Raw genomic sequence first — 72,089 nt, forward strand, 5'->3', positions numbered from 1 at the left:
TAAACAGTTTGTGTTCTGCTAGCAGCCCCTGGAGAGAAACCCCAAAACAAGTCTTTTCTAAAAACGTAACATTTGCACAACTGATTTCGGATCTTACAGGATACCAACCAAAACCAAAGTTTAGGATAAAAGTTCATCTAACCAATGCAACTTGATATGGACAGTGGAGCCATACATGGATAAGATGTTGAGCAAAATGTTTGGGGGACAAGAATTTTTGCACTTTGTCAGATATGAGGAATTCAGACTTGCTTCAGTGGACACATTTCTAAAGCAGCAGTGAGATGTCTTCACCCAGCAGCAATGGTACTTGTGAGAAACACTTCCAGCTCCCTAAATGTTTCTTATCATTTTCAGGAAGACATCACTTTTTGATCGAAGGGTCAAAACGTAAGTTTTTCAGTTTAAAACGATTTTTACGTTTTGTGTCGTAGGATAAAGAAGTGGTAACTGCAGGTTCTGTGTGAACCTGTGTTGCAGCCCTCCTCTCTCAGTGGGACCCCTCCACTCTTTCCTCAAACTAAGGGATTTCTCAAATAATCTGAAGTAGTGCTCTTCCCACTCGCCTTCACGCCGCTGCCGCTCTCTTGTCTGCAGTTCCAATCAATCCTGTTCAAAACTACACATTGTAGACTAATGCTTCTCCTGGAGATATTTTATGTGCACCCTGAATGACAGCTACACAGAACAGGCCAGAGGAGACTGACATGGCCGGTAAAAACATTATGGATTTTTTTCTTGACAGTCAATCTGCCCATCAAGATTTCTCTTGCTTTGCCTTTACGTCTATGGCTCAGGGGAAGAGGAGGGGTTGGACACACACTAAGATAATGTGATATAAAATAATATGCTACCCCTTAGTTGGTTGGGGTATGAACTGAACATATGGCTCCTTTAAGGTATTTAGAAATGCTTTGTTTCTATACATCAAGATGAATTGTTTAAAAGACTGGAAAATCGAATGTTAGAAGGTTGCTGCAGGGTGCGAGTACTCGACAAGGCAGACGGGGGAATTTATCTGATTTTCTACTGTGTTACTTTTAGAAATTTCTGCGAGAGAGAAACCTCATCTCACTCCTGCTTTGAAAAAATAATGAAATTGGATATTTTGCTGACACAAAAAAAAGTCCTGAGTTAACCCCTTAAAATCGGATAGAAATGAATTAATAACAAGCTCCACCTCAGAATAATACCGCGTTAGAATGAGCTCTACCTTTAGCGTGAACTGGCGACATGGTTTCAAGCTGTAATTCAGCTTCTATCGCCAAATAAACAAATACGCAGTAGAGAACATCCTGGTATTCCGGTTTTCATACCTAAGTAACTGAGGCATATATTTCTACTTTTCCTCCAAGTAGTGTACATACATGTGAAAATGAAAGCAACAGTTAGCATAGCAACCAAATGGATTTTGGGCTGAAAATGCACATATGGAAAGTATCTGATCGGTGGGAAGCAAAATGTTTGTCCAACTTCTGCCTGACGTGGCTCATGACATAGAAAAACTTTTTGACACAGACAGACGCAGCCATTAGAAAAACAAAAACAAGTTACCAGGCACTAGGCGGAATATTTTTCATTCATGTCTTTTTGGAAAAAGCATAGAAAAATATCTCTCTCTTTCTTCAGCTTCCTCCTTCTGGACTTTCATTTTCAATCAGCCTATTATTGTTTCCTTCAAAGGAGTCCCTTGGTGATTTTTTTTGTGTGTTTGTTATCTAGCAACTAAGGCAGCAAGGCTAGAGAAGTGTTTTTTTTTTACAAAAATAAACAAGATGGCCACCGTGTTGCTTCCTTTTAAAGGACAGGGGGGTGGGGGGTGGGGGGGTCATTTGACAACTCTCTTAATGACAAACGTAAACGATGAGAAATGCAAAGTTTGGTTTAGAGAGACTTGGCTGTGAAGAAGAGCAGGTAGATTTTAAAATGCATTTTAAAAGATGGATTTGAAGTGGGTGGGGGAGGGGTGCTTGAGTTGAGAGCAACATGTTCCATTTTACTTCACTGAATTATAATAAGACTTAACAATCCTGTGTTTTCTTTAGTATTGTTTCGGTCTAACGAGTAACAGTTCCCATTCCGAGTTAAGGCGACTTATTTTGCAGATTCAATAAGACGCTAACATGCTACATAGAGGTAAACTACCAAACTCCTCAGCAATATATCGGCTGAATTAAACACTGTAGACGAGAGGCTCTGTAGACTCAGCACAGAGCAAAGATTTATACACTTAACCCAAAGAATTGATCCTTTTGATAAAAGTTAGGGTTTTTCTCCCTAAGCTCCTAAGTCTCTCTATAAAACCATGAATCCTAACAACATGTAAAAGACATACAGAAAAATAAATGTTACATACTGAGACCATGTTGATCTGTTGGCACATAAAGAACATGATAAGAACATATATAAGAGAACATGCTAAAACCATTACACCATTCAACATGTAAAAAGGACGTGTCCCATGCTATGAAACAGGCGGGTTGGTGTGCAACACGTGTGACCCCTGAGGACTGAAAACAAAAAACCAAGCGCAAGCCTTCATTATGTTGAACATCACTGTTGGGGGACGGACACATCCTCTGATCCTCGCACACATAAACGACGCAATAACACAAATGCACACGGACACACAACCCCCTCGTTTTCTCTGTACCATTTCTGTTAGACGGCTGTAACAAGTCTCCTTAAGAACGACAAATAGCTCCAAAAACGAGAAAACAAAAGGAAATTGCAAATAAACTAATCCTTATAGTACCAATTCCTGCAAAAAAGCATTATTTTCCTTTACAAAATAACATATTATATAGGAAAGAGTAGCAAATTGCATGTTTTCAACTATAACATTATCATCATTATTATTATTACCTTTATTATTATTAATATAAATGTTAAGCAGGTTAATAGATGGTTGTTCTATTAGGCAGGCAGCCAGGCACGTAGCTAGTATCATGGCACGGAGGAAGGTAGAAAACATTGTCACTTGGTTCGATCCGAACGGATGAAGAGAACACTTCGGTCCGGCTTTGCACCGGTTCAACCAGTTCAAACTGGTTTTAAGTAAGCAGTTCAAAAAGTCATGGTCAAATCAAATCCAACCAGTCCGACATTTTTGCGCCACTTTGCAGCCGTGGTGAATTTGCATTGATCTGAGCGAACACTGTCAGTTTCAGCAAAGTGTGAAAGAACCCGACTGATCCTTTTTGCACCAATCCAACGGCCGCCCAGAACAAACTGGATTTGTTCTGAACTTCAAGTCTTTAAAATAAGTTTTGGTTTTGAGTTCATTTGCACAGCGGGGAAAAGAGTTAAAAACATGCTCCGGACGAAGTGACCAGATCAGATCTGGTTGTACCGGGATTTAACAGTCTGAGTGATGCATGGGAGCAGGCGTGGCCGGCTCGGGTTCAGTCTGGTGCATAGGAGATCAGCTCAGTTCAGCTCAGCTCAAGTGTTTTGCTTCTAGCATTATTTTTTTTGTATTTTTTGCTCTGCTGTGTGGTTGCTGTGCAGGTGCTGAGCTCCATGAACTCATCCTAAATGAGACCAGTCGAGCTTTCAGTCGAGCTTCCAATCCTCTTATTTGGAAAGCACACAAGTGGCTGTTAATTAATGGTGATTTCAGCTGCATGCCCGGACTCCGTTGTTGGGTAAGTTGCTACAGAGCCGTCGAGGGATCCTTTGCTCGACAGACCCTTCCTCCATATTGTCCCTGCAGCCGTGCGGCCGGATCCTACGATGATTTTTTTGACCATTTGACAGCCGAGTGCTTCCAGCATAAGGATGTGTTCCGTTTAGTGCCCGGGATAGGCCCGCCTTGACATGAGCTAGCCTCCAGGAACGTGATGGCATACAGCTTATTCATTTGATGAAACATGTTCGTAAAGGTTTGTGAGAGTAAGAGGTTTCAGGGCTAGTTACTCTCCACATTCTCCTCCTCGTCTTTAGACTCAGCGACAGTCGTGACCTCGATAGTTTTTGTGGCGTCGGCGCTGCCGTCCGACGCCGTTTCGCCTCCTAAATCCTGGTTCGTTTCGTCGTGGCTCTCTGCTCCTACCTCCATTTCAGCTTCCGTTTCATTATCATTGACATCACTGCCTTTAATTCCCTCTGCTCGATCATCAGGACCCTCTGCTGTGACATCATCACTTCCACACGTGACCTCATCTTGATCGCCTTCGTCCATCTTTTCCTCTGGAGTCACATCTCCCGTCTCCTGCTGGGACGTCTCCACGGTGATCGGAGTTTCGCCCTCCTGCGATTGGCCCTTCTGTCCCGGCGTCTTGTCCGTGTACCTGTGTAAGCCCCTCTGTATGTGAGTGGTGAAATCGTAGCGATCCGCACACGTGTAGAGGCAAAAGCTGCATTGGTACGGCCCCTGGTCGCCGTGGCAACTCATGTGCAGGGCATACATGACCTCATCTAAAAAGTAGATCCCACAGTGGATGCAGCGATTGGTCAGGTCATCCTGCGTGGCTACATCCACCATCGTGGGATTCGACGATACAACTTTTGTCAAACCATCCGGCTCTTCCTTTCCCGACTCCTCCTTCCTGTTCCCGCCTTCATCAGTACTCTCCTCCTCCTTTTTCTCTCCTTTCCAGTTCTCTCGCAACCTTTCGGGTCGTGGCGACTCCAGCTTTCTCCTCTCTGCCCCATTTGTTGACACGTGGGCGTTTGCAGCGGTCGTATCCCTTTGTCTTATTGCGAGATCCAACGGAGCGTCGTTTTCTAACGATGACGATGAGGAAGAGGACGAGGTTTGAGGGTGAAGAGGAGGAGGGGGATAGTGAGGGGGAGCTGGAGGGGGTGGAAGAGGAGAGTAGGGAGAGGCGCAGTAAGGCACCGTGTAGCTTTGCTGATGATGCTGTACAGGCGACACCATTGCACTAAGGTAATGGGCGTTATTGCCGAGGCTACCAGGGCTGCTTAGGTTACTGAGGCTACCGGGAACCCCAGAGGTGGCCGCCATCTTGTACTTGGTCCAGAATCTGAGCCAATCGGACTCAGGGGTGAGATCGGGTGAGAGGGTTAACGGGAGGGGTAGAGAGAAAAGGGGATACTGGTACTTTTCAATCGGTGACCCAGGAGGCGAATAGCTAGACGGTTTGGACGGACGCATGTATTTTTCAATGGGACTGCCTCGTTCGGACCCCCCTCCCCCTTTGACTCCCTCTAACTTTGATGATATTACACCCTCTGCCATGCCGCCATTGCCCTCGACTACCAGCGAGGAGGGGGGGTGCGAAGGGACGAGGAGGGGAGGCATGCGTCTGTGGATCTCCAGCGTTTGATTGGCTAAGAAGGCTTGAGTGGAACGGGGCGAGCGGGAGCGGGGGGAGGGCTGCTGGTTCTTCATCGACGTGCAGCTCCGGTCAGACTCCTCCCCGTTCATGCGCTCCTCGCTGGTGATTCGCTGCTGCTTGGGGGTGGGGTTTTCAGACGACAGCGAGTCGGGGTTGATGCGTTTGCGGGTTCGCCGTCGGATAATTTGTTCGCCGTTGTTCTGCTTGATTATGTTTAGAGGTCTGGGTGTCTGGAAGAAACATGAAAAAGAGAAAGGTTAGCAAACATTTGATTTTAAATGCGGTGATCATTCTCTATTTTTGAACCTCACACATAAAGTGACTCATACTTGTACCTCATTATTATGTGACGACACTGACATTGAAGTAAAAGCATTTCAAAAGTTATTATTTGTCATATCATCTTAAACTTGACACACAGTCAAAAGTCTAAAACTTTTAATTGTAGATCAAAGTGTGTGTGCAGCACTCTTTTCAACTGTGATTTTTGCCCAAACCACAAGGGGGAGCACTTACATCTGATGTCAATGGAGTTTGCCCTGAAGACTAAACTTTGACTTTATCAGAAGCTCATAAACACAAACGTATGTCTTCATTTCTGTCTCAGACATCCTCACATAATCTCTCTCACTCAGTAAGTACACGGAAACTTCCTGTTGTATATTTTCGTTAAGCGCAAACTCATAAAATCTATAAAAAAACCTGAAAAATAAACAGGTTTAAAGAGCCTAAGAAACAACTTTAAAAACTGCTCAGTAGCATCTGCTAAACTATTTCTGAAGCACTCCTCACGTAATCTATTTCCCACTGCAGGATTAATGAATTTCTTGTAAAGATTTGTGGACTGTTTCAACTGTTTTAAGTCAAATTAGAGACAGATTTTCCTTCCTGGAAGTCAAATAAACACAGCAGTTTAAAGTGTCTTTAAAGCGTACGTACGCTTCGACTCAAAAGTAATGACTTGCTATCCTTTTCATTATTTAAAAGTCCTCCCGTCTACATACACATTAGAAACAGTTACCTCCACGCAGCATTAATTGAAAACAAGGTCAAATTCAAGCGATATAAAGAGAACAGCTTTTCAAAAGCTTCAAAAAAACACTTTCAGCTTATTTAAATGTACACTGTCACGCAGGTATAAATTCTTAATGTATGTCTAGAAATGATCTGCTGCGCCTGTATGTGTGTGAGTGATGTAGATCCAAACCAATCACGAAAAGATAGATGGAGAGGGGTGAAGCAAGAGGAAATAGTGAAGGATCAACATGGAGGAATTGAAGTGGATGAAAAGCTAAAAGAAACATGGTGAAGAAAAATAAAGGAAAGGCAGTAAGCTGTCATATTTTTTTAAATATATGCTTTGACTGCGACTATGAACAGGAACGATTTATACGATTTTATACATTTATGCTTAAGTATGTACCTGTGTGGACAGGAATGTTTGTGACGGAGATATGTATCTGTTAAAGTATGAAAACATGCAAGTGCCTGTGGTTTTTCTGTCTTATTAGAGCAGCAGTTTCAGGAGAGAAGATCCCAGAAAAAATAACAGGGATGTTGTGCATAACATGTGAAACTGTGATCGCCACTTCAGAATCGACAACCATGACTCTGACATGTTCATGTGCCAACAAAAAATCTGTTTGGATGATATATGAATGCACATGTAGTCAGGACCAGCGGCTTCATGAAGCAGCTTGGATCGTTCACTGTAAACAAGTCAATCACTGAGACGACTCCGACAGGCAACATGAGAAAAAACACGTACGTCAGTCAAATCAGAGAAATGTGACTTGTCCTTTATGGGCCTTGTGTGTTAGTGTTTCTACCTATAGAGGAAGGATGAGAATAAAAATAAAACCAAAGAGAGTCAGAGGGAGAGAAGAGACAGATGAGATGTGAATGAGAGAAGAGGGAGAGTCATGTATGTTGAGAAGAGGAAGTGCAAAGAGGAGACATGAGATGCAGAGGAGGAGCGACAGGAAGGAGGGAACAACATTTCAGTCGAGGGAGAAAAGAAAAGCAGATGAGTCTGATTCCTTATGACAAATAGATTCTAAGGCAACATCCATACGGACAGGGTTCAAAACAGCGATTTAAAGCCAAAACAATCTCTGTACAGAATCTTAGGTCCACGTCCTAACTTCTCCGCTTCAGGCGCTTGAAAGTCATTTAACCCAGAAATAAGTCGATTGTATCCATCTTTATCCAAACGTTGTTTTTATTTTATTTAACTCTAAACATAAATAGGTTAAATTTATTTGTTCATTTAATTTACACATTATGTTTTGCAATGGAAGCAGTTGGATTTAGTAACTGTACATGTACAGACTGTAAATAGAAAGATGTGTGTGTGTGTGTGTGTGTGTGTGTGTGTGTGTGTGTGTGTGTGTGTGTGTGTGTGTGTGTGTGTGTGTGTGTGTGTGTGTGTGTGCAACCCTGTGGGACACACACACAGACTCACACACACATGGTAGCTGTAATGTCGTACATCTTTATGGTTGTAGGGTTTGATAAAATACCTGAGCTGCATTACTGGCGGTCACACAACTCTCTCTCCCTCTCTCCTTCTCTTCTTGGTTGACCCCTCTCATCATCTCCTAATATCTCAATCCATCTCTTACTCCTCACACACACCCTCCACCTTCATCATCTCTGTCCTCACCCTTTCCCTGAATTTTCTCCTCTCTTCTTTGTCCTCCTCCTCTTCCTCCCTCTCTATTTGCCTTTCTCCCCCCCCTCCCTTTTGGGTCCACCTTTTTCTCTCTCCTTATTCATAACTCTGCCTTCTCCCTCGCTCGCTCCCAAGTGTTTTACTAGCTGCTATCCTCTCTAATAATGTGTGTAGAGCATATAAAACTTTTATTATGGGATATAAAATATGGTTGTCGTGATGATTGCCAAGAGTGGAGGGAGCCGGGACGTGATTTGAGCAGCAGATGAGACGGACGGGTTGAACCGAGGACGTCTGCAGGGGCAGGAAGGAGTGAACTGCGATGGCTTGTCATCCTCTAAAAGGTCTTTAAAGCTCCATTCCATAATTGCGGTGCAGCGGCCGGGGCTGTGATACATTCTGCCAACTCCTGCACTTCTACATTTATTAACACTGATTTATTAGACGGAAAGATTTTTGTTCACTTAGAACTTTTACAAGCTGATCCTAAAAAGCCAATATATGAACATGAATCTATATATATATTTATATAATTATATACGTTGAGGCTCTGAAGGTTCCATTCACTCTTAACTTGAGTTAATAGGTACATTTGAAGTGTAAATTAGCTCAAACCCCTTAAAACCTATCCGAGGTAGGAAAGTTCAATATTCTGATGTAAACTGAATTCCTGGCTGACTCTTTATCTCATCTGTAATTCATGCAGTCTAATAAAATTTGGGATTTCCATAGACTTTCCCCAGGCTTAGATGGTAAAGTAGATTCATTCCATCATATTTCTCACTCTATGGAAATGCCTCACTGTGACTGCTGAAATGGACTGTAACTCCCCGGAACCCACCAGTCCATATATACACACACACACTCACATTTTCACAGAATATATTCATAAAATGTTTTAACTGCAATATGCGTCATATAATTTGCATCGTATGCTAATCAGCTAGACAGGAGGATTTATAATTAGTGGTCAAAACCCACCCTGCAGACCCAGCGCAGGGTCTATAAAATACTCTGAACCGCAATATTCCTGATCCAATAAACTTCATGAGAGGGTATTCTGTGTGTAGACTGAATTAACTCATACACAGACGAGGAAGCTTTACTTGTAGGTAACTGACAAGGTGAAATCAAACCTCATTCCTCTCATTTGTGTGATGGAAAACTGGAATAACAGGCGAGTTATTTATCCATTTGCCCCACAGGACTACAGTTTGTTTAGTGTGATCAGTGGTGTACCAGACAGCGGGTGCAGACACAGCAGCTGTTGACATGCCTGTTTGTGACTTACCGAATGCAGTTTTTGGTATAAACCACACGCGTTGCAGACGTAGCCTCCGTTAGCGTTCTTCCTCCACAACGATGTCTTGGTGGTCAGGCAGTTGGCACAGAAGACGCCGCTGCCTCTGCGTCGCTATGGACAAAGGAAAACACCGGCAGCGTTAGAGGGGGAAGGTCAAATATACAGTTGGATGGAGAAACTGAGGGTTAGAATGACAGCAGAGAAGAAAGGGAACAAAGAAAGAAAGAGACAGAGGAAACTGAGTGGCTCTTATTTATTATAGCAAATGGGGGGTATATTGGGGCTATTGATCTCCTGTGCTATGATTTTATAAGTGTAAAACAAGTTTGACAAAAAGACCAAAATGTCCGAGCAGACATTGGATGACAAAAAAAACAGACAAAATCAACAGGATAAGCAGGCATAGAAGGTCATTGACCTTTTCACCCTGCAACAATTCATTCATACATGTACATAGTCAGAGCATCCTGAGGTCCAGGGATCGACTCCTGTGTCAGAGGCCTGTCCATGCCTGGTTATAGCCTTCATTTTTTTTTAATTGCTGTATTTTTTTGTCCCTAGATGAGATGATTTTGTCCTTATTTTCTATAAAATTTTAAACTGTACTGCTATGAAAAGGATTTGAATAGCATTACAGTTTAAAAGGATTTTAAAACTGGAACGATGGAGACAGTAATGTTTGGCTAGGTTTAAAAAGAAAAAGCACCCAAAGGTTCTGCAGTTGCATCTGGGAACTTCAAAATGTACATTTGTTTTTTTTTCTTTAGGTTTATTTAAACTGTTTAAAACCCACCGAACATGGTGAGAACATGAACCTCCACACAGAGGCAACGGTACAAACCACTGCACCACCGCGCCACGTGAACAACCTGTGTGTCTTTAATTGTGCGAGTGCGTCAGAGAATTACTTCGGAGATAAATGCGAGCTGCTGCAGTAATTTAGTCAAGCACTACTCGACAGACGAGGAACGGGATGAGTTACTCTTTCACCTTGTGGCATGAAGTGCATTAGTGTTTGTCTGAACTGGAGCAGGTACTTTGCAGTCAATCCTTGACTTTTTAGACGCGCACACAAACAGACACACACACCTCTGCAGTTCACGGAGCAGCGGTGCATAGAAAAGTTGTGTGCGCAAGGAATTGCAGGGAGGTGAAAAGGCCAATTGTCGTGGCACCGCGCTCCATCACAGTAATGAGCCAATCACAACGTTTCTCCATCCCATTAAGTCTCTGGCCCCATTCAGCACCTTTATGACCCTGAAAGGACAGCACACCGCATCTTTCTCCTCCACGAGTCGGTCTCCTCTCTATCTGCCTGTCTATCCAAAAACTTCTGTTTCTCTCTCCGTCTCCGCTTCAGGTTTGTCGCTCTCCTGTCGTAATTTTCTCCTCCGCTCTCTGTCTTTCCACTCCTGTAGAATCCCCCTTTTGTTTTATTTTGTTTCATTGACTTTTACTGGTATAAATTCTGTATAAATATACCAGCATTGTCCAAATATACCAGAATTTATTTGTGTTGCCTACATTTTTGTCTTTTTATTTTTGGGGTTGTAGTCTACACACAAGCAGCAGCTGATGATCTGAAAATTGTAGGTGCCTTTGGGTTCGGCTTTAAAACCCACAACACACCTTCTGTGTCTGCCATCTTTACCTCTGTCATTTTCTGTCTGTCTCTTGTTATCACAATATGTTTCTCCCCTTCCCATCATGGACTTGTCCTCCGCTGGGACCTCCTCCTTTCAGCGCTGCCTTGTTGTTGTTTTACGCTCGTGACAGTGCCGAGAGTTTAGCATACTTCTGCGGGCTCAGAGAACACGGTTTTAACTTTTTCACAAAAGAGCTCCGCACTTCAGTCAAGCTTTTTTTTTTGTTGTTCTTCCTGTCGTCTCAGAGCTGCAGATGGAGCCACTGCCGGCACATCCACTCTCGGAGCATCTGTTCCGTGATGCCGGCTAAAAGCAGAGGAGCCCGGTGGGAGTGGCACTGTTCAGTTTGCTTTTGCAATCTAATGCACCGCGAGGATCACAGCGCAATTAACCACTTTACATTTCTGTGGGAGCGCACAGCACACACATGCATGCACACGTACAAGGGCAGGAATGCAGCACAGATGTATTTGAAGAACATTGTTGCTCAGAATGGTCGAGTACGATCAAGAAGGACTTTATGTGTACTGCTTGTTTTTAGTCATTTTATTATTTGCATGTGTAAATAAACCCCTCTGAGTTGGTGTTGGTTGTGAATGTGGAGAGATGGCTAATCAGCTAGTGTGTAATTGATGTGTGATAAACACGCTCACGGATTCACTGTACAATTGTTTGTGTGAACAGGTGGATGGCAAAACCTGTATCGTCATCAAGACTAAACAAGCTACTGGATATGAATGCAGGGCATGTACCATATTGTGATGGAAAAGATACTTTTCAAAAAGCTAAAAATCTTATATAGTAAATTACTGTGCACAAATAAGGCAATAATCCTGAATTAATTTGAGGCTGGGGCCTAAATAATCCATAGATCAGGAACTGATTGAATATCTATAACGTGGAGACAGATTAGATATGATGGACGACTAATCAGACACCGCATTCTGTTTCCAATGAAAAGTGGCGTAATTGCCTCTTTGTTCCCCCCCCCCGTTTGGCTCATAAACAGACACTTCGATGACATTCTTCATCGTGTCTGGATCAGGACGGAAAATCAAAGTTTGAGATAGATGCGCTTTTATGGAAAACAGCTTCTCTCTGTCTCAATTGATAAAACATCCTCCTCCTAAGAAGGTTTGATGCAATAAACACCTGAGCTAACATCAGAGTATTTATGGTACATGTGTTCTCGTCCATCTGACATCAGGCAGCAGAGCACTTGCACTCAGTGTGTGTGTGTGTGTGTGTGTGTGTGTGTGTGTGTGTGTGTGTGTGTGTGTGTGTGTGTGTGTGTGTGTGTGTGTGTGTGTGTGTGTGTGTGAGAAACACACCATACGGTCGCCACATGTAGAGCGACAGAGCCAGGTGATTGATTGATGTGTGCTTCCTGTGTCTATGTGCGTGTGAGTGTGTGTGCGCGCGTGTGTGTATATGAGTGTGTGTGTGTGTGTGTGTATCTAGAATTGCAAGCCAAACAGTGCGTCTGTCATCAGAATTCAGTTTCCCTCCGAGCACCCAAATCATTCACATATGGCCCCACAGCTGCCCCTCATCGCAACACACACACACAGACACACACACACAGACACACACACACCTGAAAAGATTTGCTTCCACTGGCTAATGAGAGCGAGCTACATTTGGATGAGAAGAGTGCGTGGGGGGTGTCTTGGCTACTCTAAAGCTACAAGGATTCCACAGTGTGTGTGTGTGTGTGTGTGTGTGTGTGTGTGAGAGAGAGCGAGAGAGGGGTTCAAGTGTCAATTACACAGGAAAGTACAGAAATAGCCCCCACCATCTTCCAAAACACACACATGCAGACACACAATTTGACTCATGATCTCAGACTTCCTTTTCAATCATCAGCTGCTTGGCTGCGCACACGCTTACACACATGCATGCACATGCACAGACACACAAACTTTATTGGTGGTTCTGCCTCTTGTGCATTTGAGCATCAGTGTGTATACGCAGAATGTGTGTGTATGTGTGTGTGTGTGTGTGCATGTTGTTTTCCTGATTGATTGCTGATACCTGGCCTCTCCCACTCACCTCAGCCTGCAGAGGAGGGCTGCTGGTAATTAGAGCTCGAGGCCCTAATGACATCTATTTATCTGCGGCCTGTGATACCGTTCAATTAGCACGGCCGACAACGCCCTCTGACACGCACACATGCAGCACGTACACACACACACAGATGCACACAAACGCTCATTACCCTGAGAATTAAACTCTTTATCAACTTCCTCCTAATCAAGGCAGATCCAAGCCAACAAATTTATAATAGAAAGTTGAGTTTTGGACACAAAGTTGAGTTTAACTTAAGGAAGAAGTAGATTCTCTGCCCAATAAAACACAGTCATGTGGAGTTCTCTCATTTTGAAGTGCTCAAATATGTAGATAAAAAGAAGATAATTTACTCGTCTGAGGAAAAGACGAAGAAGTGTATAAAAAACTTTGAATTATAACACTGATAAGTTAATATTATGAGTTTTTATCAGTCTCATAATGCCCATGAGAAGGCCAGCAGGAATTAAGAGTACATTCTTCTCAGTGGCAGTCTGCACATAAAATAACATTTACTGGTTTAATAACCTTCACAATCGGTTTCTCTGCTCTCATGCACAGCAGCTCTAGCAGACCTTCATACTCTCATGACAGTAAATTCAATACGTAACAGTTTGTTTGGGCAAAATATCTTTAAAAATAGACTCCGTATAATGTTTCATGGCTTGTTTGTGTTCAAGTCTAATTCCCCAATTTAACATTTTGTTTTCGCTCTTTATTGGGTTCATGCTGCCATGCCAGCTTCCCATTAAATGGGTTAAAATGATTGCCATCCTTTAAATTCAAACAGAAGTTATGGGCTGTTCTCTGGGACTTTTTTCGTGACTCGGCTCATAAAACCAACTAATAAATTATAGCTTCATCCATGAGAATCAGATTTTTATGCAAACATCAAAACATCTGTAGGAACCGCACAGTGGCCCGAGCCCTCAGCTGTGTCTTTGAGTCCGTTCCGACATTCTCTTGTAGCCATAAATTTACAGATGTTGTACAAACTGTTTACACTACACAGCCGTTTAGATCTTTATGGAAGAGCTGGCCCCAATAGATAAGTGTCCATTGATTTGATTCTGTTATACAGAGTCCCTCAAATTTACCTCCCCCCAGATCTTGCAGCTGCCATCTGCAACCAATGTGTGGTGGCATCTCTGAACTGCTGGTGGAGCTGGAGATCAAACGCACGAGCTGCCGGACGTCTAAATGCTCTGCTTCCATTATAAAAACTAAATTAAAGTTAATGCTCATCTCCCAGCTTATAAAAATATATAGTTGTCACTAACTGTCAGCTTTGAGTCTTGGGAGAAGATGGCAACTTTCTACGAGCAGGGTCAAATAAATAAAAATGTTAAGGTTCTGAAATCCTTGGATTTTTTTTTCATCAAATTAGATGAAGAGGGAAGTGCAGAAAGAAAGAGTGAGAAAAAGAAGAAAGAGAGACTGAGGCTCCCTGCGGTCTTAAATAAATTAAAAAAGAGGGCTCTCTAAACAAAGTCTTTCAAAATGAAATTACATTTAATTCACTTAAAGACTAAGTCAGCCTTGCTTTTAACACAAAGAAGCCGACGCACAAACACAGATGCATACACGCACAAACACACACACACACACACACTAATACATGCACTGACTTGCATTAAATCAGCGATTATTTAATCAAGCTAGAAGACTAGCTGGAGGAATTAACTAAATTCCATACTGCCAAGTCTAATATCCGATACACTGTATCAGTCTCTTGCTCTCTCCCTAACACACACACACACACCCACACAAACACACAAAAGAGTAGGAAATGGAAGTGTGCACAATGATAGCGGGGTCATTTCAGATAAAGATTCCCCAAATGCATCATTTCAACATGCACACACACACAAACACCAGCTTGTGCATACACACAGACACACACCCAGGGTTAGGGTTGGCATCTGGGACCAATCTAATAGAGTGGAGGTGCTACCAACCATCAACTGTTTCTGTGTGTGTTACGCACATGGCTCCATGTGTGTGGTTTCTCAGACTACTGTGTGCATTTAAATTGCGTCTCCTAATAGAATAATTGGGTTGGAGTTGAACGGATTTAAGGCGAACCGACTCTAAATTTATTCGGCAAGTTTATTCTTATTCAACAGGGAGAAACGAAAAACCAACAACAACACTGGCAACAAGTAAAAGCGAGGTACAGCACAGATGGCTCAGAGCCAGTTACATGCTGCCCTGCGTCTTATCACTCTGTTACGGGGGCAACCAAACACCTCCATTAAGCGATCAACAGATATTTGACAAACAAAAAGGATGGTAAAGTAAGCTGTGTCTCGATTCAAGGGCGGCCTTCTTCAGAAGCTGCATTTAAACACGAGCAGTTAATGCACACTTCTATTCCAAGAGCCAACAGGGGGAGATCGTACCAGTGCAAAGGTCAGAGGGAACCAGCTGGTGTGGTTTGTTGTATTCTGTGGAGTAGTTCTTGTCCCACATATGAACAAGATGCTGTGTTTCGGAGCATCAACAGAATCATCAATAATCACAGTGAATGTCATATCGACGCTTTATCAAATTGTCTTATGGATTTCTTTGGTGATAAAACTATGAAACTACATGGAAACATAATAATGGGCAGAATGAAACTGTTGCTCGACGGAAAACGTCCGGTGTGAGTCCTGACACGGTGCCCACTGCCCAGCCGGCCCGGGCGTGACCTTCAGCTCCACGTGAGGTCGCTCGGAGCTCCCCCCCTCCCTCCAGCCACGGCCTGCAGCCCTGCTCCAACAGGCTGCTCCGGCCGCCCTCACACTCCCCGCACAATACTATCAGTGCAGCACATTCAGCTGCGTCTACTCTCTACACAACCCGCAGAAAATCAAATTTCAGGACCCACAAACCTTGGTGATGACATGAGACTATTTAAAAACCAAGGCTGGAGGTGAGGAGGATTCGCAGAATAAAAATCCGTCCACAGACATTAGCTATGCAGTGAGCAGCAGAGGAGCTGGAAGGCTCCTGTGCTGCGGTAAGATGCTGGATTTTGTAGTCTTCCACTACAACAACACTCAAAAGAGCATCTTCTGCTCGTATAACACACTGTGTATACACACTATAATGATGTAAGAGGGTTTGAGGAAAAAGCCCAGAACTGTGCGTCTATCGTTACTGAAAAGTTTTCTTTAAAACAACTATAGCTCCCTGGATGTTATCCTGGAGGGGACAAACTTATTTAATATAGTAAAATGATTAATAAACTTTATACATATTGTACCTTTCTTAATGGCTATTTCAAACCATTTAACCGTCACTGCCCACTTACTTCAATGTGTTCTCTATGTTGGAATGTGATAGCTTGTCATCGATTGGTCCTAATGTCCAAGAGGACAGTGGTTATGGTGACGATGGTATTTGTCTTTCACCCGTTTTATGCAAATTACTTTCGCAAAACTCATTGTCTACTGGAATAAAATAAAGTTGAAACAGGAGCTGTAATGTGCAGGTGCATGATAACAGGAGGTGGAATGAGAATATTGTAAATAAACCAAAGCAACTGCTCCATAAATATACAACAAGACGATGATAGTCTCTGCACAGCGGAGGGGCTGGAGAAGGTAGCAGGAGACACAACAACCCAGTTCCTTTGTTAATAAGATACTACAACACACACGCACACACACTCACACCCACAGCCCTGTGGGAGAAGTGTCATCTTTCACAACAGGCCTGTCATTATGTGTGTGTGGCTATTCACATGTATGAGTGTGAGTGTTTGCATATTGGTTTACATGCGAGTGTCTTTGAGTGTGTGTTTGTGTGCGTGTGTGTGTGTGTGTGTGTGTGTGTGTGTGTGTGTGTGTGTGTGTGTGTGTGTGTGTGTGTGTGTGTGTGTGAAAACAGTGAATGAGGAGGGAGACTGAGAGTGACGGATGAGCGTCTGAAGAAAAGCAGCAGAAAACACCGGAACAAGATGACATCGTCATGATACACACACATTTCCACCTGACACAAAAGGGGTGAGGTCATAGTCTTTCTTTCCCACACACAGATGTGGGTCACACTGTGTGTGGCCCACTTCCCTCCATTCAACCTCCTTTCTTTCTTTCACCCTGTGCTATCACTCTTTTCCGGCCCTTTTTCCTCTCACTTCCGAGGCCCTTTCTTCCTCCTGGGGATCAGTTTGTACAGTAGCTGCTCCTCTTTCTGTTACGCAGCAGTGGGAGAGTGTCAGCTTACGAGGAGGAAGCGTGCATAACTTCGTACACAAACAAAAAGTCGGCCGCACTTAAGCAAAATCCTATTTTCATTGATCTCATTTTGATAAAGGATCGCGGTCGCATCGACTTCTCAGTTCTGTGTTCTGGGTAAAACGCTGATAACCAGTGAACTGTGGGGGAGAGAGGGAAAGAGAGAGAGGGGGGAGAGAGAGTGCAAGAGAAGCACATTAGCAAACGGAGAAAAAGAGGAAATCGTTCCACGTTGATCTAATTTTGATAAACAGCCTCAATGCTTGCAGACCTGGACACCACCGTTCACTGTGTGTGTGAGTGTGTGTTCTTCTGTGTGTGCTCATGTGTATTATATGTGCTTGTGTGTGTGTGTGTGTGTGTGTGTGTGTGTGTGTGTGTGTGTGTGTGTGTGTGTGTGTGTGTGTGTCTATGTCTGAACTACTGATATCCAGTTAGATGGGTTTGTGTTTATCAAGCAACTGATTCTAGGTAACTTATAATTTTGATAAGATACTGCAAGATATCTGTAATATAAATGATTCAGTGCTTCACAGCCTCTCAACCACTTTTTCTCAGGTTCATACAATTAACTTGAAACACAAACCAAATAGGTTTATTCTGTACAAAGACTTTTCATATTTACACCTTTTGTATCCCAATAGGTTGTAAAGCTCTTTGAACTGCAATTGATTTGTAGTTTCTTCTCATCATAAATTAAAATATATTCTACTCAAACTAATAATTTTTACTTGTATCAGGTTAAGTGTAAAACGTATTCGGAAACTTTAGAGCTTTAGAAGTTATACTCCTTATCTAAAATTATACTTTCTTCCTTATAAAACTTTTTCATATTTGTATCTGGGGAGCAGGGGCCCACTTCACACTGACCAGTAAAGTAGCATGTCTGTGTGTGCATGTCTGTGTGTGCATGTGTGTGTGTGTGCGTGTGTGTGTGTGTGTGTGTGTGTGTGTATATAGAGTGTCTTCATGGGAAGGCCCTGAAGGTTGACATTAACACACATTACTTCAACACACACACACTCTCCCACACACACACAGAGCTCATAATCGGGTGTGGAAACCAGGACACTGAAACCTTAACTCACCCCACTGCCCAGAGCAAAGAGAGAGAGTGATGGAGAGAGAGAGAGAGTTATTATAAAGTGCATCCTTTATACCTGCGCTCTTATCCATTGGTATTAACTGTCTTATTAACTGTCCTGGACTCCATTTTTCTTGTTTATCTGAGAATGGTCCAGTGGGGTGATTCCCACACAGCAAAGACCCTCATGACCATTTGAGGTTGGAGTTATTTGCTGGTTCTGCTAAACGGTTAAAACTGCCTGTTAAACAGGTTAGAAATCAACACTTTCGGTTGAACTGAAACCTAAAACACAAAAGTGTGTTGTCAAGTAAGATAACTAACCTGAGTTCATGAATGAAAGAGGTCTGCAGGTCATAATATAGCCTAAATCTTATGTTAGTCTTATCTACAACTTGAAGTAAAGCATTTTCACCTGACTGCTAAAGTATCCTGTCACAAATTTCATGAATGAATGATTACAATACCAAACTTTGTGTACAATATTGAAATGGTTGTGAAAGGGATTTCATTTTACGAATATCTTCTTAATAGTTTGGTGTTGGGAAAATATAAGTGGGAGGCTTAATATAGAACTTTATTATAACAGCTTTCAGTGTGTAAACGCTATCTTCATTCAACTTAACTCTCAGCACAGCTCGTTGGCTTTCATCAATTATCAGCACACTATAATGAGCAGGCTCAACTGAATGTTCAGCCGTGTTTCAGTTCAGTGAATAGAACTATGCAGTCAAAGCTCTGGTCAAACACTGAACCACTCAGTGAATAAATCTATTTGAATGGAATGATTTTAATAATTCAGAGGAGTGATAAGGACAATTTCACCACCACAGACACCACACAAACAAACTTATTTCTCCCATTTCACACCATTTCTTACATTTACATTTACGTCTGATGATTTGATATTGGTTTAAATTGAACAAGGTAAGGACGTGCACTTAAACACAAAATGGCCATACATCTTCACCAGACAACCTTGGAAAGTTAAGGTTTGCTTAATTGAGGTGAGAAACAGAAGAAGATAAGGAAAGAAAAGGAATGAGGAGGGAGAAAAGAAGATAAGAGAGAACTGAAAAGTAAAAAGAGGAAGAAGATGTAAAAATTATTGAGAGGGAAGAAGAGAGAGGAAGAGGAGTGAGGTCCCAACCAAACTGCATAATGGCTGGCACTTTAGAATATTACACCTCTAAACGACCTCACATTCACACACACACACACACATATATCTCAAGCTTTGCCAAATGACTATATCTCCCCAATTAGCACTAGTGATGAAGACTATGGAAGGGAGAAGAGGAGGAGGAGAAAATGTGTGAAGAGGAGAGAAGAGGGTAAGATTACAATGAATCGACAAGAACAGAGGGAACTTTTATCGATATCACTGCCGTTTTTTAAGGCTTTAAATTCCACAGCAGTGCTGAAAGAAGCTCCTCTCGCCAGGTTCTTAAATTTATGTCCCGACGTGGCAGGATGAATTATTAGAATGAACTTTTACATTCATCACTCACTCAGCCTGTCGCCCAAATTTAGCTGTTTTCCCACCTTCTCGCCCACCTGGTGACCCGCCTGTCTGTTTCTCCGGCTGCTGTCAATACACGTATTGACAAGCACCGAACACCGAATTTATGGCCAGAGCAAAGAAAGAGAGAGAGAGAGACGGACGAGCTAGAGGAGGTTGGACGGTTTTCAGAGTCAATTTAAATCAATTCAATTGAATAAGCTTTATTGGCATGAATGTCAGGAGGACATATTGCCAAAGTGGCACGGATAACTCTGTTCAATAACGAGTTGAGAAACAGAACTATAAAATGAAATAGGCGGAAAAAAAACCTTGTCTCTCTCAGCCTGGGTTGGATGGCAAATTGTGTATGTGTGTGAGCGTGTGTATGTGTCGGAGGTCACAGTGGTGGGAAATGAGTAGATGCACAGGTCAAGGTGAACACGGAGTACAGGAAGACAATGGGAAAAGCGTAACACACACACACACACGCACTGAAATATGAGGTAAGCAATACAGTTTAAATTCCCTGTTTACTATTATTCAGCTGCCTTAAATACAATTAAATCTGGAATATCAATATTTATCCCCATAAAACCTCCAGTTTTCAACCATCGACGGAAAACAAAAATCAACAAACTACAAAAATAACCCAAAAATAAAAAGATACCAACCCTATATTCTCTAAAGCCAAATGAGCAGCTCGGCAACCTCAAAGTGCTTCATCAAATTGAAGCCAAATGGACAAATGATAAGGCTCGGCAGCTCATTAAGGGCCACTCATCAAAATGCATGGGACATATTGGACTCCTAGCAAAACAAATGAATACTCCCACAGCATTAATGAGAGCAGATGCAAGCTTTTACTCCGACAGCAGTGTGTAAAAACCAGCTCAGCCACAAAAGGAGAGTATGAATTCAAATTTCCACCGAGGGGGTCATACCAGGGTATTGAATTTAAATCGGACAGAATAACAGTTTTTCAACCTCTTCACTCCGTCAATCCAAATCTCTGTCTTGTGACGGCTCAATCTAACCAGTCGAGTTTCCCCTGGTATTCACTCGGGCAGCGGAGGCAATTCACACCCAAGAGCACTACTGCCAGGGATAAAGAGGACCTGAAATTAATGAAATACTGTGACCTTTAACCATCATTACTGTGGAAGTGACAGTGCTGTAGCGTTTCGTTATGCAGGCCTCAGTGTGACCGCACGGAACCGCCGGCGACCCTTCAGAATATTGCCGAGCGCTGTTGACTGTATGCTGAGCAGTGTCAACGATGGGGGGGGGGCACTTTGTCGAGTAGGTGCTGCTTTGCATGATTCGCCAGGTTTAAAAATGTGTGTGAGTAAGGGATGTATTATTATTATTCACAGGGAGGGAGTTCAAGTTAGAAAACACTACTGGAGAAAGAGAGAAAGAGAGAGACAGAGAGAGAGAGGGACGGCTGTGGACATGCTGCTCACTATACACAGACACACAGTGAAAAGCATAAAGCATGACTAAGTAGTTTACAATGCTCCCACATAAAAAGCCGGTCATTTAAATGTGGCTTGAAATAAAAGTTGGCCCCGGGCTTGTTGCTGTGGATTCCTATAGAGCACGGGGAAAGCCAGTGTGCTCAATAAGGTTTAAGGATTTAAAAAAGACAAAGACAGTATGGAGTCATATTCTGGGAAAAATAAATAACATTGTGAGTATAGAGCCGTATTTGTTATCGATGCATCTGTTGGGTATTTTCTTGAATAAAAAAGGGGAGGTGACTCAACAGAGCACATCCAGCTGTACCACGGAGGGTGAGAAGCAAAGCTTAGTCAAGTTGACTAGTAAATATTTACCTTCGCAAAGGAGTTAATGTTTTCGTTGCCACTCAGTGCCAGCAGGATTATTTAAAAAATACAGAGACAATCTACTGTAAATTCCTACGGAGAGATGGAGCATGACCTTAAGAAGAACCTGTTCAATTTTGGAGCAGGTTGATAAATGCGCAGATTCAGGATTTTTCTTTAACGCTGTGAAATGAGACGTTAGCTTTGGCTAAGATAAGGGATCGAGTCGACAGGTCTGGTAGCGACTCTGTGAAGCTCAGACACAGCAGTGCTTTGAGCCACACACATAGTACACAGCATCATCATGGCACAGTGACATTGCAGATTTTAGCTCATGTTCAACATCTAGGTTACATTTTTTTAACATTTGCTGCAGTAATTGATGTTTGAGCAAAGTAGAGTTGAGTCAGACGAGTTTTTAAGGGGACCTTGTAGTAAACCTATTCCAATTTGACCCCCATGATAATGCTTACAAGTACAGAGGTGCTCACAATTCTTCCTGAAGGCAAAATGAACATCTGTATGAATAGGTAAATTCATTGTAGTTGATATTCATACATTCATTCATTATTTTCCAGGACCATAAATAATGTCTTTAGTTCAAAACCGATGTAAAATGAATGAAAATGTATCTGTAAAATGTGAAAAGTGGCAAGTGTCGCATTTTAGAAGCTGATAATTGATAATGTTTGGACTTGTTGACAACAAATTTCTGAATTAATTTTTTCTAGTAAATGTTAAAGTGCTAGTCAATAAACTAGTGTGTCATGTATGTATTCTGTAATTTTTTGCTACTGCATAAGGCATTAGCCTTCTACTGCACATAGTTTTTTGGTGCCAGTCTTCCTCATCCATATCATAAGTTCAAGCATCTGGAGCCCTTTAACGAGAACGTAAGATCCTGGGCTGTGCAGATATAAATGATTTAAGTATGCAAATTGTGTGGGGGTGAAATATTAGAAAATGTGAGCTGTAGTAGATCTGTGTGTATTTTAATAATGTCCCTGCTCCACTAAATATCTATATAGTTTAATTCTCAACCTCATTTTGAATTCAGTTTGTATTTTTTTCTGAGCCACCACTGAGGCTCCAGTGATGTTTGGCAGTGCGACCACATCAATATCGGAATTACTCTAACCCCCCCCTTCATCCCTTTATCCCCCTCTCTTTCTAAAAGTCCTCTCGCTGCACTGAGGCCACACACAAAAACACACACACACTCTTAAAAAAAAAAAAAAAAGATGGACACACACTCAGGGTGTTGATGGCCATGCTCTTGATGGCAAGAGAAACCAAACGGATCAGCTATTCTCCAAGGAGGGAGGGAGTGTGAGTGTGAGTGTGAGTGTGAGTGTGAGTGTGAGTGTGAGTGTGAGTGTGAGTGTGAGTGTGAGTGTGAGTGTGAGTGTGTGTGTGTGTGTGTGTGTGTGTGTGTGTGTGTGTGTGTGTGTGTGTGTATGTACATGGGCGCGCATGTAATCGATGTCCCATCTCTGTTCCATTTGCTCCAGGTAGCACCATGTATGATAACCTCTCGTTATCAGAGACGCAGGGAGAGATATGGCTGCTCTGGGAGTATCACCTGACATCCTGTTTGTGGAGAGATTTTCATATTGTGCCTCACACAGCTCTCGACCCACTGAGGAGGAGAGAGAAAAAAAAGAAAAGGTGTGTCCTATCAGGCTTCAAAAAAACGAGCTGTCACTTTATCTGAGGCCTTAATTAGACTCGCACGTGGCACACAGCCAAACACTCAGATCCATCAACAGGTTGGAAACCTGGCGGAGAGACAAACTGTGCCCCGACACCTCCACAGGCAGCTAATGCAAAAAGCGACAGTAAAAGCCACATCCTCAGATGGAAAGTAAATTAAGGCTTAGTGTTCTATTTATACTTATTGTGTTTCTGCAATATGCAGCTTTTAGGGATGATATAGTTCTCAATAAAAGCCAGAGCTGCAGCCACTGTGCACTTCTTAATCTCAGTTATACATGAAAATAAATAGGTTGCCAGGTTCCATTAGGTCACTTTCATGGACCTAACTTTCATCCGACCATAAGAGCTGGTCTTGAAAACACTTTTTTGGGGATGGTTCAGTCTTCTGGACCAATTGCAGGAAGTTAAGACAGCATTAAACAGTTGAGGAAGACAAGGAAACGAAAGCTGCTCGCGGGAATGCTGGTAGTCTTCATTTGGCTGGTTGTAATAGCATCATGATACAGTGGTAACAACATTAACCCCATGAACAGGTTCTTTTGTTTTCTCCATTCTCGGCTCTGCGGTAAATGGACGACTTCTCTTAGGTGTACGCCGCCTCTCACCCGAAGTCACCTGGAATGATTTGATCCTCCTTGCAACACTCACAGGATAAGCACTATAGCTACCTGATGGGTGGAGGAGTGTTTTAACTCAATTTCGATAATCCTAAAATGTCACAGTGCCTTAAACATTGATGTAAACTGATTGTAAATTGCAGTGTTTACTGGGTGTGGTAATGCACTGGTAAAATAGCTTCAGAAAGGACCTGTTGAGATTACTACAAAGGCTAAAACACCCATGTGACGCTTAATTCACATATTTAGAAAGAAAGCACGATGTTAAAGAGCATTCTTAGAGATAAACCATTTTAATGGTATATGATCCCTGCTTCCCTGTCAGTAATAACTCCAGTCTGCACTTCAATATCCTGGATCGGCTGTTTGGATCATTGAGGGGAGGTAAAAAGAAAAGAAAAAGGCACACTGAGCAAAATTTATTAAATTCGAAAAAACCAATAAGAAAAAAACCTTGTAATGTAGACAGTGGTTGAAGAAAACTACAAAGCAGACTCTTTTTAGTTTTCATTTTCAGCAAGAAATGGAACTGGGTCACTCAAGGACAAGGAATCTCAATTTCTCTCTGTGTCTATCTGTTCTTCTTCTTCTCTACCACCCCTGCAGAAAGCAATCTGTTTGAAAAAGAAACAGAGAGAGGGAGCGGCAGGGACAGCTAGAGGAGGAGAGGAAGAACAAGAGGCAACTGAGGGAAAGAGAGTGAACAAATTACCACTGGTGAAAAAAGATTTTGTACGAACAGCTTGATATCCAGCATACCCACACAGACACATTCATCCAGATACAGCCTGAGGGATGACTTATTCCCCTCACACTGTTACACACACTTCTCATAATGAGACACACACACGCTCACTAAAGACACCTCCAGGTAGCAAATATCATGACCTTTAAAGTGATACTTAGCACGTAGTCATTACTGAGAAAGAGAAAGAGGAAGAAGGAACCGAAGGATGGGAGGAGACGAGGGGGGGATCGAGGCCGACAGGAGGGTGGAGAGCGGGAGAAAAACAGTCACATAAGAAGAAAACAATAAATCTACTCACAGCTCTGATTCTCTTTTTTTCCTTTTTTTACCAGTTTTCTTACATTATTTCATCTGCGGCTACAATTTTCTCTCGTCTCCTCACAGCGAGAAAACAAATAAAAACAATGGAGGGCGCTACGTGGACGTGGAGGAGTCGACAGAAGGGAGTGGAGGAGAAATACCGATCGTGTCCAACAGGAGCTGTTGGCACGGAGCTACAGGGGCAGACGGGCCGCCGCTGAAATCCAGAGCAGTTGGTCAAACTCTCTCCCGAGTAGATCATGCAGAGCAGAATGGAGGGATGGAAAAATAAAAGATACAAAGTCAAGTGTCTCACAAACCGATGACACCTCCAGCTCCTCTCTCTATTAAACACAGTCTGTATTATTTTGTAGGCATTTGGGACATGAGTTTTATATTTTTGTGCAGGAAGCCACAGCTCGATGCACCCTCTGGTGGCCCAGAGTTTCATTTAGTGACGTACAGGCCCCCCCCACCTCCCTCGAAGAGACTTTAGACAGAAGGCGACAGGTTGGATGAGACATCATCAAAGTGAAACATTCATTCTTTTTAACCGACAGCCTTCAAGGTGACAAATGTGCTTTTGTCAGCAATCACATAAGAGATAATTTCAATTCACTTGTATCTGTATAGCACCAAATATACATTATCCAAAGGCACTTTACAAAGAAGGTTGAGACTTAAAAATTATAAAGGATTTGGCGACTCCCTCATTAACCTGAATAAACCTCGAGCAGAACCAGACTCAACGTGGGCGACGACCCGCCTCGACCGGTCGGGGTGAGCAGAGACAAATGGGGGAGGAGAGGAGAGGTGGGTTGAGAAGAGGGGAGAGAAAAGAGAGAGATAGGGGGGAAGGAGAGCGAGACTGGCAAAGACTTATTTTTAGTTTTTTTTTACCACTGAATCATGTGATTGACAGTAATTGACTTAAGATGGTGTTGTGGGGAAAAGGAAAAACTAGGCAGAAACTGAAACTAAACCACATTAAGGCTCCATGTGACACATCATTAGTCATCTTAAACTGTTTTTCTCAGTGAGCATGAAGACATGACACAAAAGTCAGCTTTTAAAAGCAAGAATAATAGCCATCAAATCACAGCAGGTGTGAGGTAAAGAGGTTGTAGAAACAAAGATTTAGAAATAGTCATTGAAGTTACTTTGTGTTTAGCTTTTGTTGTGTTTAGACTTTTGTTTGCTGTCTTTTTTTTTTTTACATAGTGCTTTGTTCATTATATAGTGAGGCTGAATGATTTGAGAAATATATATTTCAATTATTATTAAGATATAATAAAGGGCTGGGCAAAGAAACAACATCATTAATTATTGCAATTCCATTTCAATAGAAACATAACAAAGGTTCAGTTATAAAGCATATGCAATGTAAACAGTGATAAATGATCTACATCAGATGTTTCAAATTTTGTTGCTGTTTGTCAAGTTTTTCTGCTTTTACAAAAAAGATAAAACAATGCAACATTTATTGTGATAAGTATTGATATAGACTGTTTTCAAAGTTTTTAATGCATGTTACTCCCAGGGTCAGTGGCAGAAAAGTCAGCTCCACACTGTTGGCTGGTTAACACTGGTATGTGTGTTAAGTTATAATAAAAAAATGTCACTCTTTAAAATTGCGATTTTGACAAAACCAATTAGTTTGACCCTATATATCATATAATGTACATCCACGCTCTGACTGGGCCTTGCTACAGCGATTGATTCCTAATCACTGCCAGTGATCCCAACTGGAACAACACAGATGAGCAAACAGAGCAGGAGCTCAACATCCTGGACACAGATGGAGTAAAGAGTGTGTAAATATAAATTGGAACCAATTACACTGCAGAAAACTGACTCTTGTGTTTGCTCATACAGTATGTGCATGTGTGTGTGTGTGTGTGTGTGAGAGAGAGACAGAGAGAGTGTCCGTGGGCTGGCTCTCCATCAGCTCTGTAATAAAGTGCTAGGACGACGACAGGAAGCAACACACATACGCGCACACACACGCACACAGTGAGCATCAATGTTATGACAATAACTCTGAGTTTTACAGCCCACCGTTGCTGCACATCTGGATAACATCAGGACACACAGATAAAGACTCACACACACACACACACACACACACACGTATGTACCAGATGCACACACATGAAAAGAGTAATCGAGAAGTATAGAGATGATGTCGAAGAAGAGCGATGACCACAAGAGCATGCACGCTACATACACACAAACACACACATGTTGCCAAGAATAAGGCAAAAACCTTGTTTTCCTCTATCTCTCCTTCTCTATCTGTTCTCCTCCCTCCATTATATCCCTCCCTCCATCTACTTCCTGGTCATTCTCCTTCTCCTCCTTCAGTTCGGTCTCTCTCTTCACTAATCTTATACGACAGAGAGATGGAACACAAATCTCTCTGTTGGCAGAGGAAGAACAGTGTGTTTCTACGGAGAGAGAGAGAGAGAAAGAGAGGGAGAGAAAGAGAGATTGACTGTTGAACACCAGTTGAAGTGATTTATGAGGTTGGAATCTGTGCTGGAACATATGTAGACACTCCTTGTCTTCCGTTGTTTTTTTTCCTTTCCAGAACACACACACACACACACGCACTCACTCACACAAGTGTGTCCAGCAGGCCGCAGGTTGTTAGTCGGTGTTCAGTACAGACACATACGTTGTGAAGTCACACACTACATTCTCTGTAAGTTTCAGCTATTACTCATGAACTGAGCTGTGCACGCACACACACACACACACACACAGTGTGTGCTGGCAGGCTCCGGCTGCTCAGCATCTCCAGGGAGCCACATTTCTAAATCATCTCAGCTATGATCCAACAAACTTTCCTAGAAAAGCTTCCAACCTACAATTATCTTAATGAGAAAAATCAAGCGAGACAAAAGAATACCACAAAAATCACACAGAACAATGTGACTGACCTCAAACTCTGGGGGGGTTTATTGTTTCTTAACTTTGATCTTCGTCATTGTGTTTTTGTCTGTACATTAAAAAAGGACCACACTGAGATGAGCCACAAAAGCACTGATGACAGTTTGTGAGATTATTTATGCGACAACTGTCATCTGTTAGATATGCACTGTGTGATGTCGCTTCTGCTGAATATTATAGATACAACAAATTATAGAACAGGGATATAATCTATCAACTGAAATAAGCCGTCATCTACCTTGAAACATGCACCCCAAAAAATGATATACTTTGTGTATATTAATAAAATGAATGACTTTATTACCAAATAAACGTGAATGCTTCAACACTTAATTAACCTAAGTGTGTTTTACTGCGAATGAATGTTGGCACTTGTTAAATAAACCCTCTGTTTATTGTGCTGCTCACAAAACATCAGTGTTGACTTTGGAATCTGCATAGATTTCTATACCAGCCACTTCAGCTGCAGCTGACTAATGAGGAAGGTGCATAAAAATCCTTCTCAGTTCCCAACCTGGAATTAATGTACACCAAATATTTATGAAGTGATGGGAGGGTGACCTTTGGACGCTGCACCGTTAACCACAAGAACGTCCCTGAATATTAAATCAGTTCGGCCGAACAAATGTCTTTCAGGCAGACTCATGCACTTGACACCGATTTTTAAATAAATCTGACCAAAGGTGAATCAGTCCTGCAGAAACTACTCACAGTACATTTATTATATTCACTCACAACAGCTAAAACAATTAGTGAATCAGTGGACAGCAGAAAATTAGCCTGTAGCAGTTTAGACTGAATATGAATTGCTAAATAATTGATATAAGTAAGTTATGAATCTAATATTCCAATAGTCTTTGGTTCCAACTTCTCAACAAATGTTTGTAAATTACTGAAAAAGGAATATGCTGCAATGATTAGTCTTTAACCAACTGTTGATCGGGGAAAAATTTATCTGTTAAATGCTTTTGATTAGTAAATTAAATGTTTACTTGACTTTCCAAGAAAAAATGAAAAATATTAGATGATTTCAGGTTCTCTTGCTTTTCTGTCTCACATTTAAGTAAATAACTGGATTGTTTTTGTTCACAAAACTACAAATCTGAAATAACACTTAGCTTTAGGGAATTGGGAAGGTCATTTTATACTATATTCTAAATTAAACTGTTCACTTTAAACTACTCAAAAAAATAATCAACATTTTAACCAATGATTAAAAGTAACTGCAACCTTAGTTGGCTGGTTAAACTGAGGGCGTCACCTGAGGCTGTGAGAAAATGTAATGGACAATGTTTTTTACAGACTAAATAGCTTGTTAGCTACAAGACTGATGTATTATTAGACTGTTATATCCAATAATGACATTTTCACGTATCCGATATCTTTAAAAATAAATAAGAGCTCATACACCATGAAGAGAAAAGTAAAAAAATGTATTATCTGAAGAGAGAGAGAGAGAGAGAGAGAGAGAGAGATATGAACCAATAGAAGCAATATTTTCAGTGTTGACGTGAAAGTATTTGTTGATTCTTTAATCTGACTTTGTCTCTTTTGCTCCCCTTTCTCTCCCCCTCTATCAGTTGTTCTCCCTCATTCCCATAGTAATCATTCAAACCTGATTGCTCTGATCCCTCTATTCTATTTGTCATTAAATACAAGACACACACACACATATATATACACACAAGCTACACACATGGACTCACATCCTCACCAAGAGACAGAAACAAATGCCATTTAATCAAATGGTATAAATAAATAAAAGGTTTTTATTTCCCATAAGTCCATCTGGTGGCCTGCTTTTCATCACACACACACACACACACACACACACACACACACACACACACACACACACACACACACACACACACACACACACACACACACACACACACACACACACACACACACACACACACACACACACACACACACACACACACACACACACACACACACACACACACACACACACAAAGCCTTCCTCTGCCGGTCAATAAAGCGCTCACACACACACACACTAAATCAAAAGGCACGGATGACCACACACATTGGCCGCTGAATTTAAATGTAGATGAGTTCCCTCTCCTAGAACGACTGGCGGCAAGAAGAAACCTTTATCAAGCAAATCTATTTGTTTTCTGCTATTTTGCTCACCGCGCTCGACCATCCCATCAATGGGTTCAACAAAATGTTATCGACATGTATGCTTTGTAGCTTTAATTTCACAGCACCCTGCGATTTAGTTAAAATGTGAACCGTTCTGATCCAGTGCTTCAGTAACACTCTATTGTCAAGCTGGGGGGGAACTAAACCGAGAGCGCCACGTAAACTCGGTAAAAGAAAAAATTCGTCTTTGATGGATTACACCTTTCAGACGACTAACTGTCCGTTATTTCTTTCTTTCTTCCTTTTTGTTGAAGCTGTTGGGCCCAGAAAAAAAGTCAAAAGCAGACATGACTTTACCGCTGGTTGTTTTCACATCAGCTCCACTGTTTTAATTTAGACGACATGACTCAACTCCCAGCACTTTCTGACTGAACAGTTCCAGGTATGAAGGCGCAGCAGGAGTACTTCTTTGCTTTTTCACTGCATCTAAAGTGCTGTGACAATCTGGTAAATTAGCCTGGTAATGGATTATCAAAGGTTTTCAGAGACGCTGTGTGTGGGAGAACACAAATGTCTGAATCACCGGTTGTGGGCATTTTACAGTACTGAAGTAGAGCGAGTGGAAAATGTCCGATGAACCCATGTAAGGACAGATTGACGACGGTTCTAACATGTGATTAATGCAAAACTGGAAAAACCCTCACAAAAAGAAATTAAATTAAAAAGAGGTGCCATACACGTAGAGGACGCCGTCGTAGATGTCAACATGGAAAGAGTTTTGGGTGATAAGGGCAACTTCCAGCCTGTTGCCTTAAATAGATAATAACACAATTTTATAAATTTGATTTAAGATTAATACATAGCAAATTATCAGAAATGTCCATCCTTCACCTCGATATTGATACTGGTTGTGCTTCCCTATTTTTGAATGAAGCTGCACTCAACATGTTGCTGTTTTCTACTTTCAGGCCTGAAAAATCCACCTAATTCCCTCGTGAACCACAGAAAAGTATCAGGAACTTTTTTGGCAACCTGAACCCTCACAAAGGAACGAAATGTAGACAGAAGTTCCTGAGTTGATAAACTGTTTATTGGTCTCCTATCAGTGCATATGGCAAAAACACCTCATTTTATCTGGTTTTAAGGGCAGATTTTGATTGACTCGATCAATGGAGAAAACAAACGGTACTTAGCGGTGATTTATTCTGCATCTGTGGAATCACTTTTGGCTCAAAAGTAATGGAACCACTGAGACATGTTCTCACAGTCTGTAACGCTGTCAAACATTTTACTGCACATAGGAGGCCGAAGTCATCCGTCTTTAAAGTGAAAACACAAAAAAGGTATCAGGCTTGTACAACACTGGATTTCTGGGATTAGCCGTAGTCTCAATAACAGCCGGCCGACTTTCCAGAGGTTTGATTAATACAGAAGGGAAAAAAACTGTCACTCACTGTCTCCCTAACACACATCTACACACGCAGAACAACTCACACACTCTTCTCCTCTACCCTCCACCCCTCCCTCCTTTCTTTCTCTCTCTCTCGCTCGCTGAATGAATCGTTCCTTGTCTCTGAACTGATGGAGCGATAAAGTTGGTTTAAACAGGCGTAGACACACCAGCACACACTGCTGAGGCAGGAACATGTGTTTTACATCAGGAGCTCCCAGCTATACAAGAGCTAATGTTACCGTCTATATGCATTTGTGTGTGTGTGTGTGTGTGTGTGTGTGTCAGAACAGGAGTGCAACATGTCTTTGCGATCTCCTATCAGCTTTTAATCTCCCATCAGTGGAGAAAGGGGTGGAGGGAGATAGAGAGAGAGAGAGGAGAGAGCAAGGTACACTCAGTGAAGAAAGTGATAACTGTTCAGTGAGGGAGACCGGCACAAAGTTATCCCCTATCTCTCCATCTTTCCGTTATTCACTTTGTTTTATATAGCTTCTTTGTTTTTTTTCCGGCCTCCAGGGGCAAAGGGAGCAAGAGAGCAGAGTTGTCTTGTTGTGTCTGTCTGTCTGTCTGTGTTTCTGTGTGTATGTGTGTCTGTGTGTGTGACATTTAATTTCCATTGTGCGCATACATGCAGGAGATGAAGATTTACATTGTGGCGTCTTAGGTTACTCCGGAGGGCTGAGTTGCAGGCAGCAATGTCAACTTTCATTCCTCACCTCACTGGCGAGGTACTCAACAGCTTTTATTTAGCATAGAACCGTCGACTTGCTAAGTTTGTTTAGACCTTTCACAGTAATGTTGCTTTACCGATACGCAAAGCTGCCTCTGCGGCGTTCATGTTTGTGTTATAGTTTACATGAGGAGTTGTCATTCACAGACACGTACGCTAGAAGCCCTGTGTTTACACACCTTGTGGCTCAAGGGTAGAAAACACACACACACAGTGATCTGCACTAAAAACGTTACCACTCCATCATTTGGCCAGTATCTGTATGTTTAACTGTTTCACCTTAAAAAAATGTGGTTACCCAACTAAAAAGACGTATAAACACAGACGAGATAAATCCTAAACTCTGCACGATACAACGTTAAAGTCTTTAAATCAGATTACGGTCAAATAACAGAGGAGTCGAAGAGTTTCTCTCCCAATTTCTCGCATTCGGCCTCAAAACTAGATCACCACTTATTGCTCAGACCAGATAACGTGATTTGTACCTGATGCAGTCCGCGATGGGTCTCGACTTTAACGTAACAGGTGTCAAGTGCTGCAGGGGCTTAATAATATTTAAATGGATTGTGAGCACTAATATAGAGGGTTTGGAGAGCTGAGGAGCAGAGAAGCACAATCTTCAATCCAGTTCTGGGGCTGTTTAGAAATAAATAAAGCGGACGCTCTAACTGTACGGGCTGCAGCTTCACATTACACTGAAAATGCTTTTAACAAAAGATGAGTTTAAATAGTTTAAACGCTATGGCAGCTTCATGGAAAGACATCTGGGAAAGGTTTACAGCGTAATAACAATTCATATGATGTCCAGTACGCTGATAAAACTGCATGACGCTGTCTGCTAAATACCTTTCTGTGATTCAGAGTAAACACACACGCTGAGCCAACGTGTCGCTATCAGCACAGGTGAAAACAGCCTTGAAGATATGATACCTGCTGTAGAGAAGGAAATACAAGGAATGGATTAAATGGAAATATTGCTGTCACAAGTGGAAGCATTTGGTGCTTTATTTACTTTGAACTCATCTACAATCACGTACATTCACATATATTGGCGGACAGGTAATCTTTTATTTTTTTTTGTTCTCTGCAGAAGGTAAGCCTTTTGTCACACCTCTATCAGGTTCCCAGTTTTAAAGAACAACCTAGATGGAAGACATGTAGACAGCAAACCATACATAGGGTGGCCACAGTTTCAGGTGGATACTAACTTGCGTTTAACAAGTATATTTTCCCTTTTTGGATGTAGTTAGGTCTTAAATCTAGTGTCAAGTGGTTTTAAAAAGTGTTAAACCTAACTGGCTTACAGCTGCAGACACCCTGATGCACACTGCAGGCGGAAGGGGTCAAATTGAAGCCGGCTGTGATAAACAGTTGATCGTCTCGCAGAGTAATTGTTTTGTTTTTCTGAACAACCACACACATTTAGCTCAAATCCAAAAAGGTATGTTAATGCTAATTGAATGTGATATTGTAGAACAGCAACATGAAGCTGAAGTAGCTGTCAGACCAACACAGGGAAATTCCTCAAACAAGACTTCAACATTATGCATCACAACAGTGTTCAGCTTTAGAGGCTCTGGGGCCAGATGTGAGTTACTGCTTACAGTTGCTTACTGCAGAAATACAGAGTCTGAACACCGGCCAAGTGTGTGTGTTTGTGTGTGTGTACTTTCAGACCTTATTAGGTTGTACTTGTGGTGATGCTTAACCCCACTCAGAGTTTGGCAGCTGCTACCATCTCTCTCTCTCTCTTTCTGTCTGCCATTATTTCTATCTACTCTGTCTCCCTCAGTCTTCTCTCTCATCTACCCGTCTTTGTCGTCCCTCCCTAACTCTTTCCGTCTCTCCGACTCTTTTTCTTGTCTCCTTTGGCACTCCCTTTTTCTCTCCCTCTCTTTCTCTATGTCTGCGGCTCACTCGCTCGGTGGTCTTGAGGTAATGCAACACTTGTTTCCTGGTTGATCTACAAATAAGGGGCTTTAGATAATGATGATCCTTCACATGTGTTTGCAAGGCCTGTACATGTTTGCTTGTTTGTTTGCATGTTTTATACATATTCACTTGTATGCATCTTTAGTGACTTCTATTTTGTATACAGCCATTTGTTAACAATTACACTGTTTTATAGCATTGGCATATTTGTGGTTAATTTGTGATTAAAGGTTCCCTGTGGAATTTTTGACCACTAGGAGCACTATTGAGCAGTGTTTTCCTGAGTAGTTCCCTGTTCTGTTTATGTTTGTCGTTGTGATTTCTACTCCACTGTTTTCTTTCCATTTCACTGACTGTCTGTTGGTTGTGGCATCATGCTTACAAACATAGTGAAGCACTAACAAGACTAGTGAAGAAGAAGAAGACAGCTAGTGAGAAAATATGGGTGTAAATAATGCATGGGTTTAAACATTTAAAAACATATTTTATTTTATGAATGAGAGCGTGTATCGGCGAAATGTCGCCACCATGGCTCCATCTTCTGATTTCTAGCTGGCAGACTTTAGAGGCGCGAAATTGGGGGCATTCTTACCCTAGATATTTTAGCTTCATTATTGAATAGTGGGAGGATGCAAGTAGCATCATCCATCATTATGTACATTCCATGTTTGAAGACAAATATCTTACTGTAAACTGTTTAGGATGATTCCAACAGACAGTTTGAGTCATAATTGTACCTTTAACTGTAATTATACCATCTCCAAACCTTTTCTCTCTAAAACATAACTTACCTGGGGCTTTCATTAGATTTTGCATGAACTTTTATCTGCTCATATTCCTTGACATCGCTGACTTATTGCCAGCAAAGATCTCAGTAATAGCCTTGGCGAGCGTCTCTACACTCATTATTGTTTAAAATATCAAAGTAAAATCAAAGTAGCAATACCCAAGAATTATTATTTCTTCAACAGCAAGTATTACATGAAATGAAAAACTAAATATTACTTTCCCACTAAAAAAACATTCCAGTCTTCTGTTTATTGTCAGGAGAGATTTTCAGTCTCTGATTACCAGCAAACATTTAATCTGCGCCTCTCAGGTCTGCGGCTTTGAGAGGGACAGTTGCTCTTAATTAGGAAACTGTGTTGTATCAAAAGAATAACATGGGTTCACTTTCGGAGGAATTTTTTCCCCTCTAAAATGTGTTTGGTTATCTTAGTGACCTGAGCTCCAAAAGAGAGGAGTTAATGTCGGACTGGATGCGGATGCTATCGGACTTGGCTTGAATTAAAAAAGATATATCTGGTTACAGTTAGAAAGATGGAGCAGGGTTCCGACATTTCAGCGAGGAGAGGAGATTACAGTGTTGTAATTGTGTGGATCTAGTGTGAATGGACATGAGGTCAGTTGCTATGTTTTGCTCTAATGGGAAACATAAACATAGACTAGAGATACAGCCAGACTCAATAAACACAGTGCGAGTAAACGTGTGTGCTCCGTGAGTCCCACTTTCATACGACTTTTTAGCTTTTAGACGTTCATGCTGCAAAATCCTAAGGACAACTTGGAAAACAAAAACAAATGCTCAAGGACGTGTGAGCAACACAGACACACACACACACATACACATGCACGCCCATTGTTTGGCTGCACCTGGTCTATTAAGAAACAGGATAGTTGGGACTAGGGGACATGAGTGTGTGAATGTTTGTGTCGGAGTGAGTGTGTGTGTTTCTGTGTGAGTCTGTACAACCTCAGAAGCCAAACACCTGCAGCAATGACGCATCTTCAAGTAACAGCTCTAGTTTATAGCACACACAAACACACACAAATTACACCATCATTACACCGATGTTTACAAACATATTTAGAGTAGCCTGTCACCTTCTTTCAATAAAAAACTCCCTTTTCCCTTCATTCTTGTTTAAATCTATCTGGTTTCTCCCTAAAAATAAAAAAATAACGCCCTTACTGAGGCACGTCACATCCAAGAAGAGATTTCCAACTAAAAGACTATTAACTACGAGTGTGAGCCCTAATAAAAACACAGGATTTAAACAAACTTGTTATAATAGTCTCCCTTAATGGAAAAGGAGGAACACTTGTGTCATTAATTACATGCTATAATTATTGGGGTATTTAAAATTCCTTTGCTTTGACTTTCAGCTCAAACTTCAGATGGAAAATGACCCTTTTAGAACGCTGCCAAACAACTAGCCTTGGCCAAGATAAATATTTTAATATACAGGTTTTTTAAAAGTGATTAACAAAAATGTTTGAAATGTCAATATGATGTCACATACAGTTAATATAGTGATTATCAATGATAAGTACTCGACAGGGGAAATCCCACTGGTTTGACAAGTAGATGTTGCTCTTTCTGCTTTGAGTAAAGAGTAGACTGATCTAATCTTTGAAATAGAGCAGACTTGAAGAGTGATGAGTCTTTTTAGTTTTTGTGGTTTGGTGGAAGATGCCTCTTCTTGCACCGCTCTATCACTGCTCCAAAATGAGACACTGGAAAAACTATTTGAGCCGCAAGAGAATGATGGCAAAGCGAGCTACAGGCTATATAAGCATCCTGTACCGACTCCAAGAGTCTGAGTATCTTATCTACGAAGACTTTTAACCTGTCAAACATCATCCCCTCCATCCAGATCAACAAGGAATCCTAATGATCTATTTCATGTCCCAACCTTCCACTAAGTTTCATGGAAATTTGTTAAATAGTTTTTGCGTAATCCTGCCAACAAACCAACCAACAAACCAACCAACCAACCAAGCAGAAAACCAACAAACAAATGGACAGGGGTAAAAACAACGCCTTCAAGATAATTACAAAAGTAAAATGGATTTTATGTGAACACTGTGTTGTCAATCTTTCAATCCTCCTTTTGTGCATGTTCAAAATCTACAAAAGAAGTCCCACATCTCTGCTGACAGACAGCCTCATTCGTTTCGTCTGTTGGACACATTCTTTGTTATGAGAACGTCGCCCATAGATGTACTGAAGTAGCAGTGGCACGGAGCCCAAAATGTAACTTGCGCAAAACGTCTCTTTATGGCGCCCATCAAAACTTCTGAGCTGTGAAGATGGAACAAAAAACAAGGCTCTCGCAGCACAACCAGCCAATAATATTGTCAGCACTGAGCTACACCGGACCACGGGGAACACAATACCAGTTGATACACTGTGGGAGCAAACAGGTCTTGAACACTTGAAGCTGTACCGAGTTGTGTCAGGTCCTGTTGTGTTGCACAGCACAGAAAGAGGGAGAGAGGGAGAGAGAGGGGGAGAGAGAGAGAGAGAGAGAGGGGGAGAGAGAGAGAGAGAGAGCGAGAGAGAGTGAGAGAACAGAAAATAAATGGTCTTAAGGGAAATCGAGTATACAAGATGCATCATGCCGGTAGAGCAGAATTCAAAAAACACACTCGCACAGAGACACACACACACACACACTAGTGGAGAATTCATAATGAGTGAACACCTCATTGGGGACACTCGGGAAAGACAGGCAGAGAGAGAGAGGAGGGAGTAAAGGGAGAGTCAGTGGGGGAGAGAGAGAGAGAGAAGGAGAGAAAACTGATGCACCCTTAGTCTAGCTTTACCCCCCTATCAAGTATGCATGGCACCGCGAGTGTGTGTGAGTGTAACAGCGGATGAGTGTTGAAGAAGGGTGAAAATCTCCACTCTACACTTTACATTCAACTCACATGTGCACAAACACACACACACACACACACACATACACTTGGATGGTGAAATCTGTTGCACACTCACGTGCCCAGGGCAAACTTGCTGCCTTGCCAAGAGGGCCTTGGATCGCCAAGGTTGCCATGGCATTGCTGACTCACAAACACACAGATATATACACACTTTCTCTCTCGCTCTGTCTCGCTCTCTTTGTCTCACACACACACACACACACACACACACACACACACAGACATACTGCACACACCAAAGCAGGGTGTGACTATGTCTCCTACAGTGGATTAAAGTGTCAAAATGACTGGTCAAGCCTGTATGTGTGCATGTCTGTATTGCATATCTTTAAGAGAGTAAGCTGTGAAGGGGGGGCAGACTGAGAGTGGGGGGGAAACATGCAGCACAGGGTTCATCAAAACAGAGGAGGGATGACTGGAAACTCACAGGGACGCAAATGTATGGGGAAATGTAGATTGTCCTTGAATGGAACTCAGGAGGGTGCATAGTTCCAACAACAGTCGACTTAAATTCCATTAAAATTGCACACACATATCAGTCCCCTGAATGTACCTGATTTTCCCATGGAAATTGGTAAAATAAAAAAAACAGAAAAATAATTATATGTAGAAAATGACCCATCTTGTAATTTAAAAAAAAAATCCTTTAACCACATTTTGTGGAAATCTGAAATGTGTTGCCGACAAACAAACTGACAAATCCCTGGCAGAGGTAATTAACTTGTCTTCATATTTGTTTTGCAGTTGTGAGTTGTCAGGGGATCTACACTGCACTTGAATACATGAGGCCGTAAAAGGTGTGTTGAGGCGTTTCTCCTAAAAACATAAAAGAGAGAAAGCTCATGAAAAAAATACAAACAAAAGAGAACAAAATAAAGGGTTAAAGACAAGAAAATCTTTCAGCTAACATTGTGTGTCAAACAGAGGCACATTGTTCTTCATTAAGTGTTCCTGCTAAGCACGGCACTTTTACAATACGTGGCCTTGGACACACTAATGGATAAACGGGGAAAAAGTCATTTGTACTCATTTTCTACTTTCAGTCATTTACTGGAAGCAGTTTTTACACATACTATTCACCATCATTTTCTCCAGCCCCATTTTCCCCTTGTTTGTCAAATTACATCAGTCACCATTAAAAAAAAAAGAGGCTAAAAGGCCTGATTGTGTGAGAGAACCTCCGTTAAAATAGGAGATGAGGAAAGGAGACACGAGCCAGGAGACTGAGGGAAGGAGGAGGCTGGCATGGTTTTCAAATTAACTATTGGTCAGGGGTCAGATGGAATTTTAATCTAACCAATCAGCTTCCTAATTACACAAATGCTGCCAGAATGGTGGACCCTATGCATTTCTGTGTGTGTGTGTGTGTGTGTGTGTGTGTGTAGCTGGCTAGCATTGCGTGTAGAGTTCTTGTTGTAGCAAAAGGAACATCTGGCCTCAATATTAGTTCCATGTGTGAACACACAGGCAAATGCACGTCTGCGTGTGCGTCCACATGCACATGCGCACACACACATAGAGTCTTTGGTGAGTGGCTCCCGCCTTACACAAAATGTAGAGAGAGGAGAGGGGGGGAGAGGGGGAGCGAGGGAGAGAAAGAGAGAAAGAGAGAAAGAGAGACATGGAATGACTGTAATGTGAAAGTCATGGCTGCTAAACAGCGAGAAATAGAAAAAGCACACGCATGTGCACACACACACGCACACTTCCAGTAGTGTGTGTGTGTGTGTAAGTTGATTGTAACAGTAATTGATGTAAACGTCTAAATTACAGCTAGGAGCTAAAATAACCACTGTGTTTTACCGTTGCCATGTCGACATGATGAAAAACACCTGGTTGGTTCGCTGGCGGGGAAGGTGGAACATCTGTGTCATGGGCGCCCCGGCGAACCAATGAAGAGGCCGTGTGTGTTAGCGACATGTGTCCTAACCAATGAAAGACTCAGTGGACTGAGAAGGGATCTGAAGAGACGGCATGTTAGGCTCCAGTCAAACTCATTATATCACATTACATGATATTATGAGATATAAACTACCGCATGTTGGTTGGCTCTGTTTGTTCTATAAAAGGCATTTAAGATCAGGATTCTTGTGTAATCATACTTAATGGAGAGGGCAGAGCAAAACCTATATGAATACTTTTAATGGTTTTTCCTCCTTTGGCGCCAGATTACTGCGGTTCGTCATAAATAGGACAGCTCTCCGAGCGCCAGCCAGCAAAGTTGAGATAATCACAGGAAAGTCTGTTTTATACTCCACTGATTCCAGAAGGAGTCACTCCTTATCTCGCTGACTCCTCTACACAGGAAGGTCCGGCTGCAGGGTCAACTGCCCAGCAGCAGCCCGGGAGGAAATAGGGATTCAATGTCTTGCTCAAGGACGCTTCAGCAGCAGGGACTCGTCAGGCACAAGGGGACTAACCTGTGTGTTTGTAAATGAGGAACATGTGAGTAATCACTATGCCACACTGCTGCCAGAAATTAACCCCCCCAAAAAAAGCCACTCTGCCAAATTCTGGGATTTTAAAGTCAATTTGTTGCACTTTCCTATGACTGATGATTGACTTTACACGTTAAGAAGTTGTCTGATGCAGAAGCAAATCATGTTTTCCAAGCAGGTTGAAAGGGAACATTACATTTTGTTTTTCTCTATTTATTTTTCAGACACGAGTCAGAATCAGTCAATCAGACCTTGAAAAGAGGATTAACATTCGAAACGTGAGCCAGAATGTAGTCAAACAAATAAGCGATTTTTTGTGGTGAGTGGCGCCAAAGATGCCAAGCTGTCACCTTTTTCCCGCTACACACGTTGTCAGCGGTAATATGTGTGCGAGCGAGGCATGTGTGCGAACGTGTGGAACAGCCAAAATAGGTTTAAATGTGGTTAAAATGGTGTAATTTGTTTTTCAAGCCAAATGTAATATTCCGAGCAGACAATATGACTGCTGTGGACTGTCACACAGCGTAAAGCCACACACGGGTTGTAACTCTGACACACACACACACACACACACACACAAACACACACACATAGAGACAGTCTTTCCACAGACAAACAGACGTACACTGGTCAAAATTACAGCAAACAGGTTGTCTGATTATGTTTCTGGTACACTAAACACAGCCTGGCTTTAACACACAAGACTTGGTACCACACAGACACACTACCACACACACTTTTTATTCCAGGATGACTGTGTTTATTTGAGTCTATGTCCTGATGGGAAATGTGACTGCTACACAAACAAACGGAACAGGCCAGAACAGACAACCGTGTATTTGTGTGTGTGTGTGTGTAAGAGAGAGAGAGAGTGAGGGAGGAGAGTTTGGCGAATATCAGCGTCTATCTTTTTTCCAGCGCACACACATACACCCACCCACACACACTCATAAACATATGCAAACAGAAAAACTGCACTTCAGTGACTAGAGAAAATAAAGCCAGGTCTTCTTCATCTTTTCCATAAGGGGCTGTGTGTAGTAAGCCAACCCTCCTTAGCAGAGCATCTTTGTATACGAGCTCTGGGCTCAGGCTGCTCTTAACTGTGCTAGAGTATTGATGTTTAATGGCTGTTGGAGCAGTTGGTCGTTCTGGTGGTGGGTGTTGAAGCCAATGCAGTATAATAACAGAGCAACGGCTCGGTGGGTTTTCACCTAGACTCAGTTCGTTCCAAAATATATCCATATAAACAAATAAAGGAATAAAGAAACAAAGGTGAAATTGACCTGACGAGACAGTGATCATTGTGCACTTCTGTCGGGGTTGTGCAAATGTCAGAGGAGGAACAAGGAACATCTAATTGTGAAATCAATATTCTATTGTTACGTGCTCTTATTATGAAGGAATGAACATTGAACACATAAATTGGCAGATATTTTTGATTTGGATCCTTTTTCCTTTGGTTATTATCTCTGCCAAGGAGGCTAGCGTTTCACACTGTGGTAATTTGTATGTTTTTTGTTGGTTGGTTGGATTTTCAATAGGATTGCGGAAAAAACTACTGAATGGATTTCCACAAAACATGGTGGAAGGATGGGTTATGGTCCAAGAAGGAACTCATTAGAAATTGGCATGGATGCAGATACAGGGGCAGCTCCAGAAATTCTTCATCACTTTCTTTAACATGACGAGATAAAACAAAACAAAAGTTCACATTGGCACTGGCTTGCATAGCAGGAGACACCTTTCTCCTGGATTGGTAAGTAATCAACCATTACTGCTAACATTAGCTATGCAGCCAAGGCAAAGGAAAGTTACATGCAGGCAATTTAAAAGAGCATTAACACACACGCACCATGTGACCAACACACAGGCTGAGTGGAGCATGAGATTCATTATTTCCTGTAGCGGATATAGAGTGGTTTTTAAATTATCTGCATGGTAAATAAGTTCAATTCATGGTTTAATTTCCTTACAAACCACATACACTCACTCAAACTCGGGTAGAATGCCAATACAGACTCATCACACATAATTAGGTACACGAGCAGCAGAAAGCACACACATACGGTCACACAGATGTACACTGACACACAATTAATGCGGAAGGAAGGAGGAAAATGAGACACAAAATAATAAGTAATACAGTGTGTGAGTGTGCGCCCGTGTGTGAGTGCATATGTGTGTCTTTTAAACATAATTAGCTTGGTCGGGCAGAAATGTAAACGAGAGAAACTTTAATGAAACTCCTCTCTGATCTGCTGAAAGCACACATCCCCGTTCATCACTCGCAGCTCGTCTCCTCTGCTCGCTCTGTCCGTCTCTCCACTCAAATGGAATTGAATGTCACGCATGGGACTTTTAAAACCCCGAAGGTTCACATTTCAGCAGTGCATTATGACCACATAAGATGAAGACAATTATATTCTGTTTGTAAGGTCAGATCCACTATTCCTTCCTCTCCCCGGCTTGCGTCCATTTATCTGCTCCTCTCCGCCGTCCTTGAGGTGGAGTTCCCTTTGAAAACAATCTGGGACGTATTAGATGAGCCAAATCTTGGGGGTTGATTCGCATGTTTGGGTACATTCACATATGTTTGGCTCAGAGGTGGACCCTTCTCAGCACCGCTTAACTCGGAAAACCACCATTACTCAAAGTCTGTCTCGTTCCATTTATAAACTAAAACGTCAACCGGGCTTTTACTTTAATTTCATCTCTAAACCTCATGTGCTTTCTGTCCCTGTCTCATGGAGTCAGTCAGACAGCCAGAAAATAATATTTCAGACTGAGAAAATGTCTTCATTGCAATAAATCACTATGAAAACAAAGCCTATAGGAGAGCAGTGTCTCAACAAGGCAGCACTGTGCAGCAATTATACGTAGATCAGGCCTTTCAAAAGAAAATATTCTCCCGTCAGTGCGCAGCAAGCAGCCTCCCACAGCAGAATACTAAGAACTCAGACTGTGTGTGTGTGTGTGTGTGTGTGTGTGTGAGTGTGTGTATCGATCCGTGTGTATCAGGTGAGTTGTCCTTTGTAGGAAAGAACGGAAATGAAAGAAAAAGAAAGAATGGAAAGGGGGAGAGACAGATCGATGCAGAGGAGAGAGGTGAGGATGAGGAAAATGCACAAGAAGCAGAACTGCATACACACACACACACACACACACACACACAAACACGCTGAAGGAAAAAAAACACTCACACACGTTAAGATGAAATATGACTCTGACCATTTGTTTCTACTTTTGTCACTTTTTAATCCGTGTCCTCCTTCCAAATGACCCACTCCCTGCACCTTCCATCATCCTCAATCCTCCCTCTATTACGTCCTGCAAGCTCCCCCACCCCCCCCCTCACTGCTTCTTTTTTGCCATTTACAAAGAGTCAATTTGTATTTTGGGCGGCTTCAACCTTTTATAATTCCGAATCTGCCCTGTTGCGTCAAAGGCCACATTTAAATTGGACTAAGCGCCTGCGTGCGTGTGTGTGTGTGTGTGTGTGTGTGTGCATGTGTGTACTTAGCTATTTCTGAGGATCCTTTGCATCAGTGCCCCTCCCTGACCCTGCCCAGTGATGAGTCAGTGATGAGTCAGTGATGTGTGTACGTGTGTGTCGTGTGCATGTGTGTTGGACCTGTAAGTGTATGCCATAGAAACTAAGGATAAATATTGTTCTGAGAGGAGGAAGAGAAAGACAGCAGCAGAGGCCGTATCTTATGAAACTATTAAAGTAATGAGACATGTTCCTCCTCGCTAATAAAGTGTTTAATTGTTCGCCTCTTCCCTCGCTCTCTTCCCTCACTCTCTCCCGCTTTCCTCGTCTCACCTTTACACCCTCTCACTTACTGAGCAGTTAAACACCTCAAGGCCCTGAAGGACCCCAAAAATGGAAAAATTGACACAGGCAACAGATGTGGTTTTACTGGGACATCATTTTCACGACACGAGGTGTCTACATGTGCAGACGTCTTTGAATGTACAAGCCTGCACCGACCCTCGTGGACATTTAAAGTAAAAGCTGAGCTTCAACTCTTACCGACCCACCATATTATTTTTTCAATGACGGAAACTCATTTTTTAATATGTCCATTTAATGGAATGACTTAGTTATCAAAATCAGCCTTATACTTGAGAGTAAACACTGTTTAACAACAATACTGAGCTGGAGAAAACTGTGTGAATGAAGGACATAGTAATATACATACGTTTATATACATAGAAGCTATTTCACGGCAAAACAGAGGAATGATGGTCCCTCAACTTTACTGCTTAAAAGGAATAATTGAACATTTTGGGAAATATGCTTTGTGTGGGTTAAGAGAGAAGTCAGAACATACTTAGACTAGCTTAGCATAAAGACTTGAAGCAGGGGGGGTAAAAAGCCTGTTGGGGAATCCGATGTACGGTGCCTCGAGTCCCCTGCAGCGGCCACAGGTTCAGTTCCAACCCGGGTCTCTTCCCCTGCTATCTGCTCCTTGCACATCAAAATTCTGTCCTACCAATAAAGGCCATGGTGTCCAAAAATATCTTTGAAAATGTGAAAATATGCCAACAAACGTGTCTTAATCTCACTAAACAACACAATGTAAGTGAGTTGTATTATTGGTTAACAAATAGAAATGACAATCTTCTTCAGCCAGGACTTTTTTTGCTTTCAACTTTTATCTCTTTGGACTCTCCCTGTCGTCCTTTCTTCTTCTCAGTTTCTCCCTCCTTCTCTCTCACGCATGAAGTCTCTCTGTCTGTCTCACTCTCTCTCAGACACAAACTGCCCCACCCACGATAATGAGTAAAACTCTTGCTGCCCCACCCTGCCCAGTCTGCCAAGATCCTGCCAACACCTCACACACTCACACACACGCACGCACAGACACACACATGCAACGGGCCAACCCACGGCTTGTTCAAAGAAGCCACACACTCAACTTACACGCTGACATTTGCATGCACACACACCAAGAACACAACTCTCTCACACTTAATACTGCCACTTACGCAGACCCATGTCAGTGCCCTGACACACACACACACACACACACACACACACACACAAATGCACACACACACACACAGTCCAGTCTATTCTGATCTAATGTGATCATAGCCAATAAGCTCTGTGGCGCTGGCGAACCACAGTCTGTTCCCTGCCAGTCCATGAGATCACTGTGAAGTGAAAAGCATTGTGGGCCACAAAGTAGGGTTCGGGAACTGACTGACAGTGGGTAACCATGGGAACTGTCCGTTTGCCTCTCTGTCCCCAAAGCAACGGGCGAGTTTCTTAGTGTTGTGAGTGGGAAAGAAAAATATATGAATGCAACTTATGGGAAAGAAAAATACGTAATGGAATCATGCACATGGACAAAGTTGATACTTTCAATATGAAGGAAGGAAATATAGATTTCATTGTAGCTGCTCACTGCATGTGGTCTAATCATCGTGGGTCGTTTAAAGGAATCGAAAATGAAGGAGAATGAAAACTGTAATCAGGGAGTTAATGAGCCAGAGAAGGAAGAATCAGCTGAATGGGAGATTGAAGTGAAAGTGGAACTGAGGGAGGTTGGAGGTTGTGCATGTGTCCACCTTACCCGTAGCAGGGACTGGGACTCCTCTTTTGCAGCTCCTCCTTTGCCCTCCTGTCCTCCTCCTCCTGTATACTGCTGAGAGGGCATCGGGCTCTGCTTCTCCCCTCCACCTGCGGCGCCACCTCCTCCTCCTTGCCGTCCCCCTCCGTACAGCTTGGCGTCTCCCAAAAACGACTTGGTATCTCCCAAAAATGACTTTGTGTCTCCCAGGTAAACCATGCTCGGCGAAGCCACGCCCCGTTTATGCTGCGAGGCCTCGTGATTGGCTGAAACATAAGACAATGGGAGGGGGGAGGGGAAAAAAGAGGGGCTCCCGCCTCCTGTTCCTCTTTCTACTCCTCTGTCGGGTCCCATTCGCTCCTTGGGCACCCACAGCAAACCATGGGCCTGCTCACCTCCTCTTTCACCTATTCCTCTCGTCTCCCCAAGGACCCAGCCTTTCTCCCGCTCTCTTTCTTTCTCCTCCCCTCCCTCGCTTTTCACCACCCCTCCTCCCTCCTCTCTGCCACCTTCTGCCAGGCGACCCTCGGGTGGCGCGAGGGAATAGAGGAGGCGAAGATCCCCTTTGCTCTCTTCTTTAATGGCTAAAGTGGAGGGAGCTGAGCAGCCATTGGCAGAGAGTGTTAATGAAGGCGTCAGCGATGTGGGTAAGGAGGTCGTAACAAATGAGCTTAATGAGGGAGAGGAGTCGTGACAGTGGACAGAGTTAAAATGCTCGAGGAGGGCTGATGAATCTGGAGCCGTAAAGTCGCAGCGTCGGCAACGGCAACACGAATGGACACGCCTGCGGAGAGAGAAAAAACGTAGAATGAATTATCTACATTAATGATGAATGAATGACTGACGTCAGAATAGTGACAAAAAATGGAGCTAAACATAGGAATAAAGATTCATGTGACAGGTTTTGTTTCCTTTCGAGGCTCGAGAGCCAATTCATCAGTTTCAAATGTAAAAAGCCTTCATTCCTAATGGCTTTTAATGGGCGGTGTGTTACATGTATTTTTTTTTTCAAGTTATTTTTATTGATCACATTATGAAGAAAACTCACTCCCTGAATTGACAAAATTTAAAGTGCATTAGTCGCGGCCCACTCGCTTTCTTCCAACCACTCCGGGGCTATTTCACCGAGCCAGTGGCCAAAAAGTGACTCAGTGTTCCACTGAATCACAATGAATTTAAGAGAAAACCATGAGGAACGTAAATGAATCTGAATGAAAAGAAATTAATCAAGCATCAACAAACCACCTTCATTTCCTGTTGGCGAGGACCTGAATGAGCAGCAATGCACACAATGTAAACAGACCACAGCACCGGGGTATTTCCAGGCTGAGGAAACAGGATCGGTGCCTCTTGTGTAGGTTAACGAGCAAAATCAATTAGAAATCAATACCAAGAACGTGGACCCTTGTTAACTATTGAAAGCAATTTCGCTCAGTTTTCTGTTCTCATATCTCTCATGGGATTCTGCTTTGAAGCCTGACGCATCAAATTTCAATGCCGAAAAAAACTAGATTAGGTAAAAGCCTGGGACAAAATTATTCATGACTGCATTGCACCATATTTTAGCATTTCTGCAGGTTTCAAAAAGTTAAATTTCATACTTTGTAAAAACTTGAATGCGTTTATCATAGACATGAAAGAATATTAGAATTCCAGAACTACTACTACTTTCCAATGATTCTAACAAAAGGGAAGTCGCCTACTGGAGAAAAACCCTCCAAACACTGCTTGTCACTCATACTACAGACAGACGGTAGGTATACATACTTTACATACATACTTTGATGTCTGATCAATTGATTCACACACAGCTCCTCTGGATAACATTTAGAAAAGTTCCAGGGTGCAGTGCATGTGCGAACGCAGCTTTAGCCTGTGCACAGTCTCTGTCTGCTTCTCTGGCACTCAATGAACCGGACAGATGTGGGTGTGCTAGGAAAGGTGTGTCGAGAAATTGTCTTGATCTGTCACTGTGCCATTACTTGTCACCAAAAAGGTTTGATGCCGCCTTTCATTAAGAAAGAGCAAAGGCCAATGAGGAAAGTCCCAAAACTCACAAAAATGAAAGGAATATACTTTGCATTTTAGTTTTAATTAGTCCGTAGGAGTCAAAACAAAATATATAAAACACATAATCAGTGCAGATTTGTGTGTCTTCTTTGTCTGCTTGACATGTGTCTGTTATTGTTGGCCTCCTCCCTCCTCTCCCTGCTCCTATACCCTTTAGAAATTGCTGAGGAAAATATGTGTCCTGGGCAATAACAGATTCAGGCCGAGGCTCTGAACATCGTCTCCGGCAGATAAAAAAAAAAGGTCTGTTTGTAGAAATTAGTGATAATGTCCGTGTGCAAAAGTAAACCTCGTACCTCGTGAACTTAAACGTCTACAGATGCTGCACAAAGACACATCAGGCCCTTCTACACACACCGTACATGTACACACACATGGACACACACATGGACCTCTTCAATTTTATATCATTCACTCTGCACATGTGCACCATCTACCTACATAACTATATTTTTTACAATTGTAAATAAGATAAAGAGCATTGCATTTAGTGTTAAAACATTGAAATTGATTTATTCCTAGTATTAATATATTTAATAATTTATTTGCACACACCCACACAAATCGACACCTATTTCTAAACCTAGAATTAACACTAAGAGCTTCAAATACTGGTGTAATGCACAACAATGCCATGTGGTAGTAACTTCTCGTTGGTGTTTTGTGTGTTTCTTTGTCTAACGGGAAGTGTGAAAGAAAACTGTGAAACTGATTAGTTTGTTTCTGGTATTTTTGTCCTCTTTGTTCTGTGCTTCATATAATTGCTGATTCTGTTTTCTAAAACTTGGCCGTGGAATCATTAAAGGTTTGGAAAACTACACAGGTGGTTTGAAACTTTTTGGCTTTATTCCATTTAACTTTTATTTCAGTTCCAAGATTCAAAGTTTGGATTCTATTAATGATGTTTATGGATTGTTGTATCCCTTCTACTCGTTCTACCTCAATCACCTTGTCGCCTTCTCTGCAATTTCTCTCTTTTTCCTCTGCTTTTCTTCTTTGATCTACTTCCCTATCCATTACATTTTTCTTTATTTTCTTTTCGTCAATGCCTCCTTCACTTTTCACCCTTGAATTAATCGCATTTTTAAATCTTGATTTGCAGCATAAATCTTGCTAAGGTGGCTCCGTCAGACTGAGGTCGTCTTATGGGTGTGGGACAGGAGAAAGAGCCAGTTGTGTTGTTAGCACATATCAATATCTGTGAAGATTCTCTTCATCCAGGTCATGGGATCTTCAGGACTTGTACATATGTGCAAAAGCAACTCCAACGCAAGTCGGTCCAGATGTAAAACTCATGAAGATAAAGATCTACAGTTCTCTGAATCTCTGTCTCCTTCAAATCAAACTTTCCCACAGCACCACTCTCACTCTTCCCACCCCAACTCTAACTCACTCTAGGTCTCTATCATTTGCTGGCTCTGTCACTGAAACCCCAGTGAGCGTGAATGTGTGTGTGTGTGTGTGTGTGTGTGTGTGTGTGTGTGCGTGCATGTGAGTGGGTGTATGTGCGTGAGTGTTGCTATGTCTCTCTGTGTGGGCAACAAACCTGCTGTGGAGTCTGTTCTGACCTTTCCAGGCTTTTAGATCTGTAGAGCTGTGCTCATGACTTATTCAAGATGCAATCATGCATATGCTGTCACACACTGAAACAAAATTAAACCTTTGTGAAGAAAATCTCTGCATACTGTAAATTGTGGTTGTATATTTACAGGCTGGTTAGCCTTTTTTAAGACAAAGAATCAGAATGAAATACTAGAAGTCGTTATAATTATTCCACCAAAGTCTGTTACCAGGTTTCGGGAATACTTCTACATATCTGACCAAACGCTTGTATAAGAGGGAGCTGTGCAATAATCAAACTGCATCAGTAGAGACTGAAATCAAAAAATAAATCTGTGTGTGTGGAGTTAGAAAGAATTGAGTTTTCACAACTTCTGTTATCTGCTCCTAATCTGTGCTCAGGCCAAGAGGCTCAAAGCTCCATTAACTGCTATTAGTGAAACACACCCAAATCATGAATTCAGTTGGTTGGTTTGCATTGTGGGAAATCTAGGCACTAGGTTTTGACAAGGAAGAAGAATAAATCATTTTTTTTAATGTCTAAATGAGGCCAATGAGTGCGTGTGTGTGTGGGTGTGTGTGGGTGTGTGTGTGTGGGTGTGTGTGGGTGTGTGTGTGTGTGTGTTTTTAATGGGCTGAAGCTAAATATGAGTGTGCTCAGTCATCGTTTCCCGGATACTGAGTGCAAAAAAGAATAGAATTACAGGGGTTTGAATCCCAACACAAGCAATACTTCTACACACAGTCATTCACTTAGTGGAACATTCACTCGCTCTAACTGGAAACTTGACTCTTTGGATATCGCTAATTCACATCTGGGCAGTCACATGACGCCACATTCAGTCGCTCACTGAAAGCCTGGCACAAAATCACTGGTAATTGGAAAGATAATAATACCGAATGTCTTCTGAAAACACACAAACACGTTCCATCTATAAACATTTACATTTTCAGCACTTTACTATATTGAATAAAACAAAAAACATCCTTGTTTCTTTTCAATATCCTCTGATTTCTGCAAATCAACCTTCCAGGAAAAAAGCTAAATATATATATATAATGATCTCTCTCTCACCTGTAGTGTCTAAAAATCTCTTCCTCCACTTCTGTGATGAAGTGACACTTTGTGCAAGAGAACTCCCTCTCTCCTCCGCCAACATCATTGTCGACTCCGACCTCTTCCTCGGCCTTGACGTGCGGGGAGGCCCCCTTCAGGTTGATCCGGGTATGGCAGGTTTCGTAGTGCTGCAGCAGGACGTCGATGTCGGTCGTGGCGAACGCACACTGGTCACACAAGTGGGTGACGCCTGGGATCAGAAAAACCAGGGGCAAGAAATTAAGAAAGGCTAATGATGTTTAACAAATTAACAACAATAAAGGGGTAGTTGAAGCTCTAAAATCCCCAAGACAGGATATATTTGCGTTAGAATGACTTCTTTTAAATACTTTGGGTGACAACAGGATGAGCAGGGTTAGAGGGGGGGAAGGTGGAATCAGAAATCACACCTGGTTCGGCTCTAGGGTTAGGAAGGGTCATGCTGGGTGAGGTGGCGGCAGGTTTCGAACCGGCTGCGTCCTGCTGCTTGGTGGACGGAGAGAGCTTGGAACAGCATTTAGGGCAGACGGGTTTCCGACAGGCAAAGGGGTGGGACACCTATTTAGAAAAATCAGACGACGTTAAGAATATACACTGAATTATACACGTTATATTACACTGAAAAACGAAAATTGTTGGAATAACTAAAAAACAACCACGACAGCTGAGAACACATTTCCTGCATTGTTTATTCTATAAAAAAATAAGTTTTCAGCAAACACTGATAGCAGTATGCTCACTTATATCAGCCAACATACAGTATACGTCTGACTGGCTCTAGTTATTACTGTGCTGTCCTTATGTGGGAAGCTTTTCAGATATAGTGTCCTCCTGCTGCATCTCTCACCTCTGTGCTGTGATTGGCTTCCAACTCTTTGATATCAAAGAGCTGGAAGCCAGATGTATCAGTATGAACGCACATCATTAACTGTGTGATGCCACGTTCCAGTTTTAAGCTGCACTGTTTGGCAGCACACACAATTAGGGGTGTGTGGACTGGGGGAAGCAAGGGAATATAACAAGGCTGGAAATTGGACCAATTACCTTGACACTTGTTCATATTTTTACTTTCTTTTGCCAACAAAACAAACCAGCTCATTTTCTTCCTCCCAGTGCCGAGCAAACACTGAAACGTTAACCAAATAAACATCTCGATATTTTATCTTTCTCTCACCTCCCCCAAGTGTTTGTGTGGCTGGCAGAGCCCCTGGGGACAGTACATGCAGTGCTGGATGCAGCACCGGTGGATGGAGTGGTTGTGCTGATAGTGCAGCAGCAACGGCGCCACGACGATGACGTCAGCGCTGTGGGCCATCGAGTACCGGAAGTCGCACAACTGACAGTTATAACTGGTCACGACTGCTTCTGGGTCGCTGCTGTTCGGGTCTCCTAGGAGTGGAACACAGAAAAGGTCTGTTAAATAAAACAGTCTTGGTCTTTTAGTAGAGAAAGTACAGAAATTATAAGAGGGGTCAACTGTATTTGTGTCGCTCAAGGCGAGTAAACAAGGAGGGTCAAGTAGCGACACTGCGCTCAAAACAACATAAAGACAGGTTCGCAGAGGATGACAGAACTAGTAAAAGTGAAAAAGTGGGGGCCAGCAGTGTCTAAAGTCTCAAAGAAGTCGAGCAGCATCATAACACGAGAAGTAAAAACCGTAAAGACTTGTATTTAATTTTGCTCATTAATCTCGTGCTCCATAAAAACAGCTACCTTCTCCTGAAAATCACTTAAAGCAATTCACCACTGCACTTTCCCCCATTTTTATTACCTTGGCTGGTGCTGGATGGGTTTGATGATGGATCTTTGCGGCTCTTGGAGGCCGTGTGGTCTCGCTCGCCTCCTTCTCTCCTCCCTCCTCTCTCCCGCTCTCTGTCCAGCGCCCCAGGAGTAGAGTTGCTGGGGCTCATAGTTCCTCCCACGCTCATTCGATGTCTCTGTTCATAGTGCTCCAAGAGCTTGGCCGAGCCCCCTGACCACTCGCAACTCCAGCTGCAGAATTTACACCAGTAATACGCCTGCACGCCGCCTCGGCCCGGCTCCCCCACCCAGCTGGACGAATCCGAAGACGCCCGGACCGGGATGCAGTACCCGACCACGGTGTCGTCTTCCGCTCTCACTGCCACTCGCTCCGCCCCGTCGATGATCGGACTCCGGCCCGGCGCCTGGTTCTCGTGCTTGGCCACGTTGTTTGTAGCCAGCAGGGGTGTGGTCGGGGGAGTTTTCACTTTGTTCGGATGCGAGGACAGGAAGTGCTGTTCAAGTTCTGAGGAGTTGCTGCCCATGTAGGTGAAGTTGCAGAATTTGCAGCGAAAGTACTTAGTGTTTCCCTGACAGTCAGAGGTCTTCCGGCCAATCCCAATTAACGTGCCTCCCAAGGTCACCTGTGGACAAAAGAAGACGAGAGTAGTTATTTTTTTTGGGGGGGTTGCAGCTTAAAATCAAGCTCATTTTATAGCGTCAAAACTTTTGAGTATAAATTGACGTATGCCTAACAAGGTTGATTAGAGATGTTTGGGCTCAAGTCATTTGTTCTGGTAAGGAATTTGAAAAGATGCAGTACAATGAAGTAGAACATACTTCAGAAATAGACCTGCACACTGCAATTAGATATAAGACATTAGTTATCTGATATCTAACAGCTTGTGTTAAAACTGTACATACGTGTGATGGACGTGATTGAAAAGTAAAGAAAATAAAGAAATTAAATGCAAGTCTCTTGTTTTTTTAATTTCCTATGCATCAGGTATTTTGAGAATATATCACATAAGCCTTCAGTAGATGCTCTGCTGAAAATTCACTCCAGCTGCTTTTAGTACTTAAACTAACAGCAAATTTAATCCATAATTTCTTCTGTGTGTAACTGTAGACAATTAAAAGGCTGCTCTAAATATAACCAACCGACATATCAACAGGCTTCGCTGCAGAATGCGCCGTACGAAGCCAAGACTTTGCATTACAGAGCGAGCAACCTGACACCCGTCTGCTTTTTTATTAGATTAGCTCCCAGACTGAAAGTGATTACAGTGCGCTGCTGGCTGTGGAGGTGAGCAGGCGACCTGGCAGGCTTTACATGCTGAACACTATGGATTTCTCTCATTACACATCTGTGGTTTGATTTTGACTGCAGGCCGTCTGGTAATATACGTTTTGCAAAAGTAAAATGCAACTGGCAAACTGCAAATAGGAAATTTTATATTTTTTTCATTAAGGAGCATTTAGATCCATTTTCACAGTTTAAATATAGATGTTTCGATTTTGATTTAAGTCCCAATTCCCAACCTTAATTTTGTTTATAAACATGAATGTATCTTATTGCAATAGATGGTGCTGATTGCATTTTCCCAGATTAGATTTTTTTGGAGAATATCACTGAGGTACTCTGCTTTTTTTTCTTGAATTAAAGCTGAGTAATTAAACCTCTCAGTCCTTCTTTAAGCGTAGAGGACAATGAAAAGGGAAATTTATATTCATTAACAGCTATCGCCCGAGTTCAGAAACTCTACTTTGACGTGTAAGACAAAACATTTAAAGATACTTAAAAAAGAGTGAGGGAAGCAATACCCAATTAAAAAAAGATAAGGATGATATATTTAAAACTTCACAAGAAAGAATAAATTCATGAAAGCCACTACTACTTGTGATCACGACACAAATCATCCAATCAATGCGACCCCCTCAGACCCCGCCCAGGCAATTAGAAAAGGAGCCAAACATCCAAGTAATTTTTTGAGAGCAGAATGGACAGACAAATACAGAGGGAAATATGCGAAAGAAAGAAAGAAAGAAAGAAAGAAAGAAAGAAAGAAAGAAAGAAAGAAAGAAAGAAAGAAAGAAAGAAAGAAAGAAAGAAAGAAAGAAAGAAAGAAAGAAAGAGAGAAAGAGCACAAGTAGAGGGCAAGCAGGACGAGTTGAGGGGGAAAATGTGTAAGATGAGGAATAGAGGTGGGGGGGAAAAGAAAGAGGTGGGAGCGGGACGTAGATGAAATGCAAATTGAGAAGTTGGAGTAAGAGGGAGATTAGAGAAGGAAAGAATGAGCGGGCAGAGGAGGAGAAGGTGAAGGAGAGACAAAGACGGATGATGAGAGAGGCGGCTGGAGAACAGACGGGGGGGGGGGAAGAAAGTTAAATATGTCTGACAGCTGTTTCATTACGCCGCATAACAGCTGATTAGAACTACTGCTTTCAAAGCCTCCCTCTGTCTGTCCGTCCCTCTCACTCCCTTCTCTCCTTTCCTCCTCCTCCTCCTCCTCCATCTCTATCTCTCTTTTCTTCTTCCCGGTATCCCTCTCCTCCCAGAGTCTTTTCCCCTAGCCTCTCATTGGTTGACGGGCCACCTCGTCTCAGCAAATGACAGCATGGAATTTTCCAAACGTGGGCGGGAGAGAGAAAAAGCGAGAGAGGGACGGAGAGAATAGAGACCCCTTTCATTCGATTTTTTTTGAATTTCACTTTTTCTTCACAATGACGACTTAAGCCCACTGGATTTTCTATTTCTGACTGTGTGTGTGTGTTTCTCCGTCCATTACGTGACTTACAGCCATTACAGACTGGCAGGTTTAAATGAAATGAAACTCCTCCGCTATTCCTCATACACACTCTTTGAAACAAACACACACACACACACACACACACACACACACACACACACACACACACGCACGCACGCACACACGTACGTTTATTAGATCATCTTGTTTAAAGCTTTCAGACAAAACCCTACTGTTCCTGCACACTTTAAGTACTAATCCTTGGCCTAATTGTTACCAAAGCTGGAGTCGTACCAAAGTACTCAAAGACAATTAACTATGGAGGAATTACCACTTAAGAGCTTATTATTTCAACAATATGTCTTTAAGAAATCACACTCTTTAAGAAAAGAAGTGCAAATACGCCTGCAGTGTGAAATATTACAATCTAAACGATATAGGAAAGGTTTCCTGCTGAGTCTGTCATTAGACCTAATATAGATTCTTGAAAACAATATTCGCACTTGTAAAAATATAATTATATAAAATAAATGATTGTGCAGCATTTTTAGCATCAAATTCAGATTAAATGAAGCCTAGTTAACTGCACGGATTCGTTTTTTTTTAAAGTCTATGAAACCACCTTTGAAACCCTCCACAGCAAACTAGTTAGTACATCAGAAGGATCACATAAAGACTAAACTAGGGAGTGGTTAATATGTTCTCAGTGGCTTTGCTAATTGCAAAAAGTGACAAACAGTATTAGCCGTGGAAGCACATCGACAGCTGCAGGAGCACAAGCGCTGTGACTTTTCCAGGAACACAACTCAGCCACCCGAACAGGACGACATCACATTTGATGGGAAAGGCTCTGTATGTAGCATGTGTGTTTAATCACCAATGAGGGACATGTGTTAACAAGTCAGGGCGGGTCTAGATTAGATCAGGAGATAATTGCGGGTAACGAGACGGAGCTCTGCCAGTGCAGATTGATGCGGGTTTGCAAAAATGCAGAGACTTCCAATTTGCAATATTTTAGCAGCTATCATAAGCTATATATCTGCAAATAAAAACCGCACAAAATGACATGTTGAATACGTACACACACACACACACACACACACACACACACACACACACACACACACACACACACACACACACACACACACACACACACACACACACACACACACACACACACACACACACACACACACACTTCAATGTAATATCCTCATGCTGCTGAATGTGATTTTTGAAAGATTAAAGCAAAGTTTTCAAAGTATTTCTATAGCTAGAAAGCTTATAGGAGGACGATCTACATACAGTAAGTTTACACAAGGGAATCAATATTATATGTGCAAACAGGAAGAAAACCTTTCAAAGCAAACACAACTGCCAAGTGAGAAGTTGTGTGTGAGGCTTAAATGTCTTGTATAACAGGAACAGAAAATCCCTCCATGTTGACCAGAGAATTAGCATGTTTTTGTTCTAACCACAATCTACAGCTTTTGATTTAACTCATTATCATCTCCTGAATAAAAGTGCCGTAAAAAGTTAAATAAAAAGTTTTTTTCCTCGGCCGGCTGAATGTCCAGATCGCAGGTGCAAATTGCGTCAGACCTTTTCATGTGCTCTGATGTATTATAATGTCAAATTGATTCATTTTTAACTCTGTGCAACATTTGTCTTGGATATTGAATTTTAAATCACACCAGTTTCACTGTATTTCACTGTCTTCACCCTGCAATATCTTTTTAAAAACCTGTTCCCACCAGGCACTAGCTCCTGCTACAGGTCTCATATTTCACGTTGTTTTATTTGAAGTTTTGATATCAATATGGAGTACTGAGAATCAATTTTACAGCCTCTAGTCTCAATAGACTCTCATTAGAGTATTAAATCTCTTCTCCCACGCTTCTCTCGGGGAATCGAGCAAGAAAAGGGCGTTTAGGGTCCCGTCTCTGAGCTCCTTCTTCTCTGATTGGCCGAATGTTTTGTGAGTGACGCACAGCGAGGCCAACCGCAGGAAATTGATTGTCTGGTCAGTGAGCTCGAAAATGAGCTGAGCAGATGGTCGGATTCAGACGAAAATGTCCTGGTATTTGAGAATAAATAAACTGGACTTTAATATTAGGATATATTGGCTTCCTGACACCAGCAGTAGTGCAGCTTCACTGTCTTGTAGCTAGCTCGGTTGTTTGGTGTTGTGTTGGGTCGCCTGTACGAGGACAGTGACTGTAGAGTTGTGACATCAGAAAGTTACAGAAATCCTAACAGCTTGTTCGAACAGTTTCTGAAAAGAGACTTTGTGCATTTGTCCCTGGAATGAGCTTGATAATTACAATATTTTCTGACCTACAACTGGTTTATAAATCAAAGACGACATTGAAATCTCACTTTATATAATATTGGAGATTTTAAACTTTACAAACTGACCCTTAGATATGAGGGATTAGTGCAAAATCAATTTATTCGCCATTGAAACACAACATGAGTGAGATAGCGCACCTAGTAAGCCTGTGTGTCTGTGTGCACCTTTACTTTAGCACACACCCACAGATACGTGCCTGTCTTCCAGGAGCTCTACTCCTCTTCCTCTCTGTTTCCATCCATCAGTCTGTAAAGTTTTACAACTCGCGAGACAAAGCCTCACTGTTCAAATCACACACACGCCCTCTTTTACAAATCAGCTGCAGATTGTTCAGCTCAATAAATAATTCAGTTCAGTTTTCAAATTTACGACCGCATTTCCCGATTGTAGCGGATTGTTAACTAAAGCAACGTGTCACTTGTTTTGAATCAAGTCATTTGGAGTAATTACTCTAAACTTTTATGACATGTTCACATCCAGCATTCATGCAGTAATACTGGATCCAAGGTCTTCTTATTGATGCTATAAAAAAATGAATTCGACCAGAAAGTAATTTGCCGTCACAAATGTCGGTAACATAAGCTCTGAAAGATATGAATCAATGTACTTACAAAAAAAAATACAAAGTACAAGGACCTTGTGCACAATTTATGAACTCTACGACTTTCAGACAGAACTTTGCACCGGAGGTAACAAAACGAGAGCTTTACTGAACTAGTGAGTCTCTGTTCCACCGCTCGAAAACATTCCTTCAAATAAACTCACCATGGTCTCACCACGAGATATTTCTGTAGCTTTATTCATTGCAGTTTTGTTTAACTAATTGTGGAAGTGGCTCTAGTTCTACATTGTGGTTGATTCCTGTCAAATGTTGTGTATTGAGTGAGTTTTTAATGAGTTCAGACCAAAAATGAATAAATTCCCTAATTAAACTTCATGAAAAACATCAATTGATGGACATGTATTTGCTTACCTGTACGTCATATGTGCCATTCATCATAACTGCCCTATGCTGTTGAGTGTGTATGTCTGGCCTCGTCTTCCCCGACTCTTTGGCTTGGTTCCTCTGCCCTTGTCCTGTCTGTATGTCTGGGAGCAGAAATACAGGGAGGGGTCACAACTTGTGGAAGCAGATAAACAAAAAAAGGTGTGGAGGGGGGGGGGGGGGGGGTCAGGTTGCTAGAGGCAAAGATAAATCATAGAACAGATCTGACATCTGAGAAGGGGAAAAACCCTAAAGATCGACAAGCAGCGGTGGCGTGACTGTAAAACAAACTTTAAACAGTCCAAACAGAACATCTTTGCAAAAACATAATGCAGGAATAGCTTTCTTATCAGTGATGCAGTCAGTTTGAACCGCTCCCTGGGTATGTATATAAATAAATAATGAGGTAACAAGTGGCTCATTATATTTTAGATCATTCTGCTCAGCTGTGATTTGGTGAAGAAGAATATTAAGCATAAGATTGTGTGTTCATGAAATGATGATACTACAGTACTCAGCTTATATTTGGAAACACTGGAGGTTGTGTTTTAAACCCTGTGTATTTGTAAAGTGTGATGATTGTATTTCTGTATCATTGTGTATATCACAGGTTATGTTTTTGTGTGTGCTTGTCACTTAGTTTGCAGGATTGCACATGTTAACTGCACAGATTTCCACGTAGCTCTGTGGAAGGAGTCGTTATGAATCAGGTAGAGAATCCATCCAGGAATTTCATATTGTGAGAAATGGGCATTTTTTAAACCTATTCATATATTTCCCAGAGAATAATTTGTGCATCTTTATGGGTGAGGGGAAGAAATCAGGATTTGCACTTTGGTACAGATCCAAAACAAAACCTGGATCTACTAGATTTAAACCTGGTTTCATAAGAGGACTGTTGTTGGAGGTGTGTGCTCCACTGGATGCCATTCTGGTTTTTAAACTTGACATGAGTCTGAAATAAAGCCAAAGAAAAACAAATGGACTTAGAGAACAGACACGTCACTGTACGGTTCAATGCAGTAGCCTCTATCAGTGGTGATTCTTTCATTAACTTGTGATGTGAACTATGTTTTCTACCACTAAGCAGCGATGTTTAATATATGAACTTAAACACGTGAGAGCTGCAGTTACCTAGAGGTGTGTGCTGAGGGGCCATGTTGTGGAGGGCCAGGATGTGTGTGTCGAGGGCAGCATCCTGCCGTGTGCGGTTGTGCAGACCCAGGTGATACTTCCTAAAGTGCTTCACCAGGTCGGCGGGGTCGTTGCCATAGTAACCGTAACCGCACACGTTGCACTTGAAGTCCTGGAGCTTGGGAGAGGGGCTGGAGGAGAGCGGAGGGGTGTCGGTTGTCGACTCCTCCCCTCCTTCCTGTCTGGGGAGGAGGTGGGGAGCGGAGAGCAGAGGAGGTGAGACGCGGTCGCTCCTCTCCTTCTCCTCCGCCCCCTTCTCCCCGTCCTCGGGCTCCGACTGGCTCTCGGGTCTGTCAGTCAACGCCGCGTTGCCTTGTTTGGACCTGCCCCCTCCTCCTCCTCCTCCTCCTCCTCCTCTCCTGGCCCCTCTCTCCTCATTAGCGTAGCGATCACCCACTGATGAGGGAGAGACAGATGAGGAAACACACTCACTTTCTCCCTCCTCCTCCTCTTCCTGCTCCTCATCGCCTCTGACCCGCTCGGAGGACTCTGGCTCAGAGGGTCGGTTTATCCGTTCGGCCTCTGCTCCCACTCTCCCCTCTTCCTCTCCCTCCTCCTCCTCTTCTCCTGCTGCTGGCCTCCTCCCCTCTTCTTCCTCCTCCTCCTCACCTCCCACACTCCGGATAGGGGGGTTCTTCTTCCTCACCATCTCTGAAAAGCGGAGACAGAAAAGTTGCATTAATGGACTGATGTTGACATGATCTAAAACATGTAAACTCTGCACTGTGTTACAAGAGAGATGAAAATATTATGCAGACTTTCAAAATCATTAAAATCACGACATTAACAGATACAAGGAGTCTGCACGACAGGAATAATATACTGGGGATTATGTGCATACAAATACAATTTTGTTACAATGGTGTATGTGTACGGAAAAGCTTTGATTCAATTTACAAACTTCTTTGAACGCTGAAATCTGTGACGATCTTCGACCGCAAACCTCGTCAAAAGAAAAACAGCCCCATAAAATCAGAAACATCTTAGCTGTGAGATATTTGTGTGTGTGTGTGTGTGTGTGTGTGTGTGTGTGTATGTGTGTGTGTGTGTTTGTGTGTGTGTCACGATCTGCGTTGCGTCCTTAAGTGCAATTCTTTTTTCGCCTCTTTTTTCCATACCAGGGAGTGAATCTTTTTATCGTTATGGAAACCATCCGTGAGAATCTTCAACACATGACCACATCAAAACCCAAACCATATCAGAGAGACTGAGAGGGGTGGTAGACAGAGGGGTGAGGGAGGGAGAGAGAGAGGAATGGGGGGAGGAGGGGGAGACGGGGAGAATGGCCAACACTCAACCACATCAAACCGCACACCCCATATCAGAAAGATGGATGAGGGAGGTGGAAGACTGCAATCCAGCCCCTCAAGCAATTTCCCTCCATCTCTCCCTCTTTTGCATCTCTTTCCACGAGCGTTTCTTTCATTCTCTTCGTCCAAAATACAATTTGTCACATCTCTCGCCGTCTCTTGTGCCTCATCTGCGTCACCTCCTGTCGTTGGTTTCCTCTCTCCTCTTTATTCTCTTTCACATTTCATCTCCCATTTTTCTTTGACCCCCCCCCGCACATGTCTCTCTTCTCTCTCCCTCAACCTGTCCTCTCTTCCCTTGCCTTTCCCGCCACCACACTCATTTCTTATCAGTGTAAAAATACCTCCAACAAAACAAAAAGGCATCTTATCAGGGCCTTGGCCTTGGATTTCAGGCATTTTTCAGTCTCCATCGCCCACTTTCACATGCAAGAATAATTGCTGCAATAATTTAAGTAATTTGATCATTAAAATCTTTTTCTTTCTCTCCCTCCCCTCTCCCTCCCTTTGTCGTCCCACCATCCCTCCCGTGCCTCCCTTATAATCACTATACAGAGCCATCAAATAACCAAGCATATGTTTTATGTTAAGCCATAATCTTTCTTTTGTTTGAAAAGAGAACAATTGTGGTCGCTCTGTTCACAACAGTCATGACAGAGAGATATTGCGTGTGTTGGTGTGCGTGTGTGTGCGCGTGCCAGTGTGTGTTTATTTGTGGTTGTTCAGTTCATATTCAGCCGTAAACAGAGTCAACCCATTGACCCATACTCTGCGTTTGTGTGTGTGTGTGTGTGTCTTCACTCATAAACAGTCACACACAAAGGACGCCTGATAGACGCCAAATTCGGATCACTTTTAGATCAATGCAATATGACGGGAAATACACTGTGTGTGTGTGTGCGTGTAGTGCACGTCTGATGATGCATGTGGATGAGAGATAGCATGTGTGTAGCCCAGTGTGTTAGTCTAAGAAATGAATTTGAACTTAACAGTTAAATCATGACGGATAACACACACACAATAATCAAATGACCGTAAACACAGAGATCCACCAAAACAGACCGGGACCACATTTTAACAAACTCTATGATATAATCTAGAGGATTAGGAAGAAAAGAAAAAATTAAACACAGAGAAAAGGAGAGAAAAGGAGAGAGAGAGAGAGAGCTCTCTTTCTTTCTACAATTCAATTTTCTAGTGTTTCACCCTTTTTCTCCCTCTTTTTCTCTACCATACAACTATTAAAATAAAGCAATTTATGTCTGTAAGGGCCCACGCCCAGAACCTGGCACTCACTGCGTGTGTGTGTGTGTGCGTGTGCGTCTACTTGTACATATACCTTTGTGGGGACAATTTTGAGCCTCCAACCTACAGAATGACGACATTTTGGCCAGTCTTTATGGGCTGTTCGAAGTTTTGGACTTAGTTAAAACTAGAATAGGCATTTAGTTTTGATGGTTAGGGTTCGGGTGGGGGGCTAGGGAATGCATTATGCCAATGAGATTCCTTCACTAAGATAGAAGTACAAGCATGTGTGTGAGGGTGGGTGAGAGAGAGAGAGAGAGAGAGAGAGAGAGAGAGAGAGAGAGAGAGAGAGAGAGAGAGAGAGAGCACAGTGATCAGAGGAAAATATCATCTGATGTACTGCACACCCAGTCAGAATTCATCATTCACTTACACACACACACATATATATTTATATTTATACATGCACCCCCACCCACCAACCCACCTACCCACCCACACACACACACACACACACACAATGGAAAACTACAGATCATTGTGGTAAAGCGATGAAGCTGAGATCACAACCGAAGAAGCAGTGCCTGACCCGACTGAGTTTCCATCTGCCCAGTATGATTTTTTCAGTGGCAGCTTGAAAAGTTGATCAAAATGATGGGAACAAAATTATGAATGACTTGGATTGAAGTCCTATAAAATCAATAGAATAGTTATCATCAAGAGCTTTTTTCTTGTTCTTTCACGAACGTCAGACACACTTGCATGCTCCAGGATGTGGGCAAGAAAAATATAGGTATGTGTTTCGAGGCTGTCCTGTGCATGTGTGTGTCTGAGCATGTGTGTGTCTGAGTGTGTGTGGCTGAGTGTGTGTGTCTCTATGTCGCAGCCCAGCCTTTGTCTGCTTCAGGCTGTATACACAGACTGGAACCATTACTATCAGCTACAATTAGGTGCAACCCACCACAACATACCGCATAACAACTACTGCTACTAGCTACAATTAGCCCCTATACACCACAAAGGCCCTCGAAACCACAGCGAGGATAAACGCGACAGTTAATCACTTCCATCAACTGCAATTAGCCCCAATGCCAGTGAAGCTTTTATCTGAAATTGTCAATTATCACCCAAAGACAACTGCTGAAGGATGGACCGAGAGGAGCACGGTAAGTTTCTGCAGTATGTGGCAGATAAGAGGCACAGACTTTTATCACAGAGGCAGTGTGAAACAATGACTTATTATCACGTGGAGATTTGCTTATTAATAAAAAATCTGACCACAGTGCAAATATTTTGTGGATTAGACAATGAAGTCATCATTCAGTCTAAAAATATGAAGATAAATAAACTTTAGATTGACATCTTTAAATTGCCTGTTGGTTGTGGCTATCACTGGATGATTGGGTCGTCCACTCATCAGAAGGTCGGTGGTTTGACTCCAGGCTCCTGCAGTCTGCCCGTCAAATTGAAAAAAACAAAAAAACTTATAGTAACTTTCTATGATTCAGAGATCAGTTTCTCACTAACAGAGAAACATAGATATCCCACTCAACTATTTTACCCGCTGTATTATTATAAAGTCACTGTGATGGATTATGTTTGAAGCCGATACCGAATCCCATCCACATATTTCTGCCGGCTTCAGATATCTGTGCTCCCCACCCCGTGGGACAGCTGCAGTTGGCATCTCCAGCTTTCATAAACAAAGGATTAATGCGCAACATATGAAGAAATAATGCTAAAGGCAAGGTCTCGTTACACAGAGATCTCTCTGTAGCTTGTTGCTTTTTTCTGTCTTTCGATCTGCGTCATAATGTCTCTTCATATTATCCTCCAAGTCTTTGTACCAACATTTACTGCTCTTCATCATCTGTCCTTACTTTTTCGTTAGTTGCCATCCTTCTGTCTCTGATTCCCTGCATCGAGTTTTTGAAAACAGTTTGGGAAGATTTATCATGAGGGGCAGGGTCCAAATATTAACTTTTTGGTGCATCTGCCAATGGCTGGTAAACTGAAAGAAATCACAGGCCAAAATACTTTTCGTGAGTCAGAGTTTGGATCCTGAGGTTTGCTGTGGGGGCAATGTGACCACGGGAGTGATTAAGAGGAGTACTAAATCATAGATTAATTCAATTAAAATATTTTCATTAATATAATTTACTCTATAATTTCATATATGACACTTAACATTTAAAGTAAAGCAAAACCGAGGCTTGAATCTTGGAAAATTAGGTCAGTCTGGGACCAATTCAGACTTTTTTTTGGTTATCTCATCTTCCTCTTCCCTTTCCTCTCCAACTCTCCTCACATCCTCTCCTGCTTGCCATCTGTCCGTCCCTGATCTGATCTTCCAGCTGAAATCCATGTTCCCTTGTTATGGAGATGCACAAAGATGGACAAATGTACGAAGCCCATATTCATAGTCACAAGTTAAGTGTGTAGATAAACTGAACTAAGTCAGATGGAACCCGACACACTGCGCTCGGACAAAACCTTTGACATGATACCCGGAATCGGTCACATTGACTGCCCTACCAGCTTTATTGTTTACATTATAGATGTCTGTAAACATGAAAAACAAGCAATAACCATGCGTATCGGGGAAAGGTTATCATCAATGCATCCCTTTTCCATCTGTCACACAGTAACTGAAAGCGAAGACAGCCCGGATCAGATTTGAGTGAACTCAACTTGGACCTAAAAGAGACAAGATTTGTCCATACGCCCTCCACCCAACTAAAATGCCGGCCTGGGCGAATCACCAAGACATCAGATTAGATAATTGATTGGTTGGATTGATTTTTCCCCAGTGGCAGGTTGCCACTGGGCGATGCTACCAGCGGAAACCCTGATAAAATACTGGCAATGTGCCGCCACACGCTCTCTGACGCTCTTAGTGGTTAGCACTTAGTGCTAGGTTTAGTTAGCGGTGCCAAAAATTACATCATCCTGTCTCTTGTGTCAAACTGTAAGCGACGGTGGACAGCGAGAGTCAATCAGCTTAACTGGTTTGTGGTGAAGTGATGAAAGTTTGTCCTGACGTAGGCCTATTTCCCCAACCAGCCAATCACGACGTCAGCTTTTTTATTTGCCAACCTTTACATTTACGTGCAAATGGTAGGTGCTAGTTTTGGAGTGAGAAATAATTTTAGTACTCTTGATTAACATAAACAACCTCCGCAATGACTTTAAGACAGTGGATATGAAGGAAGGAGGAGAAGAGCTTTGGATGGGAGGAGAGGTTTTAGACGGGAGAGACAATATATTTTCTTTATTTAAGCAGAAAAGGAGATTGTCTGGGGAAATGGATAGACAGAGGAAAAGAACAAAGAGAGGGAGTGCAGCAGGAAAGGGAAAAATGCAAAAGGGAAGGGGCAGATAAGCTCCACATACTAATACGCATTCCCAAAAAGAGGATGACTTGTATGTGATTTACTTTGAAACTTTCCCAAATGTCTAAAGAGAGTTTAAGTTTGAAAATGGAAAACAGGAGAAAACTGTGTGTATATAAACATGACTATTTGCAACAACTTTAAATTACTCTGGGAAAACAAGAACAACTTCATGTTGTTTTAATCTTTTAACGAATTGCTGAACATTTTTAGTCAAAGCTGTGAAACACTCACGTCAGGTCAGATGATAAGTACTATGTAAAATCACGGAAACTAGATCTGAGAAGACATTTGACGTATACCTTGACTTGTTTTAGTTTGGTCCATGTCCCATCCACTAACATTGAGGAGGCAGGGTCTATAACCTATGACCAGCCAGCTACCGGGGGGGCCAAACAGTACTGTGTCGAGTCCTTGGCTTGTTTAGATATAAGCAGAATTGTGTCGCCATAAATGTCTGCCAAACCCTGTTCAAAAATCTGGCAGTTCAATAAAGCACTGCTGGATGATATAAATGAAAGAAAATGTACACAACACATTGAATATTCACTTTGAACAGCCACGTCCAATTTGTCTATTCAACCACAGAGTGATAACCTTTCTCAAATCATTGTGTCTTGAAGCAGCTGCTAGAAATCAGGAACACGTCACTTTCTCTCCGTGAAAAAAAAAGAAATGGACCTGGCAGACACCGGCTCTTGTTTGTTGCAAATGTTAAAGCTTTCATGATCGTGACTGTGCCGTACAACTCAGCAGTCATTTATTTATGTGCAAATGTCACAGATCGTTACTTCTTAGAAGGCCACCGATGCACAAAATGGCAGTCGCGATGAAACGGCTCGTGGCTTTGGGTTACGTGTCAGTGAGTGGAAGCAGCTGAAGAAAATATTACTGAAAGTGTGCGCGTGAGGCTTTTTTTAGTGCCCTGAGCAGACAAAACAGATCAGTCCGTGAAACCGAGCCTATTTGGGGCGGCAGGATAATAATCAAAATCAGCCGCAGGTGCACGGCCGGAGCGCCGCATGGGAGCGGGGGTGCGTCTGGCCACTTCCAGAAACAGGGGGGGGGGGGATTTTTTTTTGGGAAGGGGAGGGGGGGGGGTCAGCAACAGCTTGGAATTGATTTTGCAGGGGCAGGAGTCTAATTGAAGTTAGAGTCGAGAGACAGAAGCAGAAGGAGGGAGGGAGAGGGAGGTGGTCAACATAAAACCACTGTGAGACTGAGTCCACCTGCCATTTTAAGACTAAAAGCTTTCAGTTGCCAGCAAGGCCCCTAATCAATACCAGACTCTCACACACACACACACACACACACACACACACACACACTAGCCCAGAGTGTAGAACTCATTTGTAATGGGGTAACAGCATGCAAAATATGTCATCTTAAATGTCAAACTTAATCAGAGGTTTGCGTTTCAATACCTCACTTCCATTATGAGCCTCTCTCCCTATGTCTGCTCCTACACTCTCTCTGCTGACTTCTCTCTGGATCTTGCTCACACACACACACACATACACACACACACAGCAAACCGATGTTATGCACTCACACTTTGCTCCTCCTCTTCCTCCCCTCGCTATCTGTCCATCTTTCATCTGGCTCTCTCTCAATTAATCTCTCGCTCTTCCCCACCCTCCACCTCTGTGGCTGTCGTCTTCTCAATCTCTATTTCTGTGCCTGCCGCGCGCCGAGCCTATCCCTGCGTGAACCTTGATGTGTCCGTTGCTGGGCGTACGTGTAAAGGTGTCGAAAGCGCGGCTTCAATCACCGCATGTGACAGACGCATAGACACCAGGTAATGAATCATAGCGAAGAAACCGAAGCTCTCTGTGTCAGTCAGTTTACGCATAAACAATAGTAAATCACACCGTTTCTCCAATTTCCTAATGCAAAGTGTACATGCAGCTTCCAAAAACACATTCCAGAGCCTGATAAAAGAAAACAGACGTCTTGTGGTGATAAAGTATTCTGAAAAAAAGAGTGAACATTGCGACAGGAGGCACTTCTGCAGTTTCGCATACGGGCCAAAAAAAGTTTTAAAGTTGCTTTTTGTAGTTTACTTTGACTCACTTTGATCCAAGATTTAAAGTTTAATGTTGCTGTCTCCTTGCACATTAAGTGATTAAGTATTATTAATGTACATGTTCAATAAGCATTTCACTGCTTTTAGATATGCGCTGAACTGTGGACATTATCCTCAAATTTTCTGGGGGGGGCAGTGCATGAGAACTCAAGTTTTTCTCCAGACATTCTCCAGAACTTTTTCGGTCCCTCAGTGAAATGTCCGGATTGAGCCAATGTGAGAATACAGCAGGAAAACTTCAGTCTGTAAGTCACTGTACCTTTACTACTTCACTGTCATTGCATTTCCTGAGATATTGCATGACTGTTTTTATGTGAAAAACAAAGAAGCTATATATATTGTACGCAAACAATGCAACACAAAGTGCACACAACTGCAATGGACCCCCACCACCACACACAGCCACATTCTCCCAACCTCCCCCTCACAAACTTCATTAAAAGTCTATTAGGGGAATCTGACCTTGAATAGCTACATTGGATTACTGCACCACACAGGGTCTGGGAAGCACTGTAGTCTGCGTGTGGCTTTGTGCATATGTGTGCGTATGTGTGTATGTGTGTTTCTTTGCGGGAGGGCTATTTACCCCTCAAGGGAGTCAAAGCAGAACACTGGGTAACACGACATGGAGACAAACGTACAAAGTGGGAGCTGCCCGATTACAACCCCGGTCGTCTGGCTATAGAACAGAAACTACTGAGATTAGCGTTTGTCTGAAACTAGTCTGCAAATTGAAACGGCGGAATTTCTGCTCTCGAGCTCACGTTGACTCTTTAACTTTACAACACGCACAGAACGACAGCTGCACAGAAAATGTTAAAAGCGACGACAATCCACTTGGCCAGTGTCTTACGTGGCACAACACAAACTAGCTGTTTCAATCTGCAAGAAAATGCAAATTTAAAAGCACTATGGTCTATAAAACCTTATATAAAGAGTGTGTGTGTGTGTGTGTGTGTGTCGAAGCCCACAGGTGGGTCAGAGGAGAATAAAAACAGGTCCCTCTCATCCTCAGAAGGAATGGGTTTAAAACGTATTAGCCTGAGCGAGCATCTCAAGTGAAATCACGGGAGGGTAGAAGGTTAAAACAAAGTAGGTTTTGTTAGATTAGGCCACACTATAGACACAATAGACTGCCTGTGTGTATTTTAGACTATTACAATGAAAGAGCCGCCAAGAGTTCGGTTCCCAAAGGTGCTGTAAATGATGCTGAAGTAAATCAGTGTTACAACGCACACACAAATTCAAGCTGTTAGTTTAAACACTGGCATAGACAACTGCTTCGAAATCTTTGTTTCACACACACCTACGTTGTTTTATTAACTACATTTAAATGCACGTGGTTGTGTGTGTCTGGATTTCAGCTGATGTTTTTAGTGACAGAGTGGGAGCAGAAGACACACACAGGCACAGACTATATATCTCTTCTGCTATTTCAATAATCTGTGACCTGAGAGTTTATAAGACTCAATAGTCTCGCCTCTGGAATGGCTGTCTGGATTTTAACTTTAGACACACACACACACACACACGCACGCACACAAAGACACATACTTACAGACACAGCTCCCCTGCTATGGTCCTTAGAGCATACCCTGTCTGTGCGTGAATGTGTGTGTGTGTAGAGCATACCATGTGTGTGTGGTCACGTCTGAGAAAGCTCCTTTAAAAATGGATCTCTCTCTCTCTTTCTCTCTCTCCCCATAACTGATGATTTCAACTTAACCGCTGTTTTTGCGGTGAGCAAGCAAAGTTGTGGAGTTGTGGTCAACAGCTGTGTGTGCGTGTAAATGTCATTAAGAACTTTAGGGATAAATCACACGACTGTCATGAGGGAGCTGTTTCACACATGTGGAAGTATGGAAAAGACACACACACACACACACACACACACACACACAGACACACAGAGCCAGGAGTGTGTGTAATTACCGATTGTTAAATTGGCTGCAAAGAGATGCAGATTGGCAACGAGACGAGATCCTTATAGATCGCACACCGGCAAAGAGAGTGAAAACACATGTCAACACACAGACTTGCGCCTATATATAATAAATCACAATATTTTGAATGGATTTAAACAGTAAGGTGCCTCCCAGAGATGTTGTAAAGCAGGAATAAACACATTATTTCACAATAACAACATCAGGGGGTGACATATCCCGCTGGCAACTTGAGAGAGCAGATCTGTTGGTGCAAACACGGTTACCTGAAGTGGTAATATTTCCCTTAGCAATAAAGGAGGACTGAAAAAACACATTTCAGATAAGTAATCATATAAATACAGCGAAGAACACTCAAAATAATCTTCTTACCCTACAACCTGAAAGCTGCCCACGGGACGTTATGGTCCAGTTTGCCTTTATTTGGTGTTTATTTAGTGTGCAGGTGTGTAGGTAGTGAGTAATCCTGTAGTTCAGTGCCAGTGATAGCAACTTAATCCGTTCATATCCATATCCTGTTAACAGAAAGGTGTGGTATCTTTCTGTTGTTTACAGCTGAAAAGTTCTGAGTGGAGCGACTCCTCAAAAATGTTGTCAAATGAGACTTGTTGCCATGGAGATACAGAAAAAAAGCCAAGAAATCAAAAATATGAAAAGGCATCAATTGACTTCCTGATTAATATACTTGTGGAGTTTCAAGAAAAGAAGATTGCAAATGTTCGTCAGGCTCTGCTCCACAAACAAAATGATTACAGATAAAGAGACGGAGTCACTTACTCACAGATGGAGAGATGATTGGTCAATAAGTTTGAATCTGATCTCATTCTTACTCACAGTTCAGTCGATCATGTTACAAAGAAGTCTGTTGTGGCTGCGTTTTGTTCAAACAGGCGTTGAAAAGCTCCACTTTGAGTTCAAAGTTGGTATTTTTCAATATCATTGGTCTAATGTTTTTTATGCTTATTTATTATTAATTTGGGTGAATGACACGACAAGGTTTTCCCCCCCTTGGTCTTCTGGTTGGAGAACAGGTTCGATTTTAGATTTTATTTGGTTGAGTTCAGCCTTAAACGATTGTAATGAGACTACATTAAAAGATTAGTTCCATCACTTGCCTCCAATCATTTACATTGTTAAAGAATAAGTTAATTAAATCCGTTGAGCACCACACACACACACAGCTTTGAAATCTATTGTTGCTGTATGACAACTAACTGAAGAAACAATAAACTGAGGGTTTTTTCTAGTGAAATGGAATTCTTCAAACTAAAAGCAGAGAATTTGATAAAAGTATTAAATCCCACCCTTAATACCAAAGTACATACACTGACAGTGCACAGATACAAAGCACAGCATATACACAAAAATGAAAAACACATCAAAAGCAGTGTCTCATAAATAATTAAGGGACGTCCTCCAAATCCTCAAAAATATTGTATTAAAAAAGGTGTGTGTTTTTGAAATGCGTTTATTCGCAGAGTAAAAAGGGACAAAGTACTGTATGAAAGAGGACAGGGGCGGGGGGGATGTTCCTGGTGATTACACACCTCAAAACCACAGCAGCAGAAAAGAAATGAATAAAGACAGCCCACAATATCAGCATCACAATGCACAACCGCTGAAATTGGTGATTACAAACAAGCTATAATACATCCAAACCCCAGAAACAGCCATTTTCGAGAGGAACGTGATATTCTTTGAGTTTCAGAACAGAGGCCGAGACTCTCTGGTTTAAAGACAGGATGATGGAGTATGTCTCGGGATATTCATTTAGAGTGTAGGTATCTGAACACTCAGGGCGCACAACACTCACTGTATATTGTTGTGGTACTATTTTTTGGAAAGCATAGGAAGCCACGCACATCTAAACTTGAAAAGAAAGAAGCGAGGAAAGCCAGAAGACAGCAAATGTCTTCACACTGACCAGTTGAGTCTCCCTGGACATGGACCAACCAGATGTTTTATTATAAATGTGTCCTGTTATCCTGCCACACGGCTGTCAAAATAAGAGTCCTGGTCTCTGTCATGTGTACATTGTACCACACAAGTTTTTCTAGTCTCTGTTCAGCAGGTTTCTTTTGCTGCATCTCCCCTGAATCCTCAGATGGAGAGTTTGCTGATGCCTCACAGAGAAGGACTGAGTAAGAAAAAAAAAAGACAAGAGTGTGAGAGAAGGTGGTGAAGAAGCCGACAGACTTCACACTCTACAGAGAAAGAGAATAGTTGAAAAAAAAGAGAGAAAAGATCATCACACCTGAACAGAGTCCCTCCCTTTCTGTCTCACTTCACTAAGATTTCTCCGACGAGTGTGAAAGCGTGGGAGGAAGTAGAAGTGCGTGTCTGTGTGTGTGTGTGTCTGTGTAGCGGAGACCCGAAGACTTCCTCTCAACTTCCTGTGATCACAGCTCGGGGGTTGCTGGGGGACA

At 42.3% G+C, this 72,089-nt stretch overlaps 1 protein-coding gene across 1 annotated transcript; it reads right to left on the reverse strand.

Annotated features, from left to right (window-relative positions):
• Positions 1–2,871: 2,871 nt before the first annotated feature.
• trps1 (trichorhinophalangeal syndrome I) lies at positions 2,872–60,366 on the reverse strand. Its single transcript, XM_061093363.1, has 9 exons — positions 59,628–60,366; positions 58,482–58,597; positions 52,434–53,046; positions 51,837–52,051; positions 51,073–51,220; positions 50,642–50,873; positions 45,940–46,720; positions 9,269–9,391; positions 2,872–5,533 (listed from the first exon to the last, which is right to left on the reverse strand). The coding sequence occupies exons 1-9, from the start codon at positions 60,364–60,366 to the stop codon at positions 3,911–3,913; spliced, it is 4,590 nt and encodes a 1,529-aa protein (XP_060949346.1). The 3' UTR covers positions 2,872–3,910.
• Between the last annotated feature and the right edge of the window lie 11,723 nt (positions 60,367–72,089).

This window comes from Limanda limanda, chromosome 19 (assembly GCF_963576545.1).
Source record: "Limanda limanda chromosome 19, fLimLim1.1, whole genome shotgun sequence".
Classification (NCBI taxonomy): domain Eukaryota; kingdom Metazoa; phylum Chordata; class Actinopteri; order Pleuronectiformes; family Pleuronectidae; genus Limanda; species Limanda limanda.

What these genes read in the sequence shown, in the direction of transcription:
- trps1 (XM_061093363.1), bottom strand. Translation starts at nt 60,366, where the DNA reads ATGCAACTTTTCTGTCTCCGCTTTTCAGAGATGGTGAGGAAGAAGAAC. An exon ending in ATGGCACATATGACGTACAG is followed by an intron (nt 53,047 to 58,481) that starts GTAAGCAAATAC and finishes TTTTGTCCACAG; the next exon opens with GTGACCTTGGGAGGCACGTT. An exon ending in TAACCCTAGAGCCGAACCAG is followed by an intron (nt 50,874 to 51,072) that starts GTGTGATTTCTG and finishes TTCTGATCCCAG; the next exon opens with GCGTCACCCACTTGTGTGAC.